Raw genomic sequence first — 71,420 nt, 5'->3', positions numbered from 1 at the left:
GATGAGCCACTCTGCTTTCCCCCATGTTATTATTCTTTTTCATGTTTTCAAGTGTCATGGATGAATATGTTTTCAGGGACAGATGTGGGAGGAAAATAAATTCTTCTTTCATAAAAAATCTTTTGTGTATTTATATGCAGCACACATTGCACCCAGTCATTGTGGAATGTGAATGTATGTATGTACACCATGCTCTCTGCAATGTTGGCTTTGCTATGAGTGACACAAATTGCATGCTGCTGTATAACAATTTTTTTGTGAATACATACACCACTGGGAATGAAATGAAGGCTGTGAGTTAGATTTTTAATGAAGGCAGTTGTGGATCCTTTTTGGTCTTGAAGGCATCTTTTGCAATTTAAATAATGAATCCAAAATGTATCTATGCACTAACAAACAAAGAAAAAAAGGTTTAGCATATCACAGCACAAAAAATGTCATAGATCTATAGGGTGATCTTTACTCTGATCACCCTACATGGTTAATGCTTATACTATGTTACAAGTACACGGGTAGGAGGCTAACAAAGGCCAGTCAGTTATGTATGTAAATCCAATCCTTTTTTTTTTTTTTTTTTACCATAACCACAAAAAGAAAAAAAAGTATTTGGTTTGAAGTGATAAATTATCTTTAAGCAATCTCCACAGGCAATTTACTTGGAGCCAAATTACTTTTGATTGGAGTTAATGGAGCTTTGTATTTTCCATTTTGTTTTTAATTTCTGTTCTGTTTTATTTTGCTTTATTTATTAAAATCTAGCCTAAGATGTTCCAAATAGGTGTTAGAATACAAGCGCAGCACTTTGTGAAGGCCACAGTCACAGTATTCTCATTTTCACACGTGTTTTTTTTTCCTGTAAAATTATTCTCTATTATTTTCTGAAACTCTTTTCCGCACATACAGGTGAAACTCTAAAAATTACAATATCGTGCAAAAGTTCATTTATTTCAGTAATTCAGCTCAAAAGGTGAAACCAATATATGATATAGACTCATTAATTGCAAAGCGAGATATTTCAAGCCTTTATTTGTTATAATTTTGATGATTATGGCTTACAGCTTATGAAAACCCCAAATTCAAAATCTTAGAAAATTAGAATATTGTGAATAGGTTCAATATTTTAGACTCAAAGTGTCACACTCTAATCAGCTAATTAATCCAAAACACCTGCATAGGGTTCCTGAGCCTTCAGGAATCTGAATCTCATTTGGAAACCAAGGTCCCAGAGCCTGGAGGAAGAATGGAGAGGCACACGATCCAAGATTCTTGAAGTCCAGTGTGAATTTTCCACAGTCCTCACAGTTGATTTGGGGAGCCGACCCATCTGCTGGTGTTGGTCTATTGTGCAGAGTCCAGAGTCAACGCAGCCGTCTACCAGGACATTTTGGAGCACCTTATGCTTCCTTCCCCAGACAAGTTTTATAGATTTCATTTTCCAGCAGGACTTGGCACCTGCCCACACTGCCAAAAGTACCCAAAACCTGGTTCAATGACCATTGGATTACTGTGCTTGATTGGCCAGCAAACTCGCCTGACCTGAACCCCAAAGAGAATTTATGGGGCATTGCCAAGAGAAAAATGAGAGACATGAGACCAAACAATGCAGAAGAGCTGAAGGCTGCTATTGAAGCATCCTGGTCTTCCATAACACCTCAGCAGTGCCACAGGCTGATAGAATCCATGCCGCGGTGCATTAAGGCAGTAATTCATGCAAAAGGGGGGCAAACCAAGTACTGAGTACATATGTATGATTATACTTTTTAGAGGTCCGACATTTCTCTATTTAAAATCCTTGTTTTATTGATTTCATGTAATATTCTAATTTTCAGAGATTTTGAAATTGGGGTTTTCATACGCTGTTAGCCATGATCATCAAAATTATAAAAAAAAATAAAGGCTTGAAATATCTTGCTTTACATGTAATGAGTCTATATCATATATTAGTTTGACCTTTTAAGTTGAATTACTGAAATAAATGAATTTTTCAAGTTTTACCTGTATATCTACTGAATGTTTGAACTGGTGTATCAAAAGTCCTGCTCCAGTCTCAACAAACATCTGTACAAACGTCTCATCAGGCTGGTTGTTTGGTTGTTTGTCTGTACTCTTATTTTAGTTTATTTGGTTTTCTAAGGATAAAATCATTTTAAAATCTAAAATGTAATGTGTGCTTCTATTCACTTACTCATAAATTGAGATGATTTGATTAGATTTTTATTATTTTCAGAAACCTTCTCTTGCACAAATGTTTGCATAATCTATGATGGAGATCAGACATTAATTCAAGCTGGAAGATACCGCTGGTGAGCAGAAATCATGGTCCCGTCATTTATGACAACTCATGAAGCAGGAAAGCAGCCTCAGCCGTCACACTACCACCACCATGTTTGACTGTTGGCATGATGTTCTTTTCATGAAATGCTATTAGTTTTATCTTAGATGTAATCGTATTTAAACGTTGGAGTAATTTTGGCAGGCCAGCCTCTTCTGAGAAGCTTCACCACTGTTCCCCATTTCAGGCCCCTCCTCTGTGGAACCAGCTCTCAGGTTGGATTTGGGACACAGACACCCCTCTACCTTTAAAATTAGGCTTAAAACTTGCCTTTCTGCTACAGCTTATAGTTAGGGTTCAATCAGGTGACCCCAAATCCTCCGTTAGTTACACTGCAATAGGCTTAGGCTGCTCGGGGCTTCCCATGATAAGTATTTCTTCTTCACTCTTTTTTTTCACTCACTGTGTTTATGCACCACTCTGCATTTAATCATTAGTTATGCGCTCTTTCCACAACGTGTTTTGTCCTTTCTTCCTCTCCTCACATGAAATGGTCAGATGGCTGCCCCTCTCTGACCCTGGTTTTGTCAGAGGTTTCTTCCCGCTGTTGCAGAATGCTTGCTTTAAAAGGGTTGTTTGATTGTTGGGGTTTCTCTCTATTATTGTAGGGTCTTTACCCTACAATACAAAATGCCCTGAGGTGACTGTTGTTTTGATTTGTGTTGATTGCGCTGTATAAATAAAGTTGAATTTATTAAAATTGATAATGGCTTTTCCCTTGGTTCTCTGGTGTCCTCAGACATGGCTTTATAATCCTTTAAGACTGATAGATGACCTTCTTTCTCATGTCTTTCAATTTGTGGCATGATTTGTTGCTTTTTGAGATCTTTTAGCCTACTCCACTTTGTCAGAAGGTTCAATTTTTGTATTTACTCTGGTGATCTTGACTAATTTTCACAGCACTGTATTTACAGTTTAACAAAGCTGCACTGCAGTTTTTCTTTTTACCTGGGATTGGATAAGTTTGCAGGTTTGAATAAGGGTATAATATCTTTTTATATGAAATGTGAAAGTCCAATTAAAACCTTAAAAAGAATATTTCCATCAGCTGTTTGCGTAAAATCTTTCTGACATCTTTACATTACCGCTTGTCACTTTGAACCTCCATCTGTTCCATGAATTCTTCATTTTGTGCCATATCCTGTTGATACAGCTACTCCTGCAGTGACCCAGTTTCTATACAGCGATCAGTACAATTTTATCTAATTTGTCATATTCTTGTGTACATCCAGCTATATTCACTGATTTGCATGCCATGTGTTCTGAATTTTGTGCGAAACGTCTTCCTCCAACACTGAAGTGAGTCTTGCATGGGGAGGCTGACTTGCCCCGGTTTCATAACCAAGTAATGACAAACTCACCAGAGCGCCTGCGATGCATGACTCATAAAGATATGATTTTTGAAATGCTAATGAGGTGAAGATTATACAGAGTGGAAGAGCAAGATAGAGTGTGAAACTGTGATATAGAGACAGTAAGACAGTGGGAGCGATTCTCCGTATCTTGCTGGGTGTTTTGCTGGAGCTGACAGTCATGGTTTTCTAATGAATGTATAAGATAGTTTTTAAATAATCCCCCTTTACCCGCTTTAGTATTTCATGACTTTGCGATGAGTCAGAGAGGGAAAGCGAGTCTATGCGGTAAAGCCTGCAGCACTGTGAGAACACTCTCCTTACTTTTTTCTCTGCCTCTCTCTCTCTCTCTCTCTCTTCATCATGTGTTCGTCTCCAGCACAGTGAAACAGGGCTAAACAAGGTTAAAGAGAAGGTCAAACACACATGGACACAGTTAATCTAATTCCTGTCATTCCATCCACATGGGATACGGCTCATCCAGGAGAGACTCAATTATGTTTGGTAGTGAAATACACTGTATTTTCTGCATGCATGGTTATTGTCTATTAGTATGTGAGCACAATTAAGGTGATGTTATGTGACTGACGACCGATCAGCGGGGCAATCGAGCCCTTCAGGCCAAAGATTTATTTTAGTACACGTGCTGTGATCTCACTCAGTTTTTTTCCCCCCAATTCTTTACTCAAAACGGTTTTTGCTCCTTCTGATCATGCTTGTATAATTTTTCACTCTTTTCATCATCCTCTTGCTATTTATCCTCCTTCTCAAAACACTTCCTTCTGCTCGTTCACATCTGTACTTCTCATTCGCGTCTCTTTATCCCACTCTGATTCCGTCGTTCTCTTCTTCCGGCATGTTGAACTTGTGAAGGTCATTTTAGTGTTGGAGACAGAGGGGAGGGGAGGAGATGATACAGCTGCAGTTTTTCGCAACTGCTGCTTTGGGTGAGTGCAAGAGGACGGCTGGATGGATGGATGATAAGAGGAGAAAGTGAAAACCAAGAAACGGAAAAGACAGACAGTATTCAATCCCACCTTTGTCTGCATCCTGATGAGGACACAGTGAGCTGGAGTGTGCGTGCTTGCCTCTCATGATTAACTGTGCTGTTATGTGTGCACTAAAGCATACTGCTACCATTTGATTTCATTAGTAGTCCATCCAGAGGGGGCCCCCTTCAAATTACCTTGCTGTTAGCTGCAGCGTCTTTATTTGTCTTTTACATGAAGCATGGGGAGCCAAAGAAAAATGAGAGCCTTTTAACCCCAAATGACCACTTGCTAAACCCGCCTTCAAACAGAGACGAGATGTTTTAGCAATTTTAACAAGCCAAAAAGCTGCATAAAGAATGGAAAATTGTGTCTTCACATTACCTGCTGTAAATCTTAAATGTTTTTTGCCCAAATGGCTAGTGGTAACAGTGTTATGTTGTTTCCAAGACCACTGAGTGTTAACTGTTTTGGTGTATTACATAGCAGCTTTGGTAGATCCACTTCCCTTCAGTGCTTTTTGCTGGAGTTTAGAAAGCACTAGTATTTGAGATTTTAATGGATTTTGAAAATTTTCCACCCCACCCCACACAAACTTTTTACTTAAAACTGGTCTTAATTATGAAATACCTCATTTGGAAGTACTGGATACCCTTGAAGGGGTGAATGGGTGCATTTAATCCAAACCAAAGAGTGAGTGAAAAGGGAGGAAAAATAAAGTTCCACAGCTCTGGAAATGGGCTATAAACCATGTTGTCCAGCTTTACACGCTCCCGATTTATGTCACCACAACCCCTACTGCCTCCTTATGCGAGCTTTATCGCTCTTTCAAACAGACTGTTTGCTCTTGCCGTGGCCACAGCATCAAGGTTCAGACACCACAGTACACATTGTGCATATCTCATTGATACCAGCAGCTTCTGGCAAAATGACAGTATCTGACACCCTGAGATGAAAATGGGTGGAATTACTACATCTTTTAAAAGTTATTCTGCCCATTGTAAACAACAAACTGGAAAGGTTAATTACCAGAATAACTAAAACTAAAGATGTCAGAAGACCTGGTGAGTCTTCTGCTGTTTACTCACGGCATACTAAAAGCTGAATTTCATTTTTTCCTTTTCATTGGTGTAAAATATGATTCTCCTGAAGTGTTACAATATGTTGAAGAGAATTTGCCTTGAAATGGAATGTAAAATAGAGCTATCATGTCAAGAGAGACCAAAGAGCTCCAGCAGGAAGCAACTTTTCAGTTTCATTTGGTTTTGCATCAGTTAGCTCTATGAATATGTTGCTATTTTCAGGTGACAGCGGTACTGAACCGAGGACAAAGATTTGTGCCCTGCAGGCAATAAACACATGCACACTCTGATAAACAGCTGGGAAATAAATGTGCAGATTTTGTGTGGATGTTGCCAAAAAGCTTCTTCCTCTGTCACTGTCAGATATACATCTACCCATCTCTTCCTCTGGCTTGGCAGTAACTGCATGCAGGATTTTGTTAAACCTGAACTTTTCCTTGCCTCAGTGAAAAGTATATGAAAGAGATGGAGTTAAAAGAAAGCTGCATACAGAGCTCAGCCTGAGCTCGGTCCCTGCTGCACAAACTGATGTTTTACATCTACGTGAGTGGAGGTGGTTAACAATCACAGGTATTAAATGAATGGCAGTCTTTCCCTCTTGTGGATGTCCTAACTTGATAGTGTAATACAGTTTAGGCACTCTGCAGTGAGATAGCATAAAGAAGAGGTTGCTTTTGCATGTAAGGTTATGCTTACTGAAAATGTCTAATAGACATTAGCTACAGCTGCCCTGCACCCTGCTGACTGTCAGACACGCTGTGTGAAATGTGTTCTGATTCCCTCAGGTACTGAACCGGGGCAGCCCTGGCATTTCCATCCTAATAAAAACAATGATGAGAAAAATATGTTAATCTGCTCGGCTGTGGTTGGCCGAAACAAACTGTGCTCTTTTAGAAAGGCCACACGCTCCTGTGAGTAATCACCTATGGCACCTGAATCCATTTAGCTGTAACCATTATGGCTCTCTATTTGACCCATGCGTGTGATGTAAAGATTGATATCTGGCTAGCTTGTCATTTTATGACAGAGCTAAAATTATCCTTAAGTGTCAGGTCACTATTTACAGGTAACGGCCCAAGGGGATAATCTTTCAGGAGGAACCATCATTGGCAAGTTTGAATAATCCTGTTCAGTGATGCAAAGTGCTGAAAATCATCAGTTTTACACAGAGGACTAAACCCAGTAAACCAGAGCATATTGCAAAATGAGCTGAACTGCTTTATAGAAATAGTATAAACAGTTAGGCTTTTGGATCTTGACCAATAATGGCTCCAAGGGAAGGATTTAGTCAGGCGAAGGCACTCTTAATGTGACTAAACACAGAAGAATACACAGTATGATACAAACACTGTAAAGCAAAAATGTATTCGGCACAACTGTCTTAGTTATTTTTATGAAAACAATAACAGTGAAAAATAAATATACAATAGAGACTTACAGTTTTAAGCTATGATAAAAATGGAGGTGGTTTAAAGTAGAAAAGGACACACAGTCAAACTCCAGTCTTCTGCATGAAGGTGCTAAAATTAGCTTGTGTTTTTAGAGAGGGGTGAACTACTAATAGTTAATAATATGTACAGCTAAGACATTAGCATTGCTTATTCTGGCAAGAGTTGACAACTTGACAACAATACTGAACAGTTGCTACGTAGTGTGCATACACCTTCTGTGTACTGGTGATGGCAGTTCTGACAATGCAGCTACCAGCAGCACTGCATAATTTGAAGGAGTTTTTAAAATGAGAACAGACAAATGTTCCAATTAGAGCGTCAGTCAGCTGATGTGATGACAACAAATCATTATTAAAGGACAAACATGTGGGGAAACAGCTGTAAAAGTTCCTGTTGGGCTGTGTTATGTTTTTAAAATGATCTGGATTCTACTGCTCTAAGAATCATTGCAGGATTTACACTCACACTGACGCTTATTCACCAGTATGTCTGTAGCAATGTTCTCATCCTACACAAAATATAACACAACACACACAACATTACGATCAAAATTATGAATCGTGCATACCGGCTAATACCGTTCTTATGTGGAGAACAAGGGACATCTGATCTGTCAGCCCTAGATGAGAATCTCACTGTAATTAGTAAAAAAGTGGGTTATCACCAAGAAAGAGCTTATGTATTTTTCAAACTGACATATGATAAGTTCATTGGTGTGTGTAAAATATCTGGAGCTGTTTTTGTCTGGTGTTTTGTTTTTTCTTTGTATTGTAAAGCTTAGTGCTGAAAAGGTCACCTATTAGAATATTTTAATATAAACTACAGCATTACCATTATGAGTTAACATTATATGCTTTTTACATGTAATTTAACTCCTTTTGGTAATTTATTTAGTTGAAGGGTTGGTAACTTTACTATCAAGAGAGTAATTTTTAAGCAATTTTTGACCAAAAAATCTGCATAGAGCCGCAAAACATATTGAAGCCTTGTAATTAAACCTACAATTTAAGATGAACCTATCAACATAGGGCCATTTATTACTTTAACTTTGTGTTTTCATTTCAATAATACCCTTTAATATTTATTGCATTTATGAAGTTATTGAAATACAATAAATTAATCAAAATTGTTTAACTGTTATTTACCTAATTTAATTACCAACTCAATGATTGTGATGTGAATGAAAAATATAATAGCTTGTTGGGTACATGAATCAATTTAAAGTAACCGACTTTGATTTTAAAAATTATTCTGGAAACTATTTTAATAATAGTAAATGGATTTTTTTATTTGTTTTGTATTTTGAAGGCTAGTATCAATTTAATTTTAACTAAAGGCTGAGCCATAAATTAAGCATTAGGACCAAAATCAAATAAATTTGTTCATGCACTATTAAATTTTCATTAATTCTGGATCAATAGGTGGACTCAAAAATATGTATGCATATACATCGATGGTAGCCACCTCTACAGCTTCAACAAGATTAAGAAGATAAAGTGACAGGTGATCGATGTAAGCTGTAATTCAGATGTAAAAACATTTGGAATATGATCTACAGACATTTAAAACTGGAGATTTACAGTGAAGATAATTCAGTAAATTCAATAAGACTAGGTGCTTTATACTGTAAGGTAAAGACCCAACAAAGAGAAAACAGAAAACCCCTACAGTCAATTGATTACCTATGAGGAAGTGCTTTGGTGACAGTGGGAAGGAAAAACTCCCTTTTAATGGGAAGAAATCTCAGTCTCAACAAATTAGTAGTAGTAGTTGTAGTGTTGTATTATGTTCAGAGATGGGCAGTAATTTGTTACCATTATCTGATTATTTTTTCAAGTAACGAGTAAAGTAAGGGATTACTATTGCAAAAAAAGTAATTAGATTACTGCGTTACTCATCGGCGTAACTTTGTGCTGAACATTGGGGGGGGTCAAGATCTCTGTCTAAATAAATAAATAAATCTGGGTAAATTCCCAGATGATCAAACATGCAACTATTTTGCTGGTAATACCTGAAATGAGTAAAGAAAATCAACAGCCTATTTATACAAGATAATTCATAATTTTATTGCGGGTGTTATATTGGTTTGGGTCTGATTGGGGTCATAACCCCCCTAAATCCCCTGGAAATTACACTCCTGGCGTCACTAAATTGGGATTTTGTTTGTGAGAGTGTCTCATGACAATGACGTATGAGCGTGCGACGTCTGTAGCAGCAACAGATGTGTGCAGATCAACAATGGGTAATATGGAGTGTGGGACAGTACGACCATGCAGGGTTTAAAGCTTGTACTGGCATTACTTTGAGTTTGATCCCATAAAAAGTGACAAAAACATTAGCGTCCGCTGTACACTCTGCATGGGAAGAAAATGTCTCTCTACAGCAAAAAATTAAACTTCAAATCAGAGCAAGCACCAAGCACGCTGCCACAGGAATGTGAAATTCACAGAGAAACCCCCGGATCCCCCCACTGACATGACCGCCGTGGCACCGGGCAAACATCCACCCGCCCCACTCCTGCTACACAGGTGAAAATAGATTTAAGAGTGACAGGACGTAGTGTTGCTGAATATTTATTTTTTGCTGTGTTTTACTTGCATCTATTCGAAAGAGTGAGTGTAAACACAAAACATTATTTCATTTTATATGCTGGAATATGCAGAAAATAGGTTTAAATGTTAAACATTTCTTTAAGTCAAAGACTGTTGCATATAATTTAATTTTTGCTTGATGCAAAACTAATAAAACAAGTTTTAAAAAGAGACTTTTTCATTTGATTCAATTTTATATGATGGATTATGCAGAAAAAATAGAATTGGGCTGAAAAGTCTGCTGCTTTATTACGTATTCAGGTTGTGTATCGTGTTTTTAAAAAGTAACTAAGTAATAAAGTTACTAACTACTTTTGAAAATAAGTAATCAGTAAAGTAACTGGATTACTTTCTTGGAGAAACACTCAGTAATTAGTAACTAATTACTATTTTCAAGTAACTTGACCAACACATATGTTAGTTCACATGTTATTAAAGAAAAGAAAGCTAAGCCAAAGTATTGACAGAAATCAATTAACACCAATTAATGTAACTAATGGAAGATAAAATGAAAATATAGTTCTGCGAAAAACAACATGTTGTAATAGTTTTGTGCTAGTAAACACATACAGTTTTGCCAAGTTAATAATCATCAAATTAATAATCAATATCTTTGTTGTTGTTTTTTCCCCAAAATGTCAATTTAGAGATGAAGGCACAGAAAATGTAAGGGGTTTTTCCTGCTTCTCCTCATTCTAACTTTTTTTGTGTGTACTGTTATCCGTGTACAATGTTCTCTGTTTGTATGGTGTGCCTGCACGACAACAAATTTGGCCTGCTGTATTTGCTCTAAGACAATAAATTCTCAGTTTAAAAAGACAAAAGTAAAGTTGTTTCAGCCAACTCAAAATTAGCCGTGTTCTGTTGTCTATGAGATACACAACAGAACTAAATGTACACCGAATAAAGATGCCAGGTTTTACCGCAAGGTCAACAATTTCTTACACTAAATAGGCTAAGTGTTATTTTTCTTTATGACATGCAATCGGATTTTAAAGTGGATTCGTTAAATAAGTTAACGTGGCTTGATATGTAAATGTTCAAAATGCATAGCTGAAGTGTGTCAGTGAAGTCTTTGTAAAAACGAATGATAAACTCATACAGCAGTATCTGAACTGAGCCACCATTGTAGGAGGTGAAGGCACAAACAGGGTTTCACAAATATATTAACCGACCTGTCATGAAAGCAGTATTTCAAAAAATGCAAAACACTATTTTAAAACTAAAAACGATATTGTCATTTTAGGCACTACCTTCAGTATAAATGCACCAATGACACGCGGCATGCCTTCCATTCTTACCCTCCACTCTGGCATGGTCTGAGTGTTGTAAAAAATCACTTTAATAAAAGAACAAATCTGGCTGTGCCTGTGTGCGTGTGTGTCCTCATTGTGGCTAATAAATCAAATGACGTCAAAAAAAGTATGAGGTATTTGTGTCCCTGATCCTTTTATGGGGAGAAGGGGCATGTGGGTGGGTGACAGGTTGCCACGAGCAGAAATAACAACCTTGTGGCTGAAATATGTCTGCCAGACCAACTTCCTACTGTGTGTGTGTGTCTGTGCATGTGGGTATGTGTGAGACAGACTGTATTTAGTCATGCTAAGGGGCAGGACAAAGATACAAAAAACAGAAGCAACAGTAAGTGACAGAGAGGCGGGAGGGCAAGAAAGGAGGGATTAGTCATTATCAAAGGGAGAAGTGTAACACACACACAGAGCAGAGTCATGTTTCCATCACTTCAGAGAACATTGCATTGACTGATATCCTGGAGATTAAGTCAAACCGCATCCATGCCATAAATCTAGCAGCACTTGCCATTCCTAACGTTCAGCCTGACTTTAAACCAGGACTTTACCATGTTTACTGATTTATGTTCTCAAGACTTGTCCCCAAAATGGAGCCAAATAGCCAAAGCGTGAGTATAAAATCCAGACAATATGAGTAATACAAGTACACACAGCCCTCTCAAGTCTCCACTAAAATGCATTCTGTTTCTCTGTTTGTAGCCCATGAAAACCTATGACCACCTCTGGTGTGCACTGTGTGCGTGTAGCCTACAGGGCAGACATCTTTGTCCTCAGTTCAATAGTCCTGTCACCGGCCCATGAATTATGGAAGTGTTTGGAAGTGACAAAGCACAGCTTACAGCCAAGAGACAGTTTCACTGAGTTGCGAGACGTGATGGATGTGTGCAAGTCCGTGTGCGTGTATGTGTGTATATTTATAATTCTGTGTGTGTTAATCCATTCACCACGGTCCTGATAAAAAAGACACAGATCGCCACTCTCCTCATCTCCGCTTTTCTTCTTCGTCACTCTGCCGAAGCAGCGCATCCATCACGATCTCTCTTGTTTCTACCTTTTTCTAACATGCAGCTGCCACAACAAAACAAACTGAGGTTTGAAGGTTTGAGGTTTTCCTTCTGAGCACTAGGCACAGTCGCCCTGGTGAGACTGTCTCTACTTGTTATTATTCTCCTCCAAAGTAATGGAAAACTGGGTTCGTTCTTTGTATATTTTTCATAGCCGTGAAGCTACTCTTTTATATGTCTGCAAAGTGCATATCTGGGTCCTGTTGCTTGCTGAAGACCATGTGACTAAAGTACTAAATAAGTGGGTCATGTCATATAAGGTAAACTGCAGATGTCATTTTTGGAAGCAGATTGTTTCTTTTCTAAAGCAAAACTGTGTCACATCAGGTTACTATAGCAACACAGGTAGATATAATTCAGAGAGGACTCTCTAAAACATTGATAACGAGATGTGGATACAGATTTGCCAGCCTCTTTCCAAAGAGGCTCTTTTCCAACACTTTTTCTTATTTGTGTAAAAATAACCTTGGATTTGTTAAATGTGAAAATGTCTACTGATTATAATACAAGTATAAAATTCACAAACTGAAATGAGAGCCCAATTATTGATGATAAATCGCTCACATTCTTAACATACAGATGTGATGACTCGTTAAAAAGGTTAATTTTTTTTAATGTAGATTACGTACTTTGCACATAAAAGCTTTGCTCTAAATGTAATTTGAAACTGGAAAACTGGTTTTAAACTTTGTTTCTTTTGAAAACTTTGGAATGAAAACATAACTACATCACAAAAACAGCCAGGAGCCCTAATAAGCAGAACACACATACACTCACAGCCACACAAACACGCGCACAGCGTCTCAGGCATAAACTGAGTGTGTTCCCTGAAATGCCCTGAAGTTGTTATCTTAAAGTGGCATCCTGGAGCTTTAGGGTGGGCGGGTGCGTGACTTGTGGAGCAGATTTAGAGTGTCCCTAAAGAGTACTAAACACACACACGCGCACACACACAAACACTGAATAGTGACACAGGCATGAAGACAGAACATTTTCTATATGCCAGTTAGTACACATACTGGTAAAGACACACCCAGTGAAAAATATGCAAATGAATATGAGTTATAAATATTACATACTGTGCAGTAATTGAGAAACACTTACAGGATTTGTTTTGTTTTGTTTTGAAAATTATTTTACTTTTCATCTGTTTCCTAGAGGGAAGCGTGGCTCTGCATGAAGAACAGAAATCAAAGCCCAAACATGTATACATGTAATCTTTATCCGATGTTTACTGTGTATCGTTCTTTGTGTTCGAACGTAGTCAGCTGGAGATAAAACGTCTCAGGGTTTCCTGGCTGGAGTCGTTCCAGGGAGGTTGTGGTTACAGTGATGTGTGTAATAGACCACTCTGCATCAGGGGTTGCCTCTGTCTTTGATTATTTTGGGATTATAGTTTCTCCTGTCTGACTTGAGCCACATGCTCACTATCCTCTTCTTAGCGAGACTTCCCTATTTTTAAAGCTCTAACTTTTCTAAAACCATGCATATAACCCACTCAGGTTGAACCTGAGGCCAGCACAATAATAGCCTCATGAGATGGAGCAGTAAATGGAACTGAGAAGTGGAGAGGAGAAATGTATGCCCCTTTCTCTGCTGGAGTGGAAAACACTGACCTGCGTCTAAATCATTGAAGAAAAGCGAGGGAAAGGAACTTAAAGAGATACTCTCAGAGTATCCTGCCGATTTTTTACAGCAGCATAAGAAACCTGCACATGAATTGTAGACAAACCGATTGTTTCTCGAAAATATTCTGCTTCACTGAATTCTTTTAGAAGCTACTCCCTGCTGTAACAAACAAACAGCCTTTTAAAGTGTTGTTATTTTGACCTCATGAGCCGGATTTCTTTAAACAATTGGAAAACTGTTCATTTTTAGTGGTTCCTGTTACTTTAAAATGCAAAGCAGTGGGATAATTTCACCCTGAGAAATTAAACTTTTAACCTTTTTTAAATCAAATAAGTGGAAAAACTTTAGCAGCTCAATCTTATCTGGTTTTAATATGAGGAGATCAGTAATTACAAGCACGTTAAATCAAGTATTCGGCACAATTACAGTCTTGAATTAATTAAAATTCAACCTCACAGTTAAAATCGAGCGTTAGAATTAAACAGAACACTTGTGCTTAAACCTAAGTAGGAAAAAATATTTTGCTTTATTTAACCTTGACTCAATCACGTTTAAACTTTAAAATCTTCCCAGAATGGCAGTAATACAAGGTTTTAGCAGAAAAACAAACAAATACTACTAAAGTCAAAAAAGGACACCCTCTATTAATTCAAAGGTTTTACATATCAAGATATAATTTTTTAAAAAAAAAACAATCTGGTGCCTAGCTGGTCTTAAAATTTAGAAAATATAAACTCCAGTGAACTACAACACATGGCATTTTGCAAATTAAGAGGCTTGCTGTTTTCCCAGAGTTAATGTAGAAGTCAGTATGGTATAAACCTTCCCTTTGCTTCCTGATCCAGTTCTGATGGTCATGATGGACACAATAGCATCAGGGGTAGGACAAAATATCAATATGGCAATATATCATACCACTTCCTATTGCATGTTAGCATTTTACTGATGCACTGTGCATTTCCAACAGCTTTCACCGGCAGCATTGTGTGGCACCGTACCCACAGGACAGTCAAACCTTCAGGAAATGCTTACAATTCTACTGCCTTTATTTGTATTGGCAACATTCTGGAAATTATACTCCTATATGATACTATCCAGACCTGTTCAGCTAGATAAATGCCCCCAAAAACCACAATCTGCATGCAAAAACTCTTTTAGGTGTTTCTAACAGGCATCAACACCCAGCTGAACACAGCACTTGTAAAAGACCGTGTAATACAGCACACTTCACTGGACAGTACCAGAGTTTCCACACAGGTCAAGTTGTCTTCAGCCTCAGCACTTCATTTCCCTTCATTAGGCCGACTCTCTGTAAAGCTGTCCTCAAGGATTTGACATACATTCTAATTTGTTGCACTTTGAAGTCTGATTAATTCAAATTACTGAAGGAAAAAGGAAGGAAAGCCGAGGACACGGGAGGCAGCAAGAACAAGCGAGCATATAGATATGTTACAGAGCAGTGTGAAGAAGTAGCACAGTAATCTAAATACAGCAGGTTTTAAACAATCCTAATTTCAGAAAGGCTGATAAACTCATTTTAGCTGAAGAAGCCAGCGAGTGATTCTGTGTGAAATGATCTTTGGCATGGCCATATTTATCCAAAAGTAAATGTGACATAATAAAGCAACATGCATTGAAATTATAGCTGCAAATACTTGTGTGGAGCCCAGTTTGTCTGACAGATTGAGAGCTGTTCCAGGGCAGCTCAGTAATATTTTGAGCAAACTGCATTACATCAGAAACGGAGCAACTGGCTCAGTTTCTAAGAAGATGGTGACAAGTATATTCTGAGTACAACTACGCTGCACAGAGGATGATAACTGTGAAATTAAGCATGAACCTGGCCATTGTGGAGAAGATTTATTAAGTCACATCCATCATTACAAAGAAGAAAGTGCAAAGACAGTTTTACTACGCTGTTAGGAGAAGGAAATAATGAGAGGTTCAGCCACAGGCCTTAAAACTGAATGATGAATTTAAAGATTTAAATAAATTCATCTTTTTAGCACAGACTGGAGGCTTCTAGTACAGACTGACAGATTCATCTGAGTCACATTTTATTGTATTTTTATGAAAAAGCTGTAGTACAAAATTGTTGTCAAAATATGCAGATTTTGGCATTTCATTGTTAGCATTTTCACACGTCTTCTCCATTTCTGACTGCACTTAATGACCAACTTAGCCCACACATCCATCGCAATTTTTAAAACTAAGCATCTTTCAAAACCTTGACCTTGGAGAGCGGCAAAAAGAAGAGTCATCTGTTGTCAAAAGGAAGTCAAATTGTAGAGACGTGCATGACAAAACAACCTTACTGCTCACTCACCTCCGTAAAACACCTTCCTGTTCAGTCTCAATTTTACAGACTTAAATCAAACTTTAAATTCATTTTGTGGCTTAAAGCAGAGTTTGCTTTAAAGTGCAAGTACCTTGTGACAGCAGTATAAATATGCAGCATCTGATTCTTAATTCAGAGCTTCCTCGTGCTTATGAGGTCAAAAAATGCTGCTCAAGTCGAGGTTTTTAAAGAAGACTTCCAAACAAGTGGATGACGTTACGGCGGGTACATTCATATTTTATATACAGCCTACAATAAGAGTGTAACTTCTGTTGTTAAATAGAGTCCCTTTCCTTTTTGCATGAATAACTGATAATGATTCACATTGCTTGTGACATAAACGATCAGTTTCTGATGCAGAAAAGTTGTTGCAAAAGGTTTAAGCTTGGCTGAGGTGAGAACGTTGTCATAACGAAAAAAATAAAAGCTGATGTGACCTTGCAAACAAAGCTTCTATTCTAACTGCCCTTTCTCCAACGAATGCGTTTAACTGGCTCTTCTTTACGGATTTCAATGATGAGGAAACTCACTAAAGAATTCTATAAAACTGTATTTTATGTTCTGATAGTCTCTTTTTTTGGCTTCATCTGCATTCAGTAGCTATTCAATATCACATTACCTTCTATTAACTGATTAAAACTAAACCATCTCTTCTACCAGTATTTTTTTTTAATATAATTTGGGAGAAAACTACAGTATATGCACATGCAATTCAATATGTGACACTTAATATAGAAAACTGCCTTTATACCCTCATTTGTAACTTCCAGAGATATTCTTACAATAGCATAACTTTAAAAAGTGAACAATTTCAGCTTAACAAGTCTACTTTGCTAGATCTGACTGTTTAGCTTTACCAGTTCTTGCATTTGCTGCTACATACAGTTCGCTTTAAAGCTCACTGGTTTTTATTCATAAAGCACAATATCCAGATTACCCTATTAAATGCAATTTAATGTTTTAGGAAGGTAATGTCTTAGGGGGGATATATCAGGTTAAAGGCAGAGGTTAGGTAAGAATCTCCATCAGCTTTGACATTCACAGATGACATAAGGGTAGGGAGCAGATGGAAAAGGAAGTGGAGGTATACCCTGGAGAAAGACCAAAAAAAAAAAAAAGACTCATTTGAAGCAAGAGGTGGTGAAGGCGTTTAAATACCTAGTGTCAATGACAACGCAACAGAAAATACAGGCAGGGTGTAGTGGGTGAAGATGAGTGTCAAGGGTGATTTGTGAAAGGATGATAACAAAGGTGAAAGGGAAGGTTTGCAAGATGATAGACTCAGGTGTCTTCAGGTGTCCCTTGACATCCTGCATATGAGCCGGTCTAAATTTCAGAAGGCTGCCAAAATGGCAAAAACTTTTTTGTCGAACATTATTGCAACTAATAGTCACAATCCTCGAGTTCTGTTTAAAATCTTTAACTCAGTGGTTAACCCCTGCTCTGATGTTTCGATGGGTGCCTCCCCAGCCCTCTGCGAGAAATTTCTAAATTATTTTATAGATAAAATCTCAGTGTTAAGGGCCCACATTCTCTGGTAGTAAATCAAGCCCCAGTTTCCGAATGTTCAACGGTCTTTCAACAGTTTGAACCTGTGTCATTCTCGACTTTAAAGGAAATAATAACCAGAGAAGCTCAAATTCTCTGCATGACATTATTCCTTCTCGTATCATTAAGGATGCATTGAACACAATCGGGTCCTGTATCTTATTTTTAATGAACTCATCACTGTTATCTGGCTGTGTTCCAACTGTCTTTAAACATGCAGTCGTGCAACCTGTTATCAAGAAAAGCAGCCTTGATCGTAACACTCTAGCAAATTACAGGCCGATTTCTAAACTCCCTTTCATGTCAAAAATTTTAGAGAAAATAGTGCTTCAGCAACTACAGACCCACTTAGAGAGAAATGGTATAAGTGATAAATTCCAGTCTGGATTTAGACCGCGTCACAGCACCGAAACTGCCCTACTAAGAGTTTTCAATGACCTCCTAATCGCCGACTCTGGGCGCTCTGCGGTCTTAGTTCTATTGGATTTGACTTCAGCCTTTGACACGGTTGACCATGATATCCTTTTGGCAAGGTTGGAACAAGTAGTAGGCCTTAAAGGAAATGTTCTATCATGGTTTAAATCATATTTCTCTGAGAGGTCGTTCTCTGTCATGATGGGAAAATATTCCTCTTCTTCTGCCCCTTTTTGCTGTGGTGTGCCCCAGGGCTCGATATTGGGTCCTGTGTTGTTTTCTCTGTGCATGCTGCCCTTGGGCTCCATCTTTGAAAAACATGTCTCTTTTCACTGCTATGCTGCTGATATTCAAAATCTACCTCCACCTGACTGGGGATGTTTCATCTTCACTACATCCTCTGATTGTCTGAGGGATGTTAAAGACTGGTTATCACGTAACTTTCTTACTTTAAATGAAAAGAAGACAAATTATCATTTTTGATAGAAATATGCCTCTGGGACAACTGACTGGCACACTTGGGCCTGTTGCTAGTCACCTTACTGAAGCTGCTAGGAATCTGAGTTTTCATGGATAGTTCCTTCAAACTAGATAAACAGGTCTCTACTGTGGTAAAAACCAGCTTTCACCAACTACGCCTAATTTCTAAGGCTAAACCGTATATACGACGCAAAGATCTGGACAAACTCATTCATGCTTTCATCACTTCAAGACTGGATTATTGTAATTCTCTTTACTTGGGCCTACAATCTTCTCTTCTTCAGCAATTGCAGCTGGTCCAAAATGCCGCAGCACGTCTCTTGACCTGCACTAGAAAGTATGATTCTATCACCCCTGTTCTGGCCAACTTACATTGGCTTCCTATTAAATATCGGATTTTAAAATTTTATTGTTTACCTATAAAATCCTAAACAATATGGCACCTGACTACCTAGCTGATCTCCTCTGTCTGTATAGCCCTGAGAGAGCACTAAGATCATTGGGCCAACTGCTCTTAGTGCAACTTAGGTCTCGGCTGAAGACCAGAGGAGACCGTGCCTTTGCCGCACCCAGGTTATGGAATACTCTTCCTCTTCGCGCATCAGATTCCATTCAGTCTTTTAAAATCACGTCTAAAAACGTATTTGTTTAACCTGGCATTCAAGGCTAATTAGGGTAATTTACATCTGGCTTTGCATTTAGATTATGTAATTATTTTATATATCTGTAATTTATATTTTATATTGTGATTTTTATCTGTATCATGATTTTACTGGAAAGCACTTTGGTGTACTTCGGTCTTTAAAATGTGCTATATAAATAAAATTTGATTGATAGACACCCCTGCTATGATGTGTGGTTTGGAGGCAGTGAAAACAAAGGGAGGCCGAGCTGAAGATGTTAAGATTTTCACTGGGAGCACCGAATATAGACAAGATTTAAAATGAGTACATCAGAGACGACTCAGATTGAACAGTCTGGAGATAAAGTTTCCAATTTGGAGACCAGCCTCAGGCTTTGTTTTTGAGACCTTTTCAGCTTCTTTATGGTCCTTACTAGTGACATACAGGGCACCTCTCGTTCCTTCTCAGAAACCTGATGAAATTTCCTGTCATACAGATTAATGTCCAAAACAAGGACATTAGTTTCAATATCAAGAGTCAAACCTTTGATTATGCAATCAGAAATGCGACGCTGTAGTCATGCTCAAGACTTTATTTTGAAACTTCAGATGGGAAAAGTGAAAACACACAGGAAGGGAATGATTTTTTTTCCCCAGGTGATGTGAGGCTTCACTCCTGGTACAGCATTAATTTTCTTCATCTTATGCCTTTTTGTGTCCCAGCACCGCATCATAGATCTTCCCAGTGAGGCAGTGCCGGATGTTGGTGAATCCGGCAGCAGTCAACAGGGCAGCATACTGAACATCTGTCCTCTCTCTGCCCTCCGTCTGCACCAGCATGTTCAGGGAGTAGAGCTGAGTTGTAAGCGGGCCAGAACCATCCTCATTGAGCAGCGCCTCCACCACCAGCACAGCACCTCCTATAGCAGGGATAAAAATACCTGCTTCAGTTCCTTTTCCCCCCCCACTTTAAATAAAGTGTCCTGGCAAAGTGTAGTGACAGGTTTGAAAGAAAAAAAAACAAACAAAAAAAAAGTTAAACCAGTCGATCCAACGTGATGACCCCTACTAGGTGTTGCTATATCGGGACACCTTTCAGATGGTGATTATGGTTAATGAGTGGCATAAGCCAAATCTGGGCCCAGGTCTGCTTTTAAACCCCACTTCCTTCTGTAAGCTGGCACTGTGACACTATTCAATATCCTGACTTTCTCATTTTTCTCTTGCTGCCCTCTGTTCTGTGATAGAGTCGACTGCTTTGTGTCTGACTTTGATCAAAGTCAGAAGGACAGATTTTTCTGGGATCAGCTGCATTGTGGGGATACAATCTGCTGTCTCATTTCAAGCAGAAGAAAAAAAGAAGAAAAGCGCTCATCCCTTTCACACTCAGATATGCTCAGACCTGGTTTGCAGGCTTTATAGATTCTCTGGAGTAGCTCTACGCAGCGTTCGTCTGTCCAGTCATGGAGGATTCTTGCCAGAATATAGAGTTCAGCTTCTGGTAGAGAGTCTTTGAAGAAGTCCCCTGAGAAAGAAAAAAAAACATCCATATGCACATTTTAAAACTCCCTCCATTGAATTCCTAAGACACAGCTGCATTTCAGTCATCCAGTTCTAATGAATAGATTATGTGAATGGGAGTTCTAGGCTCTGAATTTAACCTATAAGTCAAGGCTAAAGTGGAAGGGATGCTCCTGAACAGGTGAGCCATATGCATCTAGACATGCAGCAGAAATGTAAACAGAGCGGCCATGATTAAAAGTGTACGTTTGATATGTGTTGGTGGAACGAGTATGTCAAGTTAGTGACTCAAACTAGGCTGAGTGCTTCCCTTTGATTTAATTATTCCATGTAATTAATAATTCTGTTGACAAGCCTTCAAGTAGTAAGACATGATTCGATTAGTGGTTTACATTTTCAAACCTAATTACTACTAAAGGATGATGTCCGTTATAAAATGCATGCAACCTAAAAATTACTAGAGCATATCTCCAGCTGCTGTCTTGTGCTGATAGTTATCAGGGAAACTGTAATATCAGTGCCCAAACAGTAACAATTTTTCCATGCCCATTGTAAGCGTGTCTGCATATTTGTAAGTTATGAAATGAAACACTGAGGCCAACACTCCTAAAAATGCCATGTTACAGCTTCCATTGTGCTCAACACCATGATGGCTAGAACAGCAGGAAGCAATTTTGTGTCTGGGTTTAAGATTGCCATCTGCTGCAAACCTGCGCTCCACCTTACAATAGCTGCTGTGTTGAAGGTAACAATAAACATTAAAAAAAAAATGAAGCAGGAAGTAAAAATTTAGTATTCTACCCAATGTTTTCAGCACACCACACCAACTCTGGGAGAATGACACTCATTTGACAACATCAAAATTCTCATTCTGCTTGTTTTGAGATCAGTGATTTTAAGACATTATGCAGTAACGACAGGCATTATAGGCCAATATGGTTCAAACTTACTGGCCATTTTGTTAGGTACACCTGTTCAGCTATTTGTTGAATCTCTAGACTGCCAATCACAAGGAGCTTAATGCTTTTATCCAACATTGTCCCTGCTGAAGTTCAAACATCAGAAATGTTGGGGAAAGGATTTGAATGCAGCACAGCCATTTGTGTCAAACAGGCTGGTTTGAGCATTTCCAAAAATGCTGATCTACTGGGAAGGGTAGGCTCAGAACTTGGCGTAAACATGAAAGCATGAACCCATCCTATGATTCGAGACCTCTGCATTGAATCACACTTTTTATTAATCGCTGGCTCTCTTCCACAGCATGTCTATTATCCTGTCTTCCTTCTCTCCCCCGAACGGGTCGCAGCAGATGGCCGCCCCTCCCTGAGCCTGGTTCTGTCAGAGGTTTCTTCCTGTTAAAAGGGAGTTTTTCCTTCCCATTGTTGCCAAAGTGCTTGCTCATAGGGGTCATATGATTTGGGGGTTTTTCCTCTGCATTATTGTAGAGTCTACCTTATAATATAAAGCGCCTTGAGGCGACTGTTGTCGTGATTTGTCGCTATACAAATAAAACTGAATTGAATCCCGCTTTGGATCAATGGTTCAGACTGATGTAATGTGTAGGACAGTGGTTCCCAAACTTTTTGCCAGGCCCCTTTTTTAGATATTTGCTTGACACCTTTGGGCCCTTTAGTACACACCTCAAACATTTAGTAAACAACTAAGCAAATACAAGTAAACATCATTTAAACACCACAGCCTACCTGAATATTGTCGCAGACCACGTATACCTAACAAAGTAGCCAGAGGGTGTATATTTAGAGCTGGCCGACATGGATAGTATCCAGTTCATGGATATTTTGCAGGTGAAGTCAACTTGCTGAAAACAGATCAATACATGTATCTGTGCAAAATGGGTTTAAACACATGTTCATCTGGACGCTTACGTCCAGATGAACAGATAAAACTTTGAGATTATACTGTTCCAAGAATGGATGATTGAGAATGCATCAAGAGGGGAGACCTACCTTGAGACCAAATGTATGCTTTTGTGTTTACTATCAACCATTTCCTAAAAGATCTGGAGAATTTGTTTTTGCAAAAAGTCAAACAGATTTTTGAAGAAAAAAAAAAAGAAAAATTCAAATTAGAATCCATTTTTGTGAAAAACAAAACATGTCAGCTACAAAAATGGCATAGTTCACTGATGTCTTGAGTAAGAACTGAAGAAAAGGTTTTAGCTACACAAAACCTTCATTGTCATTTCATTAGGATAAGTCCACATAACCTAAATGGTCACGTAGCTCCTGTCTTTAATTTCCACAACCTCAGTATCTGCCAGTTTTGCTGACAACCCCTTGCTCTGTTTATGCAATTTGCATATTTAGATCTTATCAAAATGCAACAGAAGTGAGATAATGAGTCCTTTTAAAACCACATGTAAACACAAGAGCTCGGAGTGTATCCAAGTGTAGACTGCTTGTCAATAACCGATGTAATTATGTTATGGACACCAATATACTGAGTAGAAAAAGAAACAAACACCGCATAATGGAAAAACATGTTATATTGAGACTTATTCCTGCTTTTGATGCATCCATCAGGGGTTTCGCCGAGTAATAATGGTGTTACCTTCATGAAAGCTTATCCTCTGGTCATCCTCCTTGATAAAGTGTTCCTTCGACATGTGCACCACCTTGGGGAGGTCAAAGATTGTCACAGTGCATTCTGGGTAGGCTGACGTGCAGTGCTTGGCTAATGCCCCACTGCAGCCTGGAGAGGGAGAATTACCTTTAGTTATAGCACAATGAATACGGTCTTCATTAAGGGAGTGCATCACTCAAAAGTGCAGCCATACGAGCGGAACAGATGCTTTCAGGTAGAATCTGGTTATTTATTTGCATGATTTGTATGCGGTGGCTTTGGGAATATGGTTCAGCTAACATTCATGCCAATAAATCAGAGCAGAACAAATTACTTGATTCGACTAATCAGTTTTAGTCTGATTAGACATCTGAATATCAACCTTTATGCTGGAATGCATTTGAAATCATTTTAGCTATGCAAGCTGCCTGTTCTCTCAAGCAACAGTCTGTGCACAAATTTCACAGCAGTCCATTTCATCATTGAAGTCTATTTAGGCTGGATAAACAAATATTTAAAGTGCATAGAGGATCGCTTCGTTTTCCACTTTGGTGACGGTCCAACTTTTCCTTTAGTGCCATTAGTAGGTCACCCTTCCACCAGTGAGGATCTAGTGAGCAAGCAAATTTTTTAGACAAGCTAAACATGAGCATGCAGGCATCCTCGGTGTGCATTTTAACATGACATTAGCATTTAGGAGTTCAAAAGAAGCCATTAGTGTTCCTCTGAGAACTTTGACTGGAAATCGGACTTGATGAGATGGGAAGAGAACTTTGAAATGAGGATATGAACAAACATGCACATGGGTGGAAATAATGAGTTAATGTGAAAATATCAATCCTTCAACTTCAGGCTTTGGCCCCATTATTACCATCTTTTACGCCTCATAAAGCAAACTGAATTTAAAAATTGAGAGTGACATATAGAAAGATTGATTGGACAAGAGAAAGTTAGATTGAGAATGTGTGAATGTGACCGAGTGAGACAGTGAGGTAGAATACAGGATCAAAGGATTTCACTTTACACAAACCTACAAAGCCAGTCAGACTCAGGCTGGTGTTTGTGTGGGCATATAGGCCAAACCATCTAGCCCTGTAGAGCCTTCCTCCTAGTGTGAGCTGTTGCCACTATATTGTATTCTTACAGAGCTTTCTATAGCCCCACACACACACACACACACACACACACACACCTCTAATACCATATTTGGCTCACATCAAACAGGGGTCAGTAGAGGAGAAAAATCAAAGAGCAACAAGGGGAAGCAAAACCAAACACAATATGCTGTTGGAGTCCCCCCCCCAGCTGACCTGACTGTCTCAGTTTGTTAATGAAATCCTTTGATGACGGTTTGAGATTATAGCAATACTACAGTTGTTGCTGCATTTTAAACTAGTAAATGTCACAAGTGCAAGTTTCCTGAATTTTTGTCCACATGGTCATTTAAATAAAAATGATAAAGAATTAGGATTATATTCTCGTGGAGTTCTTTGTTCATTGCACACAGTTTAAATCCATCAAACTCATTCTGGTTTGCACTCCACCAGTATTGTGTCAGCTGGATATTGTTGACTACATCTGCATCCAGTGCAGTCACAGAAGAGTCACTGAAGGGGCAACTTTATTTTGCACATCCCTCACAATGGGGAGTACTGCTCAGCCTGTGAACAGTCAAGTAATGCCTCTGTTGCTCTGGAGCAGCTTTCAGAACAAGCTTCAGCATAACTACTTTTTTCTTTAAACCAGACGGTCTTTTTCAAGCTGGGGACTGGAGCTGAAGAGGATTTCCTTTGGGGAAGGCCCAATACACCCCAGAGAGATGCTTACTGACAAGTGTGCAGATTGAAGTGGAGCCATGCTAGGGGTTAGAGGTCAGGATATATTAGCCTTAAGACGTAAATATTTGACCGCCTGTCTTTTGCAGTTGCCTCAGTTTTATGGATGAGCCAATTTAATTTCAGTAAAGTCATCAGAATGACACTGCTGCTTTAAGTAGCATTTCTTTAATACTTTGATTTTGTTTGCAGTCTAACATTAAAACACCCTGTCCATCAGATATATTCTGATGTCTTAAAATCTGTTTGCAGAGAAACAAATTGATTAACATGAAAGTAGCTTGAAATGTGCAAAAAAGTTTCAGTTTGCTTGTTATGCAGTCACCATGATCAAAAGGAAACAATTAGTTTATTTGTAGGCGTGTACCTAGATGTAACTAAATTTGAGTCCTATTAGACACAATGAACCTCATTCACTTTGGTGTCAGGGTTTGGGACACAGCTCCCATGTCTGTTATAGTGAAGACATGTGACTTAACATTCATATCCCCACAGCAGGGTAGAAAATGATGTTTTCCCCACAAAGATTTGGCTACTTTTGAATGTCCTGTCTATAGTAAGAGCCGGCACTACCAAACCAATTTCAGGTCAGCACAAATGCCCAAATGTATACATGCAAACCAGTTCTGGGAATTGGGCCAGTTTGTAAGACATTACAAATTGTCCCAACTGATTAAGTTAACTTGGCCACATATAAAGATGAAAATGACTTGCTTTCATTTTTGCTGCGACTACCTCCTGATACCTTAGTGGCATAGCCTAGAATCAGACGTTTCAACAGCTGTAATAAACTGTAAACACTAACAAGCTATAGTGGGCTTGTTTTTGTTCTTCTCCTAGCTGTCATAATTTTCATTACTGTTTATAATAGCATTTCTTAAAACCGTATTCTGCAAGTCTCTCATTACAGAAATTCCCACGAATTGGGGGGGGGGATTTAAGATACCGAGATGTCAGTTTACATTTTAGAGGTTTAACAGTGGTTGTAACCTTTAAGTTGATTATCCATTTTAAACAAAAACATGCCTTTTAAATTGCAATTAAATGTCACATTAAAATAAATGTAAATAAATCCAGGGAAGGGTCTCTCCAGAGATGTGCACACAGTGTGGTTTGTAATCCAAACCAACTAGTTGACAGAGTGCTGGACAGAAAGAGCTCCTGAGCAGCAGGTGTGCACAGACACAACAGATGCTGTGTGAGACAGTCTAGATGGGATGCTGCAGTCGTGCCCTTGAGGCTCCTACTGTTTCCCCAGCGCACACCTTTCAGGGATGCAGCGTCATGCATAAGCATGAACATACAAGCCCATGCTGAGAAAGCCACAGAGGGGTGGGTAAAACACTGTACACATGTAGGGTTCCATGTGAGAGAGGTTGTGCTTTTATTGGCTTCACAGCGCCCCTCTGTGGTCAGTAGTGGTGTTACAATGCAGCCACCCGTGGTACAGTGATAGTCAAAGTAGATGCTGCATCTGTTCTCAGTGAACTAAAGGTCAGTATGGGTTGAGTGTCTGTTCAGTTGTTCACCCAGTTTGTACAGCACAGATTCTCTTAAACATGAATACTGGAGTTTCAGGGATAAGCATCAGCATTTTAATGCAGGCACCACCATTGAAGTCAGGTGGCTCTGCCCACCGACTACAATTGCTGCATTGTAATATCACCCAGTACTGAAGTACAGAGCTGAGAATACACTGAGCTCCTAGCTCAGCTTGAGTCGCATGATGGCAACTGACTCAATATCTCAGACAAAAGCCTTTTCCAGCTTTTATTCATAGCATTTTTGGGATTGAAGAAAACTCCTGTGACTACCCTTTTATTTGTTCCTCTATGCTTTTTGATCTGTTCCATTGTTGGCTGGCTTTCCTGCATCTCTTTACAAGCTCTGTTCTTATTGTGTTTGTTCAGTATTTCTCTCCCTCAAATTTTATTCATTGTGCCATTTGCTCTCCTTGTAAAGCATTTTGTAAGAAACCTGCTATTCAAAAGACACTATGAATAAATCTGACTTAAAGCAGTACACGCAGAACAGTGAAGAAAGCTTCCTTTCAAGTATCCAAAGACTGCTGGCTGCTGTGAGCAGCATCTAGTTTCACATTCACATATTTTTTTAAAAAGGCACACAAGCTGTTCAGTTCAACAGCTGTTACAATTGTATTTACTGATTTGTGCCCAATTCTAGTTTGTGGGGAACCTCCTGTGATAAGGTTAACAGGATATACATTTGTCATGCGTCTCCATACCTGTAGAATCAAGTTAAATACAATCCACCAAAATGTTGGATGGTGTGTAAAGTGTGAAAATATTTGTTGTTCCAGTCTTGTCTGGAATGAGATTCTACCTGCTTAACCCTGGAAATCTGGATTTTGTTTAATGAGTCACGTGTTTTGGTAGAAGCAGTACTGCAATGCACTGCAAAGCAGTTCAGCACCCGGACTCCACTGTGCTGATGTGACCCTGTTGTAATAGATGGAAAATGTGGTCTGGCATCATCTTACTGAAATGTAGAAGGCCTTCCCTGAAAGACATCTTAAGGAGATCATCTGTTGCTCTAAAATCTGCATATGCTTTTCAGCACAGATTCTCATTTTCCAGATTTGGAAGTTACCAATAGTACAGATACTAATCCACCCTCATATCATCAGAGATGCAGGCATTTGAACAGAGTGCTGATAAGCCAGATGGTTCCTCTTTAATTCATATTTTTCCAAAGAGAATTACAGATTTTAACAAGTATGACTCAGAAGAGAGCAGCAAATAAGCCAAATCAGGCTCCAAGAACTTAAACCACCATCGCAGCTAACGAATACCAAGTTTTGGCCTGTGAGGAGATTAATCCAGATGCTGGTTCTGTTATACTATAGATGTTCAAAGTCTTGACATTATGGAATAGATTTTTCCACAGTTTGCAAATGTAATTCTTTGCAGACTGAGTATAAACGAGCATCCTAGAAGGTGGCCAGTTTTTCAATCTCACCGACCTGTTGCCACTTAACTCATTCCAAGTCTTCTTTCAGCTGCCGAAATAATTCCAATAAATAAATAAAATTAAAAAATACAATAAATAAAATGCATACTAATCCATCCAAACTGAGATCGGGTTGCCTCAAATTTAAGCTGAGCTCATATTTTTCAGGAATGAATCTGTTTAAACATCTTTGTTGTTCTAATATGAAGAAATGATGGCTTTATAGGATTAGAAACCCTGCACAGCATCCAGACTTTTTGGGATTGGTTGTAGATGTGGTAGATATTACTGAACCCTGCATTTGGTCGCAGCATGTTAACTTATTGCTTTGACACTTTGAAGCCATTTTTATTGTCAAAGAGCATGTTGCTCAAAAACATTTCACATATTAAGAGCAAAAGACAACACTGATGGATGAAAGCGGTTTGTAAAACGCACAGGTTTTTCTGATGTAGTATTTGCCATCCCATCAGGTCCGAGTCATGGTTACCAAAAGGTAACTGAAGTCCTCGACTCAGAAGGTGTGGGGAGATCAAATATCACAGATGTATACACTGCAAATGTGAGGCTGACCCAGCAGCTGCTCAGTTAAGACAACCTTGGACGGACAGACTTATGGAAGTAAGATGAAAACTTACCTCCAAGGTCACAGATGACTTTGAAGGGTGAAAGGTCAAAGGCTGTGACCACATCCTTACCACAGATGTTCCAGATGGAGTGCATTAACTGCATAAATTTCACCATTTCCTCATTCGACCTACACACACGAGAAACATTGTTAATACAATCGTCTCACTGCATTGTAGCAAAAGCTTCATTTTCTGTAAGCAATCACCTAAAGGAGGCTTCTTGCTGCCACACACACAGCCTCTCGTACAAAGTTTTGCCCTGTGGGGACACCATGTTGTGTGCGTGCGAGACAGGGTGAGGCAGAACAGAAGAGCCTGTGGTGACTGCTGCTGCTCTGAGGAGTCTCCACCTCATCAACCAACACTCCACCCTGCCATGAGGGCAATGTGCATGCAAACAGCCTCCAGTTTGTAACAGAATTTATCCAAACTTCAGGGTAGCAAAAGCTATTTCCATCTGATGCACAAACCGCCTTCAGACGACACAGTGACCTCAAGAGGAACTTTGAAAGTGAATCATTGTTGCTTCAGACACTGACTGCAGTGGATGGGAAAAGATGAAATGACTGTGAGGCCAAACAGCAGACTGTCATCTTCAATTTGAAAACATTTGGGGTACAGAATGATGAATGCCCCCAACGACAATCTTCAGTCGTTTTCCTTCATGAGGAATACATTTACTTGAACTCTCATCCCATCTCTAGTTCTATTGAGTAAAATGTGCTTAGCCTGGTTTTCTGTCCTTGTCCACGTCATGATAATTAGAACTGCATGACATGTCTTATATTGTCAACATCCCCCAGTCTCCATCATCTCTGCACTTGCTGGAGACCTAGCTAATGGCTTTCTGTTGCTCCAGCCTTGTCCTCCTGGCTGCAATAGAATAGTTTGAGCAGCATTGCTTAAAATATGATTCACCAAGTGTTGTCATGTTTTCTGACAAACTATTGCAGTGTATTCCTGCACTGACAGCTGATAGGAGACATGTGAGCCATGTTCCATTATACTGGAGCCAGTATAAAGTACAATCCCCGCAGGTTCAGATGTTTAAATGCCCCAAAATGACAGCAAAAGTAAGCTTGTTTAGATTAAGAGTTGTGGGGGTGGCTGCAGCCTATTCCAAAGATCATTGGGCAAGAGGTGGTTTACACACACACACACACACACACAGTACAGGTCAACAGTCTATTGCAGAAATAAGATTTACACCCATTTAAACATATGAGCAATTTAGAATTGGTTACTCCAGCATGCACATCTTTGGACTCTGCGAGGAAGCCAGAATCCCCAGACAGCACATGCAGATTCCACACAGGACTCCAGCCAGCTAGTCTGCATTTTAGAGCCCAGACAATATACTGATGGGGCCCATTTTTTCTTTCAATTTGCAGATCTACTGTAGGGGCATTTATCATGGCAGATAAATTAAAGTTCCAAAAGGCAAACAGATGCCTTTCAGCCATGCTATGAGTTATGTTTTATAGTTTGTTCACCAGCACAGCTTTCCTGCTGGTAACATTCATGTTTGGAGCCACAACCAACCCAAGTAAAGTCAGGCAGAGCATTACAAGTAATCCATGATTTTGTGACAATCCCAATCTTAGTAAGGACTCAAATAACCAAGTTAGGGAAATCTGTTTCGCAGTGCTTCAACATCTGCATTTCCTGTCAATTTCATCCAGAAGCACAAATTCAGCCAGTGATTGTTTCTATTTATATGTAATCCTCAATTTGACAAGAAATCTGATTCTGAAACCCTCCAAGTCAAATAAAACTCATCTCAGTAAACTCAGTAAAGTGTTTTACTATTAAATGGCATGTGTATCACAGATCACTAAAGCCAGACCCCGTTCCCTCCAAATCATCTGCTTTCTCAAGTATAAGAACTCGAGCTTTAGATGAGACTTTGCTGTAAATTATTCAGGTGCTGTACATGACTGGTTAAATGGCTGTGAGTAAACAGGAGTGACTCATCCAGCCAGTTTTGAATCATCCTGCTCCCTGCTGCAGCACTCCAAGAATGCACTGATTTCAGTGGTTGTTTTCCCCCTTACCAATTTACCCACAGTATTCACAGGGGGAATCAGCTGGGACAAACAACTGCTTCTCCACATTAAACTGTGCGCAGGTGCAGAAATTCTCTCATGTAGGGCATTTTCATTTACAGTCAATTAACATTCAACTGCAGAGTCATCAGCACAAAGGTGTATTGTTTTACTTGTGTATGCTTCATAGTTTTTGCATGCATCTTTGTTAATGAGGTTTATTCAGTTATACCAGCTGCAGTTTCAAAGTACAAAACACTGAAAACTGCAAGTACAAAGAAAATTTAGCTTTATTGATATCCTGCTTAATGTGTGCTCAGGTTTACTACACTAAAGACATCTTTACTTTGGTGCTTTTCAGTCCTATGGAAAATAAACCATCAAAGTTTTGCATATCATGCCATAAGGATGTTTTATTTCGCCGTTTGTGCCATTTGTTTCTGGCAGTGATTTACAGTGCATGGCCTCGGGGAGACTGCTCAAAACCTATTAGCAAACAAAGTGTGAATTTTTATTGCATGTGACCCCTGAACACAGCCGACCAGCAGATCAGTGAAGCGTTAAAACTGCCGGCACTAGATACTATAAACACACCAGTCCTAAAGGACAATGGCGGTTGCATTCTCTTTACCCCAAGCTTCCTAACATCACTGCCTGTCCACACCCCCCCTCTGTCTCACTCTCCCTCACACAATACCTGCCTTCAAATGAATTCCAGACAGTTATTGTAAAGAGAAAAAACCGTGACAGACAGGCTTAAGATGGAGAGACATGGATGGAATGCAAATGTGGTAAAGTGTGTATTTCGTCTGTTTACCACAGAGAGAGCTTCTCACCTGTAGATTGCTTCAAACAGGTCTCCAGAGCTGACTCCAAAAGCCTTTTCATACTGGTTTCTTCCCTCTCTGGGATAAGGCAAAGAAAGAATTACTTTATATGACAAGCATAACATGCAATTATCTGGTTACATGAGACTTCACTAATCATATTCAACTCCTATGATACGTGAGAATTTCACAGTCCGTTCATAAGATTATATCCCAATTTGGTAAGTGGCACATGCTTCGTTCAGCTCCTGCAAGATCAAATTAGTCATTTTGATCAAAGTGTCTTTGTCCTTTGACATCTTCACTGAATGGTTTTTCAGCGTTTTAGATGAACTACAGCAACAGTTCATTCAGTCACACTGCCTGAAATCTGCTGGCAGCCCATTCCCGGATATGAGAATCAAATCAATTTTAGGATGATGTTAAATCATGAAATCCAGCCCAAACGCCACAATCTTTAGGCTACGTGTCAAAACTTGTACTCTGGCAGCCTATTGCTGCCCCACTTTTGTATGCTTTCATTCTTAAACTAAATCTTAAACTCCAAGCATGTGCAAGAGTTATTAAATGCCAACTTTATGACACACACTGCACAGAAACCCCTCACTAGCTGGTAGACACCAGCTTTTCAGACACTGGTTTGGAAGTTGCAAAAGTTACTGTTTAGGGTTTTTATTCATCGCCTTTCTCCAGTGGTTACAGAAGTACTTTAGTGTGCCAGGCATTGTTCAATTTTCCAGCACAACATAAAGCATAGATTTAATATTTTACTTAAAATAAACAGTTTAATAGAAATGGGAGCTTACCGCTGTAATACTAAAAAGGTAATGATCTAATGAGCAACACATATCACTGAGTGCTTGACAAGTGGTCTGTCAAGTATTGAGAAAAACCAAATTAGAAAATTGGTTTGATCATTAAAAAACATTTTGATAACATTTAAATTGGATGGCAGTTCTCAACCTGGACACTGGATAAATTTCTAAGCTTGTGATGTGGTGATGTTCAGTGTACCAACCTGACGGCATCAGTCAGATAGTGCCAGCAGAGGTAGATTGTTTTGGAATGGTAATGGATGGACTGGTAGAGGGACAAAGGACTGGAGCGCGTGAGGTAGAGCCTGGCTTGCTCAGTGTTACTGTAAGACACTGAGACACATGGGAGAAGAGGAGGAGTAAATTGCTGAATGAATGCATGCAACCCTTTTACTTCATATTTGAGATGAAGTGATATGTGATGAAGGGGAGGTGCGCAGGTAGGAAGTGAATCTCCAGACAGATAAATTACAATAATCGATCACAAGTGTTAAATTGTGGGCTTGTAAATTCCAATTTTCTTCCATGTTCATATTTAAAACTGTCTTCTAGTTCAACCTTAAGTGACAATTAGCAATGAGAACTGCTACATGGCTCACTTAAGTTGTATTACTGATGTGTGTCAGCTGACCTTTCCCATCATATTGGTGTCTGTTGAGGATCTGCATCCCAGTGCAGGCAGCCAGCAGCCTCTCTGTGCCATCCAGACTCGCACCCACAGCCTGACTGATCTCTTCTGCAGACAGGGAGCGCTCTGAACCCAATAACACATCAAACACACCCAGCTCGCAGGATGTGAACAATGTCTAGGTCAGTGAGCAGAGAGAATAGAGATATATGGTGACTGAAGACAATAGAATAAATCGACTTCTATAGAACGTTATTAATGAACTTCTACTGGGAAGATTGGGTTCATCTACACAGATTAATATAGATGAAAGTCCTTTTGGCCAGTTCCTCTCAGAGCTGCTAAGTCCTGCACGAACTATGTAACATATCAGAGACTACTGGTGAAGGGAAAAAAGGGCACATGCCTGCTGTTTTGAAGCAACATATCAAACATAGGTTATTAATTTTGCTGACATTCTGGCTCGCATCATTTCCAGCATTTTTTGGTCCACTTATTCAAACCAAGTGTTTGAAGTAAAAGGACTTTTCTTTCAGCACCCTTAAATTTTGTTTCTTAAATACTGTAATTTGCCTCTCAACAAGCTTCAGCATGCAGCATCTTTGCACTGTATGCGATGGTTTTTGCTATCAAGACCCATATAGTTTGACAATAGACCATGTACTGATTATTATGTTGGAATTTGTGTTACATAATTAACCAATTAGTTAATGCACCACTGAAAAGTCAAGTTTACAATCCAACGCATGTCTGCATTTGCCCTGTATACATATACGATGTATGCATGTTACCTTGGAGATGAGGAAGCCTTCGATATACTCCATTATTCTTTTAGGGTACACGTCTGCAGTAGGCAACACCTTAGTTGGAACCATTTTCTCACTGTCAGCCATTGCCACAGATCGGTCTTCCAGACAAGAGAGAAAAGTGCCTTCTCAGTTGTTACACCTGCAAGAGGTTTGCATGAATGGCAGTAAGAAAAGAGGCAGACTAAAACTACACAGCGTGCCCACCCAGCAGCAGCGAGTGTAGCAGTGGGCTAAGCTGATTACAGCCAGATAACCTAGATTAGAGCATGGGCTCAGTGTGTCAGACAAAGAAACAACTCTGAAAATACTGCTGCCTTGTTCATTCTCACTCAGCCACCGCATTCTCATACCAGACCCAGATTTCATCACAAATCCAACAGTGTGGGATAGCCAGCTCTTTGACAGGACATAAAAGAGCAAAGTGTTCTGGTTACATTTCATACATTAGCACTAAAGTGATACTATGTCACCGCATATTTCTTAGAAGTACACATTATTCATTTTAATTTCATTAATCATTCAATCTGTGATGGTCATACTTGCAGCTACACAAACATAAAGCCAGCAACCAAGACTTAATACAACATAACTGAGCCTCCTTAGTTTCTGATACAAACTACACTTACAAACATATGCAGCACACGTAACGTTTTGTACCAGATTTTTTTTGTATTTAATGTAATGCACTTTCTATCTGTTGAGCACACATTTGGTTAACTTTATGCTCAACAACGTTAAAATACGTCAGATAACGAATTTTCTCTTGTTTTACCAGAGCTGTGCCAGAGTCTGCTTGGGTTCTGAGGTCTGCTGGTACCAAACAATCTTCTACCCGCCACTGGAGCACTATTACATACAAGAAGTGCTAATTGGGACATACCATGTGTTGCTACAACATGGGGAGGGGAGGGGGGTATTTAACTTAAATATGTTGTTGATTTTCTTTGCTTCCTTAGTTAGTTATTTTGAATATGACGATTTTTACATAAATAAATATTTAAAAAGCCTTTGTTTTTGTTTCTTTGTTATTAGATAGTTTTTCAGTGTTTGATCCACTTGATTGCCTAAATTGGCCAGTACCAAAATGATCAATACTTGGTTTGTTTGTTATTTTGTATCCTGGTGCTTCATTAGAGCTTCAGTGAAGTTGACCTCTTTTAAGGGTCTGAACTATACTTGACTTTGGAAAAAATATTTTATTCTGGGGGTGAAAATAAAGCCCACTGTTCCAAAACCTACTACATGACTCACACATGGTGGCAGTGCAGTGATCAGCCACCTTTCTCTTTTTATAACTATTTTTTTTCTACTTTGATGTTGTTTCTAAAATGGCACCAGGCGCTGTGGATGAAGATATCAATTAGCCAACACTAAAGGAACTTGCCATGATCATTCAGGCTTTGATGCCTGGTAAAATTGAAACAAGTTTCTAACGCAAAAACAGTGTTTTTAAGGCTTTGCAACCGTTTTAGCTCTTAAAGAAAGCACAGGTGTCTCTTCCCAGAGCCCACTTCAGCTGATCCAGAACCACAGGAAGCTGTATTCCCACAGGTCAGTCAAAAACCTCATGAGCCAATGTTACAAAAATTAGCAGAAAATATTGAGCCTACTTTCCTCCTTACCTTTGAGAGAATTAGAGCTGCCTGTAGAAATATGACTGGGTTTCTGCCTCATTCTTCTGTTGAGGCTGGAGGTGGTGGACTATACAGGGATGCTGATGAGTCAGTTGCTGAATGTTGAGGCTGCAGACGTGTGACCTTTTCCTGTGGTGTTGGGAGATCTGCCTGTTCTTTATAACTTGTTAAAAATCAATACAAAGCTTTAATCCTGCTGGCTGTTACTGAGACCAAAGTTAAATGTCAACGTGATCACTTCCCAACTTATCACATCTTACTAATGTTTGATGCTAAGGAATCAACCTGGAAAGTCTCAGCTGAGGTTGCTCCAGATGTTCCCCGAGACTTCAGATGCAGCAAAATGAACCAACCTTGCCAGCCATCTTGTTAAGAACTAAAGAGAGACAGTCTGTTGTTGATGCTGAGTGCAGGGAGGAGTTTTTCCAGCAGAGACATCATTAACCATTACCATTGCCAGACTAAGCAGCACACAAAATGATAGTTATACAAGCAGGGAATATCACACCCACTACACCCTAGCCACAGCCGTAGGCAGTGACTGGCCAAGCGCAGGACCATTACAACCGCTAAACATTACTTCAGTCACCCTGGGTTGTGCTCAGATGTTGCTGTTTTGTATGACTGGTCTTCACTGTCAGATGCCAAAGGCCCCGCCTCAGCTACACACAATAACCAGCCTCTTCCCAGCATTAGTGCTCATTTTGAATGCCTGCACACTGACCAACAAGGACTGCAGAGGTTGCACAGGATGAAGGACACAAACTGGATAATTACCAGTTCATAGTTTAACAGATCCTTAGAAATTACAACTCTGCAGCTGGATCTGGGTGTGATGGACACATTTACAGTCACAGCCATAGTCAGCAACCTTATCCCAACAACTGACACAATGTCTGATTTTATGTATCACACTATTAGTTATTTAGCTTTTTAAATACACTAGATCTATTTGTAGCACACATGTTTAGCTAACTTTTGTATATTAAAAAAATGTGCTCTGATCAGCAGTATTTAGACAAAGCTATGGACTTTGTCTTAGATCAGATTTTCTGTTTCAACATGACTGCGAACCACTGCACAAAGCAAGGTCCATAAAGACATGGATGTGTGAGTTTGGAGTGGAAGAACTTGACTGGCCTGCACAGAGTCCTGACCTCAACCCGAGAGAACAACTTTGGGATGAATTAGAGCAGAGATTGTGAGCCATCCTGGCTGAGTTTGTGTGTTTGAAGCCATGTCCTCATGCTTAATCTGATTGGTTCCTCAAACAGCCACAAATGTCATAATACCAGCATCGCATGTTTTGTAGGCCTCAGGCTGACTGAACATTTTTTTGTAAATGTAAATATTACATTTTGATGAGGAGTAGGAAAAAAGGTAGCAGAATATCCGAAACTTGATTTTAAACCTTCCATTTTAAAAGGTTCATTGTAGTAAGGAAATTGCAGGTTTATCTAGGGAAAGGAAAAAAAAACACATTAACAAAAAGGTCTCAGCTCAATTTTTTTTATTTTAAACAACTTGCAATGTGCACAAGACATGCTCTAGTGGATCATGAGTACATGGAGAACAAACAGGCTTTGACACAAGTACAAATGACAAAGTGTCAGCAAAACTTCAACATCCTCTGAGCAAGTAAAAGTCAAGAACAGTCTGTACAGTAATTAGTAGGGTTGAAGAAATTTACCTGCCACTACAATTTGTCTGTAAAAGCAAGAGAAACGTTCTCGTAGTACATTTTTTAAAATGCATCCAAGAAACTGCTTTGTCAAAGATCTGTGAAGTGTTGAAGAAACTAGACAGGCCTCAAATCCATCACTTGCACTCTAGATTAACATCTGACTGTGCAAAGAGCAAGTACACTACTTGCAGAGTTGGGTTTAATACATTAACAAGCCTTCAAACAAATCAAATCACGTCATTCAACTTCAAAAACAAAAATGTTCTTTGAATTGTACACAAAAGTAATTCTTTAACTAAAACTATGTGCTGTTATTCAAGGCTGACACAGTCACAGAGAGCTGTTTGTGTTTTTCTCTGAACTATTATCAGCAACAAAGCAAATACTGAAGCAGTACTTAACGAAAAAATGATAACAAAACCAGTCATTGTACCTTACAGTCTTAAAGCAGGTATGTGTTTCATCATTTGAGGATTTTTTTTCCCCCCCCACTGTAATTGAGCAGCAGCCATTTAGCAGCCCAGTAGTCACCTTTACAGTGTTCGGCAGCTACTGTAACATGCAAGTGCTTGTTAGAACAAACCTTATGTATATTAATATCAGATCCTGTGTCTTATTTTCTAAAAATCCAACTACAAATCTGGACAAAAATAATAATAAACATGTCTGAACTCTCTGTAACTCACTGATGCGTCACAGTCATGGAAAAATTTGTTTTATATTTTAATGAAAGAACAGACTGTTGATGTAATAACCTGTGGACCAGGATATAGCCTTTAACTTCAATTTGTCCAATCACCCCTTTAAAACTCACTTTTTTAGAATTAATTTTTAGATTTATGTTTTAGTGTACTTCAATCCAGTTTATACATTTTACTTCACACAGAAATAATTTTCCAGGAAAGGGAAAAAAGGTCAAGTTTATATTTTGCATCACTATCTTTTGTGAACATGCTACACTGATTATAGTGAAAATTTAGGTTGTCAACAACATCAATCTGAGAACAACTTGGGTAAAAATCCACGGCAACAACTAAGGTTCACCTGCATATACAGTCTGTGAAGCAGGAAGTTCTTCACCTAACTGAGGAACCAAAAGTATCTAATCTTCTCTGAAACTTGCTGAACTTGAAAGGTCAGTCCAGAAATGGTGAGTACAAATGAATAAAATGATAACTGTCATCCATGAGTTTAGCACCGTCTGGAGTGGCTCCTATCCCTGCTGTTGCTGTGTCTCCTGTATCTTCGACTGTAATGACTGTGACTCCTCCGGTCCCTGCCTCTATCGCTGCTCCTGCCACTGCCTCTGCGATGACTATGCCTGTGACTCCTCCCTCTGCTGGAACTCCTCTCAGTGCTGCTCCAGCTCCTTTCTCTGCTGGAGCTTATGCTCCTGCTGCAGTGGCTGTGGCTACATCTCCTCCTGCTCCTATGATGACTGTAGCTCCTCCTTCGGTGGCTGCAGCTCCTTCTCCTCCTGCTGTGCGACCGTCGCCTCCTTCCTCGGCTGTGAGAGCTCCTTTCCCTGTGGGAATGGTCTCGTGCTCGTTCCCTGCTGTGCTTGCTGCTAAACACTTCTTCCCTTCTACCTTCCCGGTCCTTTTTTCTGTCCTCCCCTTCTCTCCTTTCTTCCATTAATTTATTCTTCCCTGAAACTTGGGAGTGAGCACCAGATTTGGACATCTGCTTTTCTTTGCTTTCAGCTGCCTTCAATCCATTCACCCCACTCAAGACCCCAAGTATCACATCATCTGGATTACAGATATCCTCAGTCATATCAGGGCCACTCTGATCCTGGATGCCTGCGGCTTTGCTGCTGTTCTTCTTCAGCAAGTTAGAAAGCAGTCGCTCCCTGAGCTCCTTCTCTCTCCGCTGTAGCTCCAGTGCTCGCTCTTTCTCCACCTCCACCCTCCGCAGCTCCTCCTCTTGCTTGCGGCGACAGGCCTCCAACTGCTGAAGACGGGCCAATTCCTCATTCTGTCGAGCCTTCTCCTTCCTCTCCTGCTCTTCCTGCTCAGCCCTTTCTTTCTTCTGCTGCTCCTGTTTCAAAGCCTGATGAGGAGAACACAAAAGACAAAGATAAACAAAAGCATATGGTTTAGGAGTCGGTTGGGGGGAAGTATCACAGGAGTAACACTTTCCCAGGAGTCGTATTGTGCAAGTCCCAACACATGCAGTACTCTGGTTGTCTAAATGAAATCCAAATTAGAAACATTAGTCATCAGTATTTTTCTTTTTCTGTCCCAATGTACCAAAGTCCTATATGAGGTCCTCAAATGCTTTTCTGATGTCTTGTACCTTTAATAAGTGTGAAAATCCTAAACTCAACAACAAACCCTTTTTTGAAGGGTTATATGCCATGTGTATTTGTAGCTGTGAACTTGTAGTGGGCTTAGTAATAAATTTCACATCTATGCAAGAAGAAAAAAAGCACCGTTCCTAAAAAATAAAATTATTCCTTTATGCTGACATTGTCGGGTCCACTTTTATCAGGCAAGAGAAACTTTGCGTAATTCGCAGTTCAAAACAACCCCAACTGATTCTATACCAGTGCTCTGTGCAATCTCCCATTTCATCCTCTGTCTGAAACAAGATGCTTTAGCACCTCTTGCTTTAATATTACCCACTCTTTAATGCTGAAACTTTGTTTGCAACTCCAATTGAAACCACAGCATACAAACGCATCACTCCATGTTCCTTGAAATAGTACTTTGAAAAAAAAAAAAAAAGAAAGAAAAAAAGAAATGGTACTAGGTCACAAGAAAAACAGGTAATCCAATGAAATTTTCAAAATTTAATACCCTAGTATGCTCAAAAAAACTCTTGGTGTGATCCGAAGCTGTGCAAAGAACAGACAGAACAAAACTGGATCGGGGACATGACATCAAACACGCATACCCGGTGTATTTTCGGGATACCACAACTTTTTTCTGATTGGCTGTCCCTCACAAGCATTAGATAGGTGTGCTGCTCACAGCCAGAGCTGTGTGCCTAAGATCATAATATTAAGGACAATCCCTGTCACTACTACCAAACAGCCAAGAAAGAAAAAAATGTCTGAAAGAGAGCATTGAGAGCAGTCTGGCTCGCTCTGTCACATCTGGATTACGTGTAAATATGCCCATCTCACCATTTGAAACTTCTGCAATTAATAATATAAGCTTCCACTATTATAATCACACTCAGGAACAAAAATGGAAAAGCAAGATAGTTTTAAAGATCAATCCAACATGAATACTCATATGGGGACAGACATTCTAAATTGAGCTGTACACACTGCAAAAGTGTTAAATATTGATTAAGCTATAGGGGTTCAACAATAAAGCGCAACATTCTGCTGGACCATTGTCAGGGACTGCAGAGTACTTATTCACATGCGTATAGTGTTGCATTGTGTAAATTGATACCTTAGCCCTGGCCAGCAGCTCAGCGATGAGCCGTATCGATTCCAAGTTGCGCTGAGCCAACAGCAGTCTCCTCTCTTCCAAGGCAATCTTCATCTGCAGCTTCTTCTGCTCCTCCTCTTGCTGACGCCTCACCTTCTTCAGATTCCTGCGCTCCTCCCTCTCTCGCAACTTCTGCTCTCGCTTCCGTAATCTTTCCTCCTTCTTCCTCTCCCTCTCCTCCTCTTCCAATTCCTTCTGTTTCCTGAAAAAGTGGTTAAATATGCTCTGTGAATATTTATTGTTAACATTTTGTCAACTCTTATCAAACCAGGTGATGAAGTTGTTAATTTAAAAGCCACCAACTCCATCAAATACTGAAAACGAATTCCCCAATTTATTTATTTTTTGTTCCTCATATTAAGTTCTTTAAATAGAAATTCTATTTTTTCCCCTCTAACGTTTTTTCTGTTTAACTTTTCAATATAGTCCAATTTTAGTCCATGTTCCTATGTAAGCTTCCATCATACCTCTCTTCCTCCTTACGCCGCTCCTCTTCTTCCTTCTCTCGTTGTTTCTGCTCCTCTCTCTGCCTCTCCAGCTCCTGCAACTTCATCCTCTCTAGGTTTCTCTTCTTCACAGAAGCATCGCTGAGGTGCTTGCTTGTGTCAAAGGTCACCTGAGGATAAGAAACGCACATCATATGAAGGTTAATTGTCACAACAGCTTTTCATATCGAAACAGCTGAGCACTTCAGTTGACGTCATTGGTTTGACTGAATGTAGCTTTGTTTTCCCCCGTCTTAAACTAAATGGTCTTAAAAGTGCTTTGTTCTGGTAAATTTATACACACAAAAAACCCCAAAACAAAGGTAAGTAAATTTTTATTAATTCAGTCATTTAGACCAACTTTGGGGGGGATAGTGGATAAAGCAAAACAAAATATAATCCAAGAATACCAGATTGATAAACCCGTTGGTGAGTTTAAGGGCTTATTCGAGTGCTTCACACATTTCAGAGTGGTTTACTATGATTACAACATTTTATAACCATGCTTAGTCAGGAATAGTGCTTCCAGCTCTTCATTTGAAAACTAAAAATATTACATCCATGGCAGATTACTGTGTCAACACAGATTTTAAATAAATGAATAATGGACAAATATTCCAGTGACACAGCTACAAATACAACATCTTTTCTGCTCTACAAGTTTTAAGCTATTGTCACAGTGCATTTAATATTTTCACTTAAGAAGAAAAAAAAAAGCTACACTCACTGGTAGCCTGATGGGAAAAGGAGGTTGTTTATATTGCATAGAATCATTAATTTATCAGCATGTTTATCAAACAAACCTCTCAAGGCTGCATGGTTCTCTATACTTGTCCTGCTTAATACAACCATATTTGAAAGGGCACTGCATTAGAACACCGTAATAATGAGTTAAACTCCATTTCTCTCAAAACCCTGGCATTTAAAGTTTGTATGAAGAAATTTCTCTCCCAGCAGTGACTGAACATAATTAAGAAAACAACATTTTTAATTGATGGATTAATAAAAAGTCCTGGAATGATTGGTCAATCAATTAAGATGTAGAAAATAAAATCAGCTTTAATATGTGTAGGCAGAGGCTTGACACTACTGTAGTCTGCAGTACCTTGATGTTGCAAGCCACGGCTTTTCCATCATCTCCTTTCAGCATCAGCTTCATGCTGCGCAGAGTGTCCATGGCTTTTGTGAAGCCACAGTATTCCTGATACTGGACATACGCTTCAAAGTTCAGATGGCCCCCAAAGCTGAATGTGCTGAAGTTCTTGCCCATCATTTCCTCCCTATATGGGTCCAGCATGGGAATGTCAACATTTCGTACCTTAAAAAAACAAAACATAAAAATACTAATGTCTTAACTTTTTATATCGACATTTATTAGTTTCTTGTTGTTTAGTTAGGCACTGCTTATGTCTATTTTTTTTTTTAAATTGTGAATTAAAAATGTGAATATTAAAAGCTTAATTTCCTTTTAGCTACACAGAAACATGAATGTGAATCACCTTGCCAAATGTCTGGAAAACTGCAATGAGGACTTCTTCTGAGGGCCGATCTGGGTACTGGCTGTCCTTCTGACTGAACCAGCGGCAAGGAAGCCCTTCTAGGTGGATGGTGTCAGGCCTCTCACCTGGTAGTGTCTCATTCATGTCCTTGGCATCACGGAAAAAAGAATCCCAGTCATGACGTGTCGGGAAGTCCACTTTATTTTCTACTGCACGAACCTAAAGGATGAGAGGGTGATATAAATATACTCTGTTGTCGGTTTATTAGTGCAATTTAATTCAACCTGTAATCAATCTTTGGTAGATAATAATATAATACTTAGAACTAGCTGGCTTGCCTTTGGATAGTTGTTTATTTTCAAGGTAATTTCTTTGAACTGCCAAATTACAATGTATTGACAAAGAGTTACAAACAGTTTAAGTACATTTAAGTAGCAACAACAAACTCCAGTGACTCCAATAACCATGCAATTACTAATTATAAGTACTGCAATGCTCTACATTTGTTCACCCTTACCTTCAGTACATCAGTAAAGCCACTGAGTTTGATGCTCTTCCCATCCAAACGACTTAGCAGGCTCTTGACTACAGTCTTGTTTTCCACTTCACCTTCAAAGCGGATGAAATCCATTGTGCTCTTGGAGATTCGCAAGACTGAAAACTGCTCCGGAGCCACCATGGCCTTCACCCGCTCCATTACCTCCCAGTTGGAGATGCTTTTGCCTGGCAGCTTGAGCTGGGGCAAAGCCACGCTGATGGTCATTTTGGCAATAGGCTTGAGGTACAGGTTGTACTCAGCAGAGAGGCACACTGCCTCTGTGGTATCATGTACAATGGTGGTCATTGCTGCAGAGAGACACAGAAGCTGCAGCAGGGGGGAGAAAATAAAGATTTAGTAGTTATTAAACTCTCTTAAAACACAAATAAAACATAAATAAGGCGCAAACTCAAAGTAATAAACTAAACTGCGCATGTGCTATGAGTAGTCCTCCAAAACCAAAAATCAAACTGCAGTAAACATCGGCTCAAACACAGGCCTCATGCCAAACGATTAAAAACCATTCTCAACATTATAAAACCCGTTATAATTAGCCTTCGCATTTGGCTTGTTATACAGCAGTGTGACAAGTCCTCGAAAATTACACAACAAATGCCATGTTAAAGCATAAAGCCCCTTGCGCCATCACAACTTCATACTGCTACCCAGCTAACCAGCTCCTGTGCATTAACGTTCAGTTAACAGAGAGCATATAGGGTGACACAACGACAACAGTTTGTAGGAATAATAATGAACGGTGTCAGGACTACGCTACATATTTCTGGGAACGGTGTTTACTGGTTACACAAACGTTAGCAAACTCAATGTAACATTAGCTGAAAGCTAACGCTAAAGTCTTCGCTTCATCCCGAAGGACGACAGGCTAGAAAGCTATGAAATTAACTAAACAACGATTTGGTTAACGTGATTAATTTAACGCTATTACGTGCAAACTGCGTATTATTATTTGTTTACTGATTATTATTTGTTAACGTTACGGTTTTTACGAGTTGGGTCCTAAAACGTCACCGCTTTAGACAACAACATGCTAACGTCAGCTAGCACAGAAGATAACAGACTAGCCACAACCTACCAAAATCACTTAGCCCCCCTGTAAAAACCGAAAATGCAAAACACAACAAACACACTTTATAATTTAAGGTGAGCCATACACTTGAGAGGCATACAGAAAATCCAACTACATGCTACTTCCGCACGCAATGAACTCCGACCTTCTAAAGAAGCCTATACTAGCGCCCACAGCGACACCACATGGATGAATATGGCGGTGAGAAAAATGGAAAAAGATCTCTTACGTTGAATTCAGTTTAATATCAATATTCATAGCAATTTTCTTCTTGGGCTGCCTGGTCGCTGGGACAGCGGATCATTTGTCTCCATTGCACCCATTTCCTAGCATGTTCTTTTTTTTTCTTTTTCTTTTTTAATTAGCAAAATCTACATACAACAAAATGCATCATATATTATACAATCAGAAAATACAAATTTCAACCTTTGTACAAAGAAAAAGAAGATATAAAGACGGGGTCATAAAAGTTAACAGAGTATTAACTCACTAAATCAAAATCTTCCAAAAGGGAACCAAAAGATGCAGCCTTTTTCTTTTTAACTAAAGTCAAAGATTTAACCAACAGGTTTAGATCGTTTTTCCTGTGAAGTAGGGTTGGTTTGGTCGACATTTATGTATATATTGCTTACACAAGATTAATAAAACATTAACACCATAACCGACTTTCCTTCAGAAACACTCCAAACAATATCAATATCAATTTAATCCCACTCGATTGGCCAATGAAAATCCAACCAAAAGATTTGTAAAAACTTTGAATCCTACTCTTTGTTTCAAAAATACACATGAACAATCTTAAAACTATCAAAGGAACCTATTTGTATAAAATTGCACAAAAAGGGAAGGTAGATGGTCCAAATCCTTCTCTTCTTTTTATGTAATTACGTCAAAAATACACAATTAAGACTCAGTTTCTATCTTTAAAACTATCACCATCTATATAGCCTTATTTGTTGGGTACATTTTATTAAATCTCATTTATTAAATCTCATCTACAAAATGAGCAATTGCCCAAACACCTTTCAATAACCAATCTTGAATAAAAATAGATTTTCTATTCATCAGTATATATCTATTGTTCCAAATTTGGCTGTTATGTAGAGTGAAATTATGTTTAAATATCATTTCCAATAAAAAAGGACCTGTTTATGTAATTCAGAGAGTTTAACAGGTAGCTTAGTAATTTCGAAGTCACATTTTAGGAGAAAATCGATACCTCCTTTGTTAAAGACCTTACTTGGTATAAGAAACTAAGCGGAGTGAGGATTATTTAAGAAGGATTTTAACCATTTAAGTTTCAAAACACCATTCATTATATCAAAGTCAATTGGCCTAGCATGTTCTTCTGCTACAACAACCCTTTAATTACATCCAAGAATCTTCTGTCTGGTCTTCCTCTTCTCTTCCTGTACGAAGGAGTATTAGGGCCATGTTAAGAAAAAAATATAGTATCGGTCATTTTGAGAATAAAGTCGAAATTTCGAGATCAAAGTGAAATGCAATTTTGATAAAAAACTCGAAATGTGGAGATTACAATTTCAAGACAAACAGCTATAGTTCCTACACCCTCTGAGTTAGTGAATTAGTACTTCTACTCAAGGCTTTTCATAGAAGGATTTAGCAAACCTGGGAGTTTGTCTTCAAACAGCAACCATAATCTCAACCCTTTGGCTTTTGTCTCAAACTAGTATTTCAACTTTTTTCTCAAAATAAAATTTTGACTTTATTCTCAAAATTATCAGCAATATTTTTTCCAATAATCCAGGCCCTCCTGCCATGTCTAAGTCAGCTCCATTTGTTCAACATCTTTCCCTCCAATATGTCCACTCTCCCTCCTCTGCACATGTCTAAGTCATCCTTGCCTCTCTAACTTTGTCTCCAAACTATGCATCATAACAGGTCTCACTACCATCTTGTTAAATCTTGCCTTTCATTCTTGCTTCGATCCTTTTATTACAAATCCCCCCTGATAGTCACACCACCCACAGCAGATACCCAGAACTGTCTGTTGCTTTAGATGGCTGACACCAGGTATTTAAACTTATCTACCATCAGTACCTCTCCTACTTGTATGTTCATGGGGTGCATGGCGGTCTGATGATTAGCACTGTCGGCTCAAAGCAAGAAGGGTTTGAATCCAGTCTGGAGCCTTTCTGTGTGGAGTTTGCAGTTCTCACAGATTATGCATGGTTTCTCTTTGAGTACTCAGCTTCCTTCCACTGAGACCTTTTCTGATGAGGCTTCAGGGAACAGTAGACAGGTCAGATGCATCTGTGAGGTCTTCACTTATTTTTTTTACTGGGCTCACAAATTATTTAAGACTTTTGGTGTAAATAACCAAGGTTTATAGATACATTTCTTATATATTAGCAGTATTTAAAAAGAGAAAGAACACACACCCTGCTATATATTTCAGAACACACATAATTAATACATGATAGAAACTTTGGCAATAATTGTAATCGCCCTCAATTTCATTATTTATTAGTAAATCGCTGATATAGTTTATGCAAAAAAATGTTGATCAGTATCAAAAAAGGGTTCAGGCTGGATTCACTGTACTTTTTATATCTGCCACAAGACAAACAACACTCTGATGACAGTACATATTTGTTACTCACTTGATATCTATTTGGCACTGTTTGTGACTCATTAGGGTTTGTCTGAAAGCCATTATCACTGTGGTAACTGTGTGAGATAAAAATGGACTGGACTTGGATTGGTCCAACAGTGGAGGCCCCAGGCTAAAAAGTTGGCACAGTTTCCCTGAAAGGATGGCAGAGGAATTTGCATAATAGGCATTACTCCCTTCACTGTGCATGTAGGTCAGTTACTGCAGTCAAAAAGGCTCTCTATCCTGTCCCGATCAGCAGTTATTTAATAGACAGCCTGCCTAAGGCAAATCTGGATTCTACATAGCCCCAAAAAAAGCACATCACTTCTGACCACTATAAATCCTCATTTGACTTCTAGATCAGGGAAACCCCAGAGATTACAGAATCATCAAAGGAGCTGACTTGACAGCATTCAGTTTTATATAAGAAGCATATTGTGTGATACATTGTGACTGTTTACATGTAATCCAGCTTTTATATGGTTGGTTTGATCTGGGAAACACGAAACAGAGAACAGACAGGGTGCCAGAAGGACATCAGAGCAACAAGAGGATTGCCAGATCTGTAGTAATCTGTTCAGGCTCAGGCACTGAGAAATGTATCGTAACCCCCACACACATATGAAAGCTTGTGGGCATTAAATTTCTCTGTACCCTATACTCTGTTTACTTTCTCTAACCAATGGCAAAAATAACATAACAGGGAAACACAAAACTGCTTGTCCTCTTAGGTTCTCTTAAGTATATTAAGATAAACAACATAAAATCTGATTTTAAAGTATTTGCAAAAATGGATTAAATAGAGTTTATATCCCAACAACAGCAATGTTGACTTTTGGTCAGTCTGTATAACAAGAGGTGCAAAATAAGAACTGGATGTTAATCTGTCTGGTGGGCTATGTGGGCAGGAAGTTGTGGATATACTGTAAATGCCGGAGCAAAGCTGGGGTCGTCAGATCATCAATTATTCAGCATCAACAGGCAAGGACAATCAGCTGGTGTCAGCAGGAACGGCGGATGAAGCGACTCGCTTCAATTGTATTTTTAATCTATTCTGGTGACATTAACATGAGTATTCACAGCTGCTCTTTACATTTTAAACCTTCTCATTACTACCAAGGCCGTTTCTTTATACAATCTTTCTCTTGCATCAATGGGACGATACAGTGTAGTCGACAGACTTAAAAACTTTAGGTTATGTAAATAAAAACAAAACTTCTTTATTTCACATTTATGGATAAAGACATTAATCCAAAAACAAAAGTGGCTCGTTAACAGTGATTTCACACCACACAATCACTTCACAGCATTTTACTATGAAAACAGATTTTCTTTATACAGACATAAGAATCAACAGTGTGCTGCATTTCCATTTCCTCTACTCATGCCACTGAGAAAATGACATAAAATTCTACATCAAAAGTGTCAAGACATACAATGACACGAATCCCCGTGATAAAAGTACAAATGCTACAAATTAGTAACAGAACATTCATGAAATTCGGGAGGAAGAAAGGTTCACATATTTGGGAAACCACTTGAGAAATCGCTGCTAAACCTACGGCACATTCTGGCCAGAGTCCTTAGAGAAAACAGAGCTTGATGAATAGATGACAGCGTGCATGCAAGGTCAGACTAATATATGGGAACAATATTGACTTTGTCTCAGTTTCATAGGATGTAGTTGTTTCCGGCGGATATCTGTGACTGTGGTTGCCTGAACCTTTACCCTTATGAACCAATGAATCCTGTGTCACATTTTTAGAGTAAATATAGAAATGAAATGTCAGATAACACAGTAAAACTCTGCAACTGACATTCAGAGAGCAATATCTAAATATCAGTGTCTGAACATTTGCATACACACCACACACAAAGCAATGTAGAAACAAGTGAATTAGCTTCAGAAAATTTGAGGTACGTTATCGGCAGTAGAAAAATGTATATAAAGTATGTGACTGTGCTTCTACTAATCTGTGTTTTTGTATAACTAATTGGAAACAATTAAACAGTTCTTAGCAAAATCTCCCCATTAGTGAACCTGACTCTTTTTGGTTCCACCTTTAAATAAACAAAAACTGGTAGAGAAATAACTTACCAAGCCCCTTTTGAATATCAGTTAACTGTGCATTTAAACGGGTAAAAATCTGATCCTCTTTTGATGTTATGCCTAGAATTTTAAAACATAGATATGATCTGGGACCCAAATGGATTTTTCTACTACCAATTTTAAAAAGTGACAAGTGCAAACATGATGACTGTACACTGTTGCTTCTTATAAAAAAATCTGCGATTACAACTGTCTGAATATTAAAATCTGCCACTTTAAAAAATAAAATATTTGTTCACATTACAGGAATGTACTAAAAAAAACTTCAGCACCATCTAATTTCAGACTAATAGTGTGTGTAAATATATTACTCTGCAAACAGAAACACGGTGAGGAAACAAACCAAAGTGCTTCAAAGTGAGAACTTTCTACAATACTACTTGTTGCATTTGCATTTTTATGAACATAACTGTACTGTAACATATTTAAACTAGGACACCCAGTGTGATGTTAGTTGTCCAAATTAAATAGAGGGCGAAAAAAAGTCAAAACAAAATCAAGTTTGAGAGAATTCACAGTCTAGCCAAGGCAAATAAACTGTTACGTGACTGTACCCTTCTCTCAGTGACAAACAATAACTGCAATAGGAACAAAAATAAACTAGAATTTTAGAAAACATAATTTTGTAAAATGTGTTAGTTTCTGCACTGTTATATTTTGTCACTAAAATATCTGACCTGTCAGATAATAAAAGGTACCTATGCTACAAATAAAACCACCTGGGAATGGTGTACAGCTCTGTATCGCTGGCTTAGAGTGGTGTCGATTTATCCAAACAGGTTGGACAGTGGTCTCGTTCGAAGAGGACTGCTCTGTAGCTCCTCTCCTCTTCCCACCTCTCCTGTGTCCCTGAAGGAGGCGCTGTGGATGATCTGGGCTCTGTGGCGTCCTCGGTGCAGCCGGGCATTCAGTCGGCTCAAAGACGTCTTCCTCTGCATCCCCCCTTTACTCTTCCCGTTCCCCGTTCCATCTTCTGATGCCTCTGTTGGTGAATTCAGCAACCGGAGCGGGTTCAGATTCCCTTGGAGGACTTTGGCAAATCTCCAACCCCGACCTCCGCCGCTGCCACTGTTGTTGTTCTCACTGTCTGACTCAGGTCCCGGTGAGGTAACCACTCCTTCTTCCAGCAGATCAGCGGCCAGCGGTGGGGACAGGTACTGCATTGGTCTCCTCCCACTGTAATCTCGAGCTTCAGGGTCTGCATCCCAGTCTGACAGCAGGACACGAACCACCTGTCAACGCACACATCACATGCAAACATGAGATGTCTCGTTTTCTGGATATTAGAAGGCGACCATGTAGCAGCCTGGGTTCGAGTCTGACCCATGGCCCTTTGCTCATTTTTTTCCCTCTCTCTCCCCACTTTCCTGTCTGTCTACACTGTCTCTATCCAATAAAGGCCAAAATGGCAAAATAATAATAATTATTATTATTAAAAAAAAAAAATCAACAACTAGACATTTGAAACTTGTGCACAACTGGATGTTGCAACAGGGCAATAATCCCAAACCCATATAAAAACTAGAAGGAATAAAGCAGCCTAACATTAAGCTTCTGGTATGTTTTTCCCAAAGCCCTGACCTGTAATAGGCCTAAATGAATCAACTCTGCACAGGAGTGGTCAAATATCCAGCCAGAAACTTGTTGATGGCTACTAAAACATTTGATTCAGGTGCAACTTGCTAAGGAATATTGAACCAAATATTAGTGCATGTTTGACGCCTACACTTTTGGCACTATGTGGATTACAGAATATCTAAAATAAGCCCAAACTTGTGCTTTTGTCATTAACAATATATGCTGTAGAATCATTCCATCCTGGAAAAAAAAAGATTCAAAGAAATCCTTAAAAAACCCAAAATACCACCCATGATGAGTGTGTTTAAACTTTTGTCTACAACCATAGTTCAGTTAACTTGTTTTGAGCTAATGTTTCTAGCCTGGGCAGATAAAGTGTAGGTAATTACGTACTGCTTCACTGAGCAGGTGTAACACATGATACTACTCCCTGCAACCCACCTGGGTGTGTCCATGCATGGCGGCCAGGTGCAGCGGTGTGTAACCAGCACTTGATCTCACATTCACATTCACAGGTATAGTGTTCTCTTTGGCAAAGGTGAGCAGCTGAGACAGCAGCTCAGCTTTGCCCTGCTTAGCTGCCCAGTGGAGGCAGGTAAAACCAGTCACAAAGTCTCTCTTGGTCACCAGGCTGGGTTCGACAGCAAGCAGGGGCTGAAGGCTGTCCCACAGGCCGTCTGAGGCGCACAGCATCCACTCGTGCTCTAGAGGGTCCAGGGTTACTGAGGCGCAGTCCTCGTCAGTGGCTGAGGAGATGAGTGACGCCGAGTCGCCTTCGCTCTTTACTGAGTCCCGGAGGCGTGAGCCACGGTTGATCAGAGATCTCCGCACCTGACAGAACATACAATAGCCGTGGCTTTTGTTAAGATTTTTGTGTCACAGCACAAAATGCAGACATTTAGAAATTCCCAACACATTGTTACTTTCTACAGAAAGCTGCCATTCAAAGAAAAAAAAAAAAAAAAGGGCAAAAGCAACAAATACTTAATGATAATAAAAAGCACTGCGTCCTACCTGAGGAGAACTACTCATCATCAGCTCTATGAAGTTCCTGCGACTTCCTTTGGGTGTTTGGATATCTCCTATATGGTCCAGTCCCTCCAGAGCACTGTCTTCAGACAGGCAGCTGGTCAGCATGGCCCGCTGTGACCCTTTAGACACCCTGCGTGCCCCTCTAGTCTGCTGGTTATGAGATCCTCCGGGTTGGGCCTGGTCGAGATCTGGCATCCCAAGAACTGGAGCTGACTCTCGCCTCCTTCTGTCTCTCAGCTTCACTTCACCCCCTCCACCAGGGATAGGAACTCCTGTGCTGGTCTTGCTCTGGGATGGGGTTGCAGGTTTCTCATTCCCATTTGTCTGTTTGTCATTGTCCAGTGGAAAGTGGACCCCTGTAAGACCATTAATTGTTTTGTGTGTTCATTCAACTTCATGCAGACTTTTGATCACATGCTGCAGAATTGAACAGGTTGTTGTTGTTTTTTTTCTCATTGGTGTCATTAGTATCCTGAACCTTAGGGATTTTGTGTTTTTTGGCAGGAAATGATTCCAAATTAAATTTAATCAAACACTATTTTGTACGGTGAAATAAAAAAAAAAAGCAGTATGCGTATATTGGCCCGTAAAAACAACAAAATAACTGCCAAACCTTCTATTTATTCGTGCTGTATTACTCAACAGACTAAACGACTGGTTTTGTCGTTTTGACAAATAAACAAGTAGACCACACATAAACAAAAATACAGACAAAACAGCCTACGTTAAACGTAAGAAAGCAATTCATGGATGAAACACGTGCGTAAAAATCACGCAAACACAATGGATCCGTCGTCCTCACCTGTTTGGTCGCCCTTATCATGATTGCCGTTGACACAGTTGTTGTCCAGCGTCTCTTGGATGTTGCCATTGCACTCCGCACCATCGTGGCCATCTACGTCCGTACGCATCACCGACGCCCCGCTGCCTTCACTGTTCAAACACACAAATTTCACGCCGTTTTCCACCTTCACGAAACCCACGCTGTCAACGATGCTTTTCAGCACTTCGCGATCCACCCCTTCCTTCGACTGTTCATTCAGCGATAGGAAATGATCGATCAGCTCCATCTGTTGGACCCTCCCTCCTCTCTCCGACAGGAACTCCTGCACGGCTTGCACTGTGCAGCTGGACGCCATCATCATCATCGTCCTCGTCCTGAACGACTCAAACAGAGCGCAAAGATCACCGGCTTATTTGCGCAAGAAGGTTTAGAAATGAGCCCATTAACGCGCTCATTCGCTTAAGGAGAGGATGACAGCATCTTCTTCTCTGGCCTCCTCCTCTCCTCCATGGGAAGACCAGTGTTTAGCTCTGTCAGACAGGGGGCGCTCACATCGTCTCACAGGCGAGGGGCAAGAATCATGTTGCGTTCCAGTGCTCATCGGAAACGCAGGCTTCCCAGACGACTAATTATTTAAAAGTGACCATGAATACTGCGTATACATAATATATAATAAAATGCACATTGTTTCCGGTCAACACACTCACAGTATTAATAATAATTGCACTGCACAATTTGAACTATTAAAATTAATATCCAAGGTTCATCCAGGTTGCATTATGTTCATCCTATTTACTGCTTTCATTTATGCCCAGTTGTAGTTTGTTATAATTTGTATTATGCTCTGTAACTTAAATGTTTCTTACTTTTTTATCTTCTCCTTGTATTCATGTTCTCCTTGTAAATATATATGCCTTTTTATATACTGTCTATTTAAAATAATTTCTTTTAACACGTTTCTTTTTGCATGCAATGAGGAAACCGGACTCAATCTCCTTGTATTTGTGCAAAAACCTGCCCAGATTAAGATGATTCTGATCCTAAAACATTTACCTCACAAAGAAAAATAATAAAACTAATACACCGCAGAACTTGATCTTTCAGTCCTTATTAACATTTTACAAAACAACAAACACAGGAGAGTAAACAAATACACCATGACAGCCAAGAAGTACATTCAAGGGGACGAGCACAAATTATTGACCTAAAAGGTGCAAATTGAACCTTTAAGCTTATTAAACCTCTACATATTTTTTTTTTTTTACATAGAGCGCATTCAAAACGGCAACGCTTTTCTATTAAGATTTCAACCAAACAAACACAAAAGATAATACAATATAAGGAAAAGAAACAGAACCATGACAAAAACAAATGTTTCTTTTAAACAATGGAAATCATTCTGTTCCGCATTTTTATATTAGTTTGCGATCTGATTTTTTGAACTGTTTTTAAAATTACATAATGAACAGAACAATCTTAATTCCTCATCACAGTTACTCACATTTACCTATACACCTTGTATTTGTTTTTAAATTATCCGGACCCTTGCTTTTTTAAAGATATTTTTTTATTCTTAGTTCACATGCTTTCGCTCTAATTTAAAACCTCCAAATACAGTTTAGAAGCAGATTTGTTTGTGCTTTGTACAATATCGGTGCAGTCGAGGCTCAATGAAAGAGTAGAATTTTAAGGCATGCAATTTAATGAATATTCTAATGGCTTGTTCATAATAACCTGATAATCTGTAATCTATTTATAATTGCTTTAGCTTTCTTCATCTATAGCATATAAACCGGATTAGTTAGTAGGTCTTGCATGCATTTTCCCATAGCTATATACAGCAGATCATATATAGAACCGTTTTAAATTAATATAATATATAATGATTTTTCATTTCATAATTTCATTATTATCACACCTCCAAAAATCTGACTTCATACACTTTAATGTTTTGTTTGTCGAATGATATGTAACAACAGCTATGTCGAGTCGACGCAAACAGTCCCCAAAGTAAGCACTGGGAAAATTAAATTGCGCTGTACCATTATTAAAAAAGGGGGAAGATAATGTTTTTCTTGCTTTTCAGCTCTATCTTATTTTTATATTTTTGTAAATCACATCCGGTAGAACATTTAAATAGTGCAGCCTTCACAAAAGTTGCCATAACTTGCATGACTGTCGATATAAAACAAACTTAGAAATCGTCCCATTACTACATTGTCTTTAATGGTCTCGTCTGTCCAGTTGTCGACAGCAGTAGGGCGGTACTAAGCGAGATTCTTTGAGAAAGAAGTCGATCCTTTTCTAGTTTTTTTTTTATTTTTTTAAAGTTATTTCTGAATCTGTTTACGACCTATCTTAAGTTATGGCTTCTTCGGATGTTGCACGGCAGCCGGTTAGTATTTTTATTTTAATTTTGTTTTTTTACTATGCGTTGTCGACAATTAACTTCTTTCTAGACAGTTGAGCAGGGAGTGTCCGAGGCTATCATTAAGTTAGCCCCTAGCCTGAAAACTTTCAGTTATTACAGTTATGGAAAACATTCAAGTTTAAACGGAGCAAAGTTCAAAACTCGACAGCATATTTATCATGTGCTATCAACACAAGTACTGAACCTTTGTTGAAAAAGATTCCCAGCTAAGCCTTTCGCTACGGTAAACGGGTGAGAGGGCGCTAGCTGGCTAACGCTACACTAGCAGTGCTACATTAGTTTCATAGAATCATTTACGTTTGCTCCGTGATAAGGTGTTGAAAATATGTGTGCAATTCGTGCCTGCCACAAGTATTTGTACGTTGCGGGAGCTTTGTAACACAAATATCATTGATTATTAGCCCTCACAAATCTGAATGAAAGTTGGCGTATTGACTTCGAGCAATGACAAGGATTCAGAAATAAAGCACAGCACCGCCCACAGAGTTATTAAAGGTTCTTAATCATAGTATATCTAAATCAGTGCTGACCACCTACACTCGGGATGTTTCATTAGTTCAGACTGGAGAAGGTCTGAGGAAGCGGACGACGGTGATATTTAAAGTTATCTCAGGCTTTTGGAAGTTAGGACAGTAAGATAAATCCACCTATTTAACGTCTTCTGACCGCTTTTGTGCCTCTTTGGCCCACACACAGGCTTTAAAAACCAGATTTATCTAATGAGGCAAAGAATAAAGACAAAAATACGTAAACATCTTGGCTGGACTAGACTACTCGGTGCAATATGTGATTCTGTTTGTGTATAAGTGCAATATTTTGTGAAATAAGAGAGGAAAAAAAGCATCATAATGTTACAACCCAGCTTTTTGGTTAAATTTATTCCACAGGATAAAGGAGTCCGGTCCTTGTCTCTTGCTGGCCATGTGGGCTTTGACAGCCTTCCGGACCAGCTTGTCAACAAGTCCATCTGCCAGGGCTTCTGCTTTAATATTCTCTGCATCGGTACTGTGTCACTCACACAACATTATGCAGAGTTTCTTTTTTGCCATTGATGATGAGCTAATTTTTTATTTTTTTTTTCATATTTAGGATAAAATTAAGACATTTTTTATTATTTGTCATGTCATTTAGGCAGGAGTAATGGACATTTTTGTTGAACAAATTGACAGGAATAACAGAACATAGACTCTCTCAGAAACTTTTATTGCCTTTATAAAATGTAGGTAGTTTGTCCGTCATTAAATAGTAATAGAAATGCATTGCTAAGTTTTATTTTGCATACAAACATTCAGTTAATGATCTCAGTTTGCAGCTCTTAGTCAGGCATGCCTGATGTTAAAGCTCCTGCACACTTAGCTAGAATTCATTGTGACCACAGTTTAATTGCTGGATAAATCTGACTTTTTGGCAGTTACAATAAAATTGTGCTGAAAAGTTTCTGTTTCAAGTTCAGTTACTAAAGATTGCATCATACTTCTCTTTTGTGCCCCTAGGTGAGACGGGTATAGGCAAGTCTACACTGATGGACACGCTATTTAATACCAACTTTGAGAACTTTGAGTCATCCCACTTTGAACCTCAGGTGAAGCTCCGGGCTCAAACGTATGACCTGCAGGAGAGTAACGTTAGACTACGTCTCACTGTGGTCAACACAGTTGGCTTTGGAGACCAGATGAATAAACAAGAGAGGTACGAGGAACAGCTGAGTAGGTTATTAATGTTGGAGGTTTGTGACTGCCGTGAAGTGATTTTACTGTCGTTGTGAACTTGCCAGTTACTGATGATCACTTTATGTATGTGTTTTAGCTACCAGCCTGTGGTGGACTACATTGACAGGCAATTTGAGAGTTATCTCCAGGAGGAGCTAAAAATCAAGCGTTCTCTTCACAACTACCATGACTCACGAGTCCATGCCTGCCTTTACTTCATTTCCCCCTCAGGCCATTCACTCAAATCCCTTGATCTGGTCACGATGAAGAAACTAGACAGCAAGGTAGGAGAAAGGACCACAGTGTTTTGTGCATGTCAGAGGGTATAATTAATGTGTTGGATTTCTCACTGTCAGTTTTAAAGTTGTTTTCTTTATTTTTGAAGTAGAAAAAGTAGCAAGTCAAGTTGTTTCATGCATTTTGTGTAATCGATGGCGAAACTTACCTGTTTCTGTGGTTGCAGTGCTACTAAGTAGCTTAGTTAATAGCAGGCTTAGGTTCTAAAAAAAATCTAGCCTAGCAACATTTCAGTCAGACAACTCACATTTGAAATGTATTACTGCAGCACAAGAATATAATTGGAGTTTAGCATCTAGATATGTTACACTTGTTCATTGGGGAATGATGATGTACTCTAAAGGTTAAACCCTAATTAGAAGGGCATGTTTGGTATTTGATCTGAGGAGAGTCAGGTGTGTTGATGTGTCTGTCACAGCATACCTTCAAACCTAGTTTGTGCTCACCATTGTTACTTTTGCAAACAGCAGCATTCGCCAAAACTGACGTCACAACTATTGGCATGTGCCATGCTGTGGTGTAGTTTGGGCTTGTCGTTTCCCTTTTCGATTGCTATAACCTGACACACAAATCTATGATCATGTTGGTTTTTAACTACCATTTAAGTAAATATCAGAACAGAAGCTCAGATTCCCGGAATATACAGAGGGTTTGAAGAGATTATACGTTTTGGAAGAAAAAAACCAAACCAACTTGCTTTTCATGTCTTCTTGTTTTGACTTTTTCTACTCTTATACCAGCACTAATGCCAAGATTTTTTTTAAATTCTGAATGGCAAAACCTGTCATTCAGGAGAAGTCTGAACTGAGCTGGTTTGCTCCAAGTGCCAGTATAAACAATGACGGGGCTGTGGTGACGTTACATTTGGTGTGCGTTGACCATAAACCTGGCTTAAGTTGTCTACCTGACCTGGACCACTCCCCTCGGTCCATAACAGGCCAGTGATTACCAGTGAGGAAAGGGGCAATAATACAGTAGACATTCTGTAAGGCAGTATTTCATTACAGTTAAAAGGGTAAGACAATGACAAGAATTGTGGTGTGGAGATGGGTAGTGAAAAATTAGAATATGATGTAGACTATATACTAAAAGCATTGTAATCTCCGCCTTCAGTTTGGAGCTAAAGATGACGAATTGAACATTATAAAAGATGGATGCTCGGAAAAATCAAGCCAATGCTGAAGTGCCATAAACGTTTTATGGCCGCCAGTGGATAATAACTGTGGTTCCAAAAAAGAATTTATAAAAGGTTATCTGAAAACCACCCTCAACTTCCTTTCTTTGTGACCTCAGTAAAACACCTTATTGTTATTTTTAGGTAATCCTGAATAATAAAAACAAAAGTTAAAAATCTGGTCAAGAGAATTATGGAGGATATGTTCAGTTTCAGATCCTCCTCTCTTGTTGCACCCAGTTTCAAAACAAGGAGGTGATGGCAAACGCTGTTCAGCTTAGAACAGGATTTCACAAACCACTGGCTGATGTCACCGTGGTTACATCCATCTTTTGTACTGTCTGTGGATGAAGATGAAGGCTGGCTTAACTTTGATAGCTTTGTCTTCAGTGAACTACAGGGATAACAGGAGATTTAGTGATGCCTTCATGATGCATTTGCAGGAGATAAATTTCAAACTTGGAAGCGATAACTGCAAAAGGTGCCTTCTTTTATAGCTTCTTTAGTAGGAATACGCTGTGAAAACATTTAACATGAAGACAGATTATATGTGGTTGTGTGTGGGAGAGATGGTGGGAGTTTCTGTATAAGTTACTGCTGTGGTTGTTTTTATGTCTGACTGCTGGGAGAGGTTCACTCCAACTAACTGAACCCCCTTCTATCCATTCCTCTTGAAATGGTTAGAGACTTTCCCATGCTCCCTGTGTGTAGCAACTTTGTGCTTTTTGTGTGTTTGTGTGGTTTCGCTGCTCTGGAGTGTCGGTAACCCTGGATTTGCGTGTGAAAGGGATAGAAGCAGCACTGGAATGCTGTAATCACCTCACGCACACACACTCAAGTTGTCCTTCTGTGTCAGTGTACAGAACCACACAGAAAGAGCCAATTGTCCAATCTGCAGCAGTGACAGACAGACAGTCACTCACTCAGACAGCTGTTGGATCAGATCTCTTAAGACTTCTCTGCTGGGATCAGTGTGTGTATTCTGTATGTGTGTATGGGTGTGTGTGGTCTGGCCCCAGAAGCTCGCCCAATGACAACAAGTCATTCCAGGTCCCGGTTTGGTTTGACAACGTGACAGACAGACAGGAATGCGGGATGACTTGGACAGCATAGTGAACTGCTGGGCCAGAAATGGCATTCAGAAAACATGGTTTTTGTAACACTTAGCAAAAAATAGTTTTAGGAGAAAGAATTTCTGATAAAGAGAGAGGGACAACAAATACAGTTCCCGTTCTTGTTGAGTGATACTGTTACCAGTCAGATGACGGGATGTTTTTAATGTGTCTACATGTACTTTCATGGTATGCTGGGCTGTGAAAATGACTTGTTTTAGCTCAATTAGTGGATGCCTGTGATATCAGGAGTTGCTCATTTTATTGAAGATAACTTTGTGAATTTAGTGTTTCGAATTTTATAGATTGTCTACATGCAACTTAAGGATAATGGTAGTTACTGTCATGGTATAGCAGCAACATTCAAAGTGATTTAGTTCTTATAGAGAATAAGAGTCTCTAAAATAATGCGATAGCTGTGATGAAAATAAATTTATTTGTATATATTTTATATTTTTCAGTATTTATCTGTATATAAATGTCCTTTAGCGTACTGAGAGGAAATGCAGTGGTTTTCATGTCTTTGTTCTCAGTGTCATTGAACCATATCAAGCTACTGATATCAGTGTGGCCTAGCATTCTTTAGTGGATTTATAATTTTGTGCATTTGAGGCATTGGATGTTAATGGAGATGAAGGTCTGACTATGAAAATGGAAGCTATGACTCCATCATAACAAAGACGTGGTGAAAATATGTGTGATGGTAAACTGGATTATCAGATTATCATTTTGTTTTTAATCATCATCATTATTATTATTATTATTATTATTATTATTATTATTATATTTCACAGATGGCATGAAAAGTTATTTTCTGTAGCTGGCATGTATTTCTAAAAAATACTGTCACTATGCTTATCATGAACATTTATCACATCTGTCTGTAGGTGAATATCATCCCAGTGATTGCCAAAGCCGACACCATCAGCAAGAGTGAACTGCACAAGTTTAAGATCAAGATCATGAGTGAGCTGGTCAGCAATGGTGTCCAGATATACCAGTTCCCACTGGATGATGAGACTGTGGCCAAAGTCAACACTACAATGAATGTAAGGAAACACACACGCTCACACAGACAGACTTTTCTCAGATACAGGTTTAGGTGAATGTTTTTAGTGGCAGAAATATTCTAAACATATAATTCAAATTGCAGACACACACCATGTGGGTTTTGTTTTGTCAAAGGAAACATTTCTGAGGGACCTGGTGTAAAAGGCATCTGTGATTTTAAGTGAGAATATTAATGTAGGCGTTTGATCTACAACAGCTTTAGTTAAGTATTGTGTACCAAGCTGTGTCTCTTGCTTCAGATGCATGAATCCATCTTGTATATGATTTTTTTTTTTTTCTTTTTTTTTTTTTTTTTCTTTTCTTCAAGGGTCATTTGCCATTTGCTGTAGTAGGCAGCACAGAGGAAGTTGCTGTTGGAAACAAGATGGTGAAAGCTCGCCAGTATCCATGGGGTGTAGTGCAAGGTAGGATGAATTACTCTGTTTATGGATTTCTTTAAAGCTTTGGCAGTTTACTGCAACATTTTCCTTTACTGTGGTTTTCACTGGCTACACTTTGTGTCATGCTTGAAACTAGTGCTGGGCAATATGGAAAAAATATTTATCATGAAATGAATGATTTTATATCACGATAACGATATACGTATATCACGATATACCACAATATTACCACAATGTTTCCAGTTATTCTCTGAAAAGTTTGACAAATTTCATTGCTTACTTTTCTCCAACTTTATTTTGAAGAGACATTTAACGGAACTGTCACAAATAAGAAACAAACAATGTATCAAATGAAAACCGCTGTGGCCTCATGTAGGGTATTCTTTTTCGTGGACCTTCTGTAGAAAGAGATTTGTTGTGTTTCCATCGGGCGCGGGAATAGTTTTATAGCATAGCTTGCAAATGGGCGTCTTCTGCTCTGTCTGTGCTGTTGAACCCGAAATACAACCAAATCACAGACGACCTCCCCTCTCCCAGCCACCTCCTCCAGCTCATCCGTAACAGTGCTTCTTCTTGGGCTGCCTGTGTAGCTGTCTCTGCCTGTTGCATGTCCGGGCATGAAACTGCAACCCGTCCGCTCAGCGATCCATCGTTTTGAGTTACCATAAAGCATCTCGCATAGGCGTTCCCATTTCCCATCCGCTGGAAATCCGGTGCACGTAAAGCAGCACACATGTCGCAAAACCACAAGACGGAGTTTCTTTCTCACCGAAAAATATAATTTTTTTACTTACTTTATTTTCTCTTGCATAAAGTTAGAGTATGTATAGTGACAAGACAACACTAATATAATTGCCACAGGCTATTTAATTATATATTTTATGTAATAATTTATAGAATTGGGTTAGAAACAATAGAAGACAAATGGCACGATAGACACTTTTCTATCGTCCACATGATATATATCGCCCAGCACTACTTGAAACTATTTTTTTTTTTTAACTTGAAGCTTAGAATGTATTTTATTATGAAGAATAACCCTTTGATTTCTTTGATGTGTGTGCATCAGTGGAAAATGAGAATCATTGCGACTTTGTTAAGCTGAGGGAGATGCTCATATGCGTAAATATGGAAGACCTGAGAGAGCAGACACACACTCGGCACTACGAGCTCTACAGACGCTGCAAGCTTGAAGAGCTTGGTTTCAAAGACACAGACTCAGAGTGCAAACCTGTCAGGTGTGACGTCACAAACCCATGCATACATCCACAAAATGAGAAAATGCACGGACATATGACTTACAGCCGAGTTATGTATGTTGCAGTTTGCAGCAGACGTATGAGGCAAAGCGTCAGGAGTTTCTGGTGGAGCTGCAGAAAAGGGAGGATGAAATGAGGCAAATGTTTGTGCAGAGGGTAAAGGAGAAGGAAGCGGAACTAAAGGACGCTGAAAGAGAGGTATACAGTGCATAAATGCAAACTGATGTCCTCACAACACACCTTAAGCAATGTGCTTTTTGTCCCGGGTTTCCTATTCTTACTAGACTAATAAAATCTCGCATCAGCTGAAGAGATTAAAGTAAAAATGTGTTTCCTATTGGAAAAATAAAGTCAGCTTTTCCATTTTTCCCCATTAAAGAAGTCATTTTTATATTCTGCTTTCAGTTTTATGCTCTATTATTAAAAAAACATGAAAAAATTCACTGATGTTTTGTTTTCACCCAATCAGTCTACCTTTCTACACTTTTACATTTAATTTGTTCGACGTGTGAAAGTAAGACTTGACTTTTATTATGTAATGAACATGTGTTGTCACGTCTCATTCTTTCAGCTCCAGGGTCGTTTTGAGCAGCTCAAGCGCCTCCATGCTGAAGAGAAAGCTGCTTTGGAGGAGAAGAAGCGGCTTCTTGATGAAGACCAAAGCTCCTTCGGCAAAAGAAAAGCTGCTGCCCAACTCCTGCAGGCCCAGAGCCTCACTGCCAATGGCAAGAAGGACAAAGACCGGAAGAAGTAAGAGAATTCTGCAAATACCAGTGCCTGTGCTTTTATGGAATACTGGGGGGCGAGTCATACTGGATATCAGAGTAATGTGTTCGGAATAAAAGGATCCCACATTGTTTGTTGGAAATGAAAATTATCAACATACAGAAGGCTGAATTCATCAAACCAAAGAAAAAATGATGGCTAAAATTACAGTTTTGATTTTTGTGAAGGCGATGCTCTCATGACTCCTCGAGTGATACCACTGACCAGCCAATCGTAGCATGCAGTCTGTAGATGTCATATTTTTAATACCTGCTCAGATTGCTTGGAACCCCAGCTGGTCAGGTACTATTTTAGTATCTGGTACCAGGTACTATGACCTAATGGAAAACCCTGAAAAGTCTGAGTAGGTAATAATGGAAAAAGAGCTATTGTTGCCTCCTAGTGCTCCTGTTGTTAATTTCATAAACACTTCTGCTCCTTAACTGGCCAGATCAATAGCCCAGAAGTTTACCTGGCGTGATGCTATACTTTGATTAAAAAGTGTTCCTTTATACATATATAATAATGTGAGTAAGCACCCCTGCACAAGTCATTAGTTACTTGTTCTCTAAGAGACGGTGCAGATGAAGACATACTCATTGAACTCAAGGGTATCAAATCTGATAACTAATGAGGATGTTTAAGATCTGTGCACATGTAAGATGTTGTATAAGTTATTGTCACTGATTAACTGCAAACGGGAAATTCTGTAAATTGCTCATATGTCTCTCTCTTGTTCTTTTTTTCAGTTCTGGTTTCATGTGAAGATTCTCAGTTGTGACCAGCAAAACCAGTGACGTTATACCCCACACCCTTTCCACACCCCTGTGGCCAGTTGTAACGCTAACAGTAAAACAAAAAACAAAAAAAAAACACATAAATCAGTTCAACAAAGTGCAAAATTTACTTTAAAATGAATCATATATTTAATTTTTTATCTTTCTAGCAGTGAAGTGGTTCCTGTGAGGTACAATTAACTTTCAGCTTTCCAACACCATATGTAATACTCCGTGACCATTTTTGAAGGTTTGTCTAGTGTTTCTGTCATTAACAGTTGTCAGAAGTGTGTCACAGAATATTACATTTCCCTCTTTCTTTCCAGTTTTTTATATTCTCTTTGTTTGGCACACCACCTTGATACTCTAAATCTTTAATCTGAACATACTAGCATTAACTAAGAAAAAAAAACCCAAAAAACACTGTTAGGAACCTCACACGTTCTCTTGCGGTTGTTCCAAAGGGAACAAATTGGTTCAGAGCGTTTCACTTCTCTGCCGAGGTTTACAGTTAAATGGTTTTCTGAGGAGGGTGAGACAGAGGCTTGGTTTGGGATTAGGTACATGTTACTGTGTATTTTTATACATATATATTTTGTTTTACTTGCTCTCTTATTTTCATTTTATTTTATTTTTTTTTTATATATTGACACAAACCGTTGACGCTTGCAGTCCTGTCTGTCTGAGAAGAGCTGACTCACGGGGAAAAAATGCATCACATCAAGTCGCTGTTTAAGGGAGAATTGTATTTCTCTGAAGACTGTATTCTACATATTTCTGTTCATCGCTTTTTTGGACTTTTTAACTGTGTGAAACCCTTTCTCAGCAATACTCCGGAGTAAACCGCAACACTGCTGCTGGTTTTAATGATTTAAAAAAAAAAAAATTAACTTACTGTATTTACACTAGTTAAAGGTAATAGTGCCTTATCTGTATTAAACCTAAAAACTATGCTATCCAGTTTGTGATCACATCCAGGGAAACACACCGATGCCTACTGGATAAATGCTTGCCTGAGACACATTTGTACTACACTTATATTTAAGGAATAAACAGTATTATATGGGAGCTTTTCTTCTTTCTAAATAAATCTTTGTATTTTTATGATGATGGATTGTGTTTGTCTACTTCATTATAGGGATGTTTTATAGACAACACATTTCCTCTCTCGTGAGCTGGATTGGTATAATTCCATTATAACCTGCCCATCTACTTTGATTTCTTATCATAGATCTTGATTTAAAAATAAATTTAAAAAAAATTAATGTGTGACAAACTGAAGGATTTCTTTTACTAATATCCTTGATTTCTCAGGTGCACAAGAACAAAGCCCCATCCACCCACCTGCCTGCTGTTTAAAATGTGTTTGTGAGGGGCAGCCAATTAGAAGAAAGTTGTCTTGTTTAACACATGGATGTGCTGATGGTGCTGGTGCTGCACTCAGGCCCAGTGCACTTACGGCACTTACTGTCAACTCATGCAAGGATAGAAGTATAGAATTTGTGAGCTTAATTGATTATTTTTCTGATGATTCTAGTTTTCTTTTCAGATTATCATTATTATTATTGTATTTTTTTATTTTTACACAATTGTCAAATAGAAACATAATATGCAAATGTGGTGGTTTACCTGGGATTTGTGAAGTTAAATAATTGAGAAGCTGCTGATTTGTGTTGGTGTACGAATCCAACAGTTTCTGTTCTGGTACAGCGTGAGGTTCAGACTGCGATGTAATGAATGAGGACTGATTTAACGATACCCACAGTCTGTTTGCACTTGCTTCAAAGATTTGACCGTGGAAATGTTATGTCCATGTGCAATGGCATCACTGCAGTCCTGCCAAGGAATTCCCCCAGGATATCTAATTGTGGAGATTATTACACCATTATATGTACTGTTGGTCTGACATCATACACTGTATTTGGTGGAAATCATTTCTTTAGCGAGGCCTGTTTTGCCTCACTAAAGTTTTGTTGTTGGTTGCTGACACTACATCTAATCACTGAAATAACACTTTTAAGGCATTTGAGTGTTTTATGTTTAAATGCCTCCATCTGTGTGGTTCAGTTAGAAGAAATGTTAGAAGATGTCTACATTTCATTTTCCTTTTCTCAGAAGATAGGTGGATGAGAGCAGAGCTCTCCCTTTGCTTTAGAGTAAGATTTAGTAGGTAACAGCAGCTTAACATCTCCCCTACCCACCACTTGCTATATCTGAACACACACACACACACACACAAAGGGAGTGCCCTATATTGCCTGATAAAGGACTTGTTCCCTGCAGTGTCTTACCCTCCAGCACTCTTTCCCTTAGTGCAACTCTGGAGCTGGCACACAGACAGGTGGAAAGACAGCTCTGGCGTAAAGCAGAGGAATGCTGATCGATTCCTTGCAGGAGCCTGCAGCACCTCACTGGTATAATAAGCTGAGAAGAGGACACCTAGAGGAGAACCATTTCACCCAGGAAAACTGGAGAATGGGCGTGTGTGTGTGTGTACATACAGACACCTTCAGCTGCTCTCTAGGAGATTCAGCTCCCAGGTGGGAAGTGATTTCACCCAGTTTTCCTGGCAGAACACAATCTGTGCACTGCAGAAATCTGAAAAATCAAAGAAAAAAAAGTGCAGCATGCTCTCTCTGCTTTAAACGCAGCAGTTTAAGTGTTAGGGTTGAGTTTTTTATGAGTGGGTTTACAGCTAAGATAGCTGTCATACACCTGCACTCGCACATGCAGACATTCCCGTACACACACCCCTGTCACCTTTTGCTAGTCACTCTAAATGCAAATGGGGGTGATCGCTGGAGACAGGCTCGACTTGTGGAAAGATAGGGTTGTCATTTAAGGGGAGTGCCGCTGATGCTCTGAAATTTACCAATTACACACCTCATCCACACCAGCATTGGCTTTTAGAGGCCAAGAGGAAGAAGATATGAAAGGAGGAAGATAGAGATTCAAGAATGAGTCAAAGAGACAATGGGGGGAAGGATAAAAGAGGAATAATGTCTTCCTTTATTCCTAAACACCCTTCACTAATAATACACCAACAACCATACCTGGAGTGTTGCTCCCACAGCTTATCACAAGATAATTATAATTATAGCAAGATACAATATGACTCTGCAGGATGGATTCTCTAATGGCCAGCTGTGAAATCTTAATGGGCTATACAGGTAATGTCCTTGTTTTTGTACCAGGAGCACATAAATGTGAATTGATTCTGCCACTTCCTCTTTCATGACAATCATAAAGCTGCAGGCAACATGTAGGGAAAAACACACTGAACAGCTGTTTTAAAACAAAGGCATTTATTGCGAAAAATGCACTTGACATGAAAAAACAATCAAATCAACCACGGGTCATCAGTACAAGACGATGTATAATGATCACATGGTAGAGAGCGCTGGGCGTGGCCAGCACAGAGCATGACTTCAATGGCACAAAAGGCCTATAAATATTCTGCACAATATAGAATAATATATATACTTTTTTTCCTCCCTCTGTTTCTCTTACTGCTCTGCTGGACTCTTTCCTGTGGAGGCATGAGTACCCATGCTCCACCAAACTTTTTTTTTTAATTTATTTTTTTTAATAAAGTTTCTTTTTTATGTAAAGAGCTACATACAGATGCCTCCTCCCAACCTCTCTCATCACACACACAAACACCCAAGTATCCATAGGAACAAATATGGCCAACATCTAAGTCAAGATGGCAGGGTGACACAGCTCAGGCTTCCTGGAAGGACAAGCCAAAATTAGCTGAGCATTTAATATTTCAAATTCATAATCTGAAACAAGCTCAATCGAAACAGGAGCATCATACAAAATCCAACGATGTGTTCGCGTCCAGTGGGAGCTACCGCTGCTGTTCAAAACCTGTTCACATTTTCCACAACCAGGAAGCTGAGGCAAACGACGAGCTTACATCACGTAATCAAAACACATGAAGACAGTTTGCAAAAACCAGCGGTTCAAGTTATTTTGCGTAAAGTGACCACCGTGCAGTGGTTTTATTCCTGACTTTTTGACTCTTGTAAACGCTTTCTCCTCACATCAACCCCCCCAAGAACATAAACAAACAAACAAGAACAAACCGGGCAAACAAGGACCTGTGCTTAAGTTTGACTTTATAGAAATTAAAGTCCTCAGTTTAGCGGGCATCCAAACAGATCCAAACTTTGCTCAGTGTTTCTTCAGAAACTGTTCTGGGATCTGCTGGTTTTCCGTCTTTGTGTGGACTGAAAAGCAACCAGCAGACTTATCACACTGATACAAACACAACAAAGAGGGAAAGAGGGCACTGATCTACCTAGAAGGAAAAGTAAGAGCGTATACTTGTGTTTGCTTGTGTATTGACATTTGTAGGCACTGGGGTTTGACTGACAGGTTTTGAAGGCCAATGTAGATATGTTCAGATTGAAGTTTCCCATCACAATATCAAAAAATTTGGCATTTACTTTCCCTTTAGTTTTTTTCAAGGTAAATAAACTGGCACTTTTAATCGACTGAACCCAAACGCCCCACTGAAACACATACAAAGATCATAGTCTGGTACACTTGTATAAAATAACATCACATAGACAAAATCGACCAGTTAAACATTAAACGTGTTAAGAATAGAAGCGAGTTTCTTCATATAAGTAATGTTAACGGAAAACAGCCTAGCCCTGGTCTGTATGTGTGGGAAAAAACTTTAATTTAGAGTCCAGTATATTTATTTTGCTTGTATTTCAAAATTATATGCCTAATGTTCAGAAAGCACAAGTATCTCACAGCATCGAAAGTATCTGGGAGGGAAAAAATGGTTTCTAGTGAATTCTGCGTTGTAGTCTGATTTAGCATCTGTTTATCTTATGTGCTTTTTTCTTCAAGTATCCACTGATTTCGCTGGAAGGTCTCAGATTTGATCATTCGGTCTGATAATTTGTGGAAAACACGTGAGAGTAGCTTCCAAACATTTTGTCCTCTAGAGTTTGTAGAGTTTCTTCTCTGAGGAAGAAAAAAAAAGACCAAAATGCGACAAGTTTTGTGCCATTTATCTTGTTGATGTTCTTTAAATTAGCTAAAATTGTATGCATGTTCAAAAAAGTGCTCTGTAAATAAAGATTCTCAGAGCAGTGTAGATACCTTTTTGTATCTACACTGCTCATTTGATCAACAAAATATAGCGCAATGTCAGTTCAACTTCAGGGACATCAATCTGTGCAGGTAGGAAGCATGAGGAATCATTGTGGTGCACATGAAAGTGACAGCAAGACAACCCACCGCAAAGGGAATTACAGGAATTATTAAAGGATTTAAAGGTGGTGGCCACAGACCATTCCTCTCTCCTCATTCCTCCTTACTCATTTTTCAGAAGTTTTATTCTGTCAAGTGTCCTTCTCGCTACTGACAGCCTGAATGATAGTAGCAGGTTACACTACAAAGGAAAGTGGCTCTCTTCTGACTAAATCACCGTGGTAACTTATGCTGATCTCATAAAGTGATCAGGGTCAGGTTATGTTCAGAGTTTTGGTTTAAAATTGACCACTTTTTCACTGATTCTTTTATTTACAGCATGTTTTAAGTGGAATGTAAATGGTCTGCTGGGTGAATATGTATTACGTGCGCAAGCTGTTAACATCATGAATGAATCAGAGCTTTAAAGGTTCAACGGTGCAAACTGGGCATTGGCATGATACATTTATTCATTTGGTGATGCAGAAAATCTATAAATGTTGTTATACTTCACACTAATCTGCTCTTAACTCTCTTTTAGACTGCTGGAACTGCAGCTAAAGAACGCAGAACACACACTAATCAATAAAATTACTTTTACTTTGTTCTGCTGACAAACTAAAGCAATTTCCATCCAGATGAGCGGACTCAACGATATGGCATTTCTGTACCTGACCATCCATCATGACACTTTGGCCCAATTTAGCAAGGATGGCTTAAAACTGATACGTAACGTTTGATGTTTAATTGTATCTATTTGAAAGTTTCAGAGCTCTGTAATTGTTTGGGTTTTATCGAATAAGCTAAAGCAAAGAAAGCCTGGCTTTGTTGAACTTTGTGGTATATCCCTCTGCTGTGTCTCCCAGCACAATCTCAAAAGTGTGGAGGAGATGGATCATCTGATGAGGAGACCTGGACATCACTGATTGGCATCAGCAGACTACACCAGAATCGGCAGGTCTGCTCTTGGTGGCATCATAAAAGTTTGCTACGGCATCTTCATGCTCTTTCACGTCTTTCACATGTGCTCAGTGTGAACCTGAACCAAAGCAGGTGAAACTGATTCATAAAGGTTTGTGCTTCCTAACTGTACAGCATGACATCCCTGACATTTTACTTACTTTAGTCTGTACTGTGATGATCAAATTTTCCCTTAATGAATGAATTTTTTTGTGAGCAGTGTATTTTTCTTCCTGCATAACATGGATGTAGGAAGAAGACTCAACAGTGCTTAAGCCATAAAGGCTCTGTGCTTAGGATCAGGTTAGAGCCAATTAGAAATCTAAGAGTTCAGCCAATGAATAACCCTCGCCTGTGTGTTTAACTCTGCCTCATTTAAAAAAAAATAGGTGAGGAAGTGCCTCGTGCCCTGTACCTGTGCTCTTTGACCGCCTCTTTCTCTCTGACGTACCGCCGCACACACAGCGAGTGAGTCAGGCTCTGAGTGTTGCTGTGCTTTTGTCTCCACAAGCAGGAAAACAGGTAGGTGGTTGTGGCAGAATGTAAACCAGGCAAGCCTGCATCTAAACTCTGGATACGAAAGAATCACAGAAGCAGACAGACTACACTTTCACTAAAGCGGAACAAAATTATTTGACACGATCTGAGTAACAAAGTCAATTCTGGCAGTTGCATGATGAAAGTTTGTCCTCTGAGTCAGGCGTTTCCCCTCTCAGCTATTCTTTCACGAGCATCGAGTCTGTGCAGTTTTGGTTTGGCAACGTTGTCTCAGGATAGATAAAAAACTGTCGAGGAAAAAGCTGAGGAAGAGGAAATACTCTTCGCAATCTTTGTACTTATTTGATGAGAACTGTCAATACTGGAAACTTTGTGGGGTTTTTTTTACATTTCAAGCTGACATCCGAAAAAAATGTTTTAGTCATTTCGCCCCACCAAAGAAATTTGTGCTTTCTTAAAGAAAAATCATATTTGCGCTTAAAACAAGTATGTCACAAGCAGCAGTGGAAATCCCCTTTGTCAAGTAAATACTGTACATTAGTAAAATACTGTAAATGTAGATATTCTGGAAGGTTGTATCAAATATTACCAAGTGCATTTCTTTTGTTTCTAAACTCATACAGAAGTTCAAAAACAGCATTATAAATACAAATGAATTCTTTAAAGGAGTTTTGGTGTGACTTTGTGTTCCTTTTTACATTCAACAATTCAGCTTAATCCAACTGATGGGGTCTGTTTAAATCAAATGTAATTAAAAAAAACTTGAATAAAAATAAGCGGTTCACCATTATTTTATGATATTTAAATAGAAAAATTAATGACCTAATTTAGACTTTTTGTGACACTGGCTTTTAAATTACAAATCCCGTGACAGACACAGCATGGCAACACAAAATATCTATTTCAACATTTTTAAAAAATGTAATAATGCTACATGCATCGTTAACAAATAATATATCGGGTTGAAAAGAAACATACTCGTCGTAGATTCGACACAGAGATGTGCTTACAATGATTCTGGAGTGTAGGCTTATGTGCTTCCTCGTCACCTGGCTGTATGTTCTCACTTCTCAGACAAAGAAAGCACCCGAATTCAAGTTCTGAGGTCTTAGAGGAAAAGCAGAGCTAATGCTTTTTTGAGCTAGTGTTTGCTGGTGGATGATGCCGAGGAGGAGAATTGGGAGGCAGGGTTCGTCTTTCTGTGCTCTTTCAGTCTGCGTGCCTTCAGTAGTCAACATCACGGGTCTGGAAACCGAGTCTGATGGAGCCTCTCTGACCCAACACTGGGCGGATAATGGGAAAAGCTGCCCTGCTTCCTGTGTGGCTGAGCTGGTCGAGGCAGGAACGAGCTTTCCTGTACATTATCAGTGTGTATACGTGTGTTTGTGTGTGTAGATAAGTTGGACTGATATGGAT

At 39.2% G+C, this 71,420-nt stretch overlaps 5 protein-coding genes across 11 annotated transcripts in view; 1 reads left to right on the top strand and 4 right to left on the bottom strand.

Annotated features, from left to right (window-relative positions):
* Positions 1–19,780: 19,780 nt before the first annotated feature.
* On the bottom strand, positions 19,781–34,742 carry asmt (acetylserotonin O-methyltransferase). The gene is made up of 9 exons (XM_039599729.1): positions 34,637–34,742; positions 33,847–34,003; positions 33,059–33,233; positions 32,631–32,760; positions 31,622–31,690; positions 28,750–28,868; positions 23,295–23,435; positions 20,605–20,727; positions 19,781–20,122 (listed from the first exon to the last, which is right to left on the bottom strand). The coding sequence occupies exons 2-9, from the start codon at positions 33,946–33,948 to the stop codon at positions 19,905–19,907; spliced, it is 1,077 nt and encodes a 358-aa protein (XP_039455663.1). The 5' UTR covers positions 33,949–34,003; positions 34,637–34,742; the 3' UTR covers positions 19,781–19,904.
* A 2,251-nt stretch (positions 34,743–36,993) lies between these two features.
* akap17a (A kinase (PRKA) anchor protein 17A) lies at positions 36,994–44,401 on the bottom strand. 6 transcript variants are annotated; one of them, XM_039600315.1, is made up of 8 exons: positions 44,383–44,401; positions 43,130–43,477; positions 42,951–42,989; positions 42,613–42,831; positions 42,219–42,431; positions 41,096–41,244; positions 40,590–40,830; positions 36,994–39,234 (listed from the first exon to the last, which is right to left on the bottom strand). In XM_039600315.1, the coding sequence occupies exons 2-8, from the start codon at positions 43,454–43,456 to the stop codon at positions 38,374–38,376; spliced, it is 2,049 nt and encodes a 682-aa protein (XP_039456249.1). In that variant the 5' UTR covers positions 43,457–43,477; positions 44,383–44,401; the 3' UTR covers positions 36,994–38,373. The 6 variants fall into 6 exon arrangements, with proteins under 6 accessions (XP_039456249.1, XP_039456247.1, XP_039456245.1 ...); XM_039600313.1 differs by lacking the exon at positions 44,383–44,401 and adding an exon at positions 44,323–44,380; XM_039600311.1 differs by lacking the exon at positions 44,383–44,401 and adding an exon at positions 44,244–44,374.
* Positions 44,402–47,847: 3,446 nt separating this feature from the next.
* Positions 47,848–52,879, bottom strand: sowahca (sosondowah ankyrin repeat domain family Ca). Its single transcript, XM_031729179.2, has 4 exons — positions 52,377–52,879; positions 51,557–51,930; positions 50,984–51,373; positions 47,848–50,196 (listed from the first exon to the last, which is right to left on the bottom strand). The coding sequence occupies exons 1-4, from the start codon at positions 52,720–52,722 to the stop codon at positions 49,732–49,734; spliced, it is 1,575 nt and encodes a 524-aa protein (XP_031585039.1). The 5' UTR covers positions 52,723–52,879; the 3' UTR covers positions 47,848–49,731.
* Positions 52,880–54,595: 1,716 nt separating this feature from the next.
* sept10 (septin 10) lies at positions 54,596–64,442 on the top strand. The gene is made up of 10 exons (XM_031729223.2): positions 54,596–54,753; positions 55,677–55,791; positions 56,283–56,478; positions 56,596–56,782; positions 59,969–60,130; positions 60,460–60,556; positions 61,602–61,770; positions 61,857–61,989; positions 62,363–62,541; positions 63,306–64,442. The coding sequence occupies exons 1-10, from the start codon at positions 54,724–54,726 to the stop codon at positions 63,319–63,321; spliced, it is 1,284 nt and encodes a 427-aa protein (XP_031585083.1). The 5' UTR covers positions 54,596–54,723; the 3' UTR covers positions 63,322–64,442.
* A 2,178-nt stretch (positions 64,443–66,620) lies between these two features.
* LOC116311981 (E3 ubiquitin-protein ligase SH3RF3) overlaps positions 66,621–71,420 on the bottom strand; it is a 113,345-nt gene continuing 108,545 nt past the window's right edge. For both annotated transcript variants that reach the window (XM_039599973.1, XM_031729226.2), the window contains exon 10: positions 66,621–71,420. This exon is cut by the window's right edge. The gene's annotated coding sequence lies outside the window, so the exon portion shown is untranslated.

This window comes from Oreochromis aureus, linkage group 16 (assembly GCF_013358895.1).
Source record: "Oreochromis aureus strain Israel breed Guangdong linkage group 16, ZZ_aureus, whole genome shotgun sequence".
Classification (NCBI taxonomy): domain Eukaryota; kingdom Metazoa; phylum Chordata; class Actinopteri; order Cichliformes; family Cichlidae; genus Oreochromis; species Oreochromis aureus.
The sequence above is the reverse complement of the archived record's forward strand: the minus strand, read 5'-3'. Positions and strand labels throughout refer to the sequence as shown.

Coding starts and splice junctions, on each gene's coding strand:
- asmt (XM_039599729.1), bottom strand. CDS start 33,948: ATGGCTGACAGTGAGAAAATGGTTCCAACTAAGGTGTTGCCTACTGCA. Junction 23,436..28,749: donor AGTCATCTGTGACCTTGGAG/GTAAGTTTTCAT, acceptor CTCCCTCTCCAG/GCTGCAGTGGGGCATTAGCC. Junction 20,123..20,604: donor CTATAAAGCCTGCAAACCAG/GTCTGAGCATAT, acceptor TCCCTGCTATAG/GAGGTGCTGTGCTGGTGGTG.
- akap17a (XM_039600309.1), bottom strand. CDS start 44,335: ATGCCTCTCAAGTGTATGGCTCACCTTAAATTA. Junction 42,990..43,129: donor GCTTTACTGATGTACTGAAG/GTAAGGGTGAAC, acceptor GTAATTTGGCAG/TTCAAAGAAATTACCTTGAA. Junction 42,432..42,612: donor TTTTCCAGACATTTGGCAAG/GTGATTCACATT, acceptor TGTTTTTTTAAG/GTACGAAATGTTGACATTCC.
- sowahca (XM_031729179.2), bottom strand. CDS start 52,722: ATGATGATGATGGCGTCCAGCTGCACAGTGCAAGCCGTGCAGGAGTTC. Junction 51,374..51,556: donor TGATGAGTAGTTCTCCTCAG/GTAGGACGCAGT, acceptor ATGTTCTGTCAG/GTGCGGAGATCTCTGATCAA. Junction 50,197..50,983: donor CCATGCATGGACACACCCAG/GTGGGTTGCAGG, acceptor GTGCGTTGACAG/GTGGTTCGTGTCCTGCTGTC.
- sept10 (XM_031729223.2), top strand. CDS start 54,724: ATGGCTTCTTCGGATGTTGCACGGCAGCCG. Junction 54,754..55,676: donor CGGATGTTGCACGGCAGCCG/GTTAGTATTTTT, acceptor TTTATTCCACAG/GATAAAGGAGTCCGGTCCTT. Junction 61,771..61,856: donor TCAGAGTGCAAACCTGTCAG/GTGTGACGTCAC, acceptor TGTATGTTGCAG/TTTGCAGCAGACGTATGAGG.